Here is a 72089-nt window from a genome sequence, read left to right on the forward strand (position 1 = left end):
ACAACAATAATGCAGACAAAGATAGACAAGAAAAAACAGTCTCATAAACGTAAGTTAACACAAACGAAAAGCAACAGCGTTGCTTCCTTAAAATAACATTGACAATGTACCACTAACACAGATGAATTGACAGCAGCATTTCACGTAACAACTTAGACATTGTGCTTTCAGCAATGCAGCAGAGCATACTACTGTGGTGGTAAGAGGTTCCAATTGCCAAATATGTTTTACGTTTAAGATAATCTCGTGGAGAATACCCTCACACTGATGTATCTGTATTCCGAATAGAGAAAGAAACACAGTTGTGAAGGAATTAAAAACTAGTTTTATTTATCCGAAAATGAATTTTGGACATCACTTCATTCTTTTACTAGCATTTGAGTTCCACAAAGGATTTCTATTATGAGGAATTTATTTTTTTGGTCAATATTTCTGGCTAGGGAGGGGGTCAGTTTTCCTCTCGTTAAACTTTCTGTAAGCTCTTGAGTTATAATTTGTACACATCTACACTTACACCCATGCAAACTACCTCAGTTGGTGCCGTCTTGGAAACTGTGCCAAAAAATTTCATCCATCAATGTAGAGAAACATGCTTTGTCATTGGTGTGGACGGGGGGGGGGGGGGGGGACAAATGTTGTGCAAGTTTTTGTTACCTATTGAGGCCCAACTGTATTGTTGATGTTTTTCACGTAGTGAGCTTCGAGTTGCAAACACTGTGTAGAATTATCTCTAGAGTGAGCATACGGATTCGCTCAACAGATTTTGTGTTGTCAACACAAATTGCCAGCGTAGTAACGTGATATCAGGGCATTGTAGTTTTGTCTTTTGTCCGCAAAGCACGCTCTACATTTAGAACGTTATTACATCAGTAATACAGACTGATTTTCTTTTTAGGTGCCCTGGATTTGACACAGACGTTTTATAAACATCATAACGATTTGTATTTGATACCTGAATGTGTCGGCGTGAAGATAAAGAAATTGAAACTTTGAAATATTCTTTGCGTCAAGTATCACAGCTTATACCCACCCATATTTTAGTGGGTCGGCAGGCACCGCAATTTTTCCGATTTACATGGCACTTAATCATATTACCGACTTTGATTTCTGTTGCAATAGTATCGCAAGACGACTCAATAACAACCCAGTGCCTTTGAAAGTGTCTGAAAACCACCCATTATACCACCTGCTTCATTGATTTTTTTCAGTTTTGTGGATTTTTATTCCTTCTCCTTGTAGGCTAGCGCCAAGTTTTGCTTACTGGTTACATTCTGATACATGTATTTAGTGCATTTACTTTCCACTGTGTACTGCTTATATAACAAATGTACATGAGACGTTGCACTCTCCCCTCGCCACTACCCCTCCTCCCTTAGCAGACAGCATCTTGCATGAACATATAATTCCATTGCTCCTGTAACATTTACTTTAGCTGTTTAGTGTTAGACCATTTAACAGCTACGGGAAGTGGACGTCACTCATGGACAGCATCTCATGTAACAATATTTTATGCTTGTTAGTCAAATGGTAAAGACGATAGATTGAAAGTAAAATCCAACAAAGCAGATGATTTTGTACTTTAGTTACATTGTGTGAGTTTTTTGTCTGAGTTCTGTTCCCCGTTATTATGATTCACATTCAGCATGTTGATTTCTTACAGACTTACTTCCAAAGCAGAATATACAGTCTAGATGTGAGGATGCGAGAGTTGTGATAAAAATAAAGAAAGCAGTTGTTCTGTACCAGACTTGTGCAGAAAATGTATTTAAGATAAATACTTTCCTTCTGCGCATGTCGTATTTTCCAGTTTTCGTGTACTTCCCATGTCTTCATTTCACACAAACTATCTATTAACTTTCAAATTTCTATAGTCTAAAATGTTGGTGCGCTCTCTCTCTCTCCCAGACACACACACACTAGAAAAAAATTCAGTTTTTCTTCTCTCTATTGCAAAGCATCCTATCCTACCAAGAGTGGAATATTTCATATATATTTTGCTTTTGAATAAATCACAAAGCTGTTTCTTCATGTTACATAGTACCACATGTGACGTATATTTAATTTTAAAACAAAGTGGCCACGTATTACGCTCGTCTGAGCTTTCAGAAATGTTTAAAGCGGAAGAACGCCTAGCTTCTATATCTTTTCTAAGGTTCACAACTATAAAAAGAAATGATCATTTTTCGAGCTCTGGATTTAAACACCTTTTTATGTTTATCACTGACAAGAAATGACACACATTTTGCACAGACAATAACAGATTTAAAACATTTCTTCAAAATCTAACCACAGCGACACAGTACGTTTCGTATTCATGTAACACAAAAGATCGCCTTCCCTCATCCTGTATTTCTCTTTCCAACTGTAGCATCAACAGTAATTCAAATTGCTATTACGAATGAACAAATGATGAAAACGCAATAAATATAAGTAATATTATAAGTTTCGAAGACTGGAGAACATATAAAAACTTGACAGTTTCCCCGAAATCAGGTGATAATTCCATATTGATGTTCACATCATTCGCAGGACACAATGCTCACTCCAGAGTTGTTTCTACTCTATGGATGCAAATAAGTATCAAATCAAAGATATTATTAATTTCTTGCTGTTTGTTGTGATTGTGATGACTAAAGTTAGTTGGTAGCGATAAGCGTGTCGAAAAAATGTGGAAGGAAATAAAATCAGGACAGAATGTGTTAGTGTTGTGGGGAAAATCATCGGCGGGAGGAACTCTGGAAGATGTAGTGAAAGAAGTGAGGAATGTTACGGGAGCAAACGGGAACGTAGCCGTGGAAAATGCGGAACGTTTAACAATGGGTATGTATTTTGTCATCCGTACTTGCGTGATTACCTTTTCTGTTTGTAGCACTTCTAACGGTAATATTTAATATTCATGGGATGATGGAAGTGTTGTTTCCAGTGTGTGAATAGTATTCTACAGCATGTCATAAATGCAAGTCACCGAACACCAAGTATTTTACGCGTTATCTCGTTCACAGTTGTTCATACAACTATTTTGTATTAGTGCGGTTGTTACCTGGTTCATCAGACAAACCTTAACATTTCATGGAGTAATTATTCCCAATATAATGTATTGAAGGTTTGTCATGCTGGTTGAATGGATCAGTAGTTGTGGTTATTGCACTTGCTTGGATCTCGGATACTTTTGTGAATATTATGGTATTGGCTCCTCAAGTGTGTTTAAGAAAAGTAAAGACCATTATTTATAAACAGTATTACACAGGTGCTCTGAAAATAATTAATGGTAAGTGTTTCAGTACTATTGGGACTCTCATCACTGAGTCATTCCATGTCAAATCAACACACTTTAAATAAAATTTTACCTCAACCTCTTAGATTTTGCTGTAAGATGGTATACTTATAGTGGGTACTAAAACTAAGAAAAATACCAAATTTAAATTTTTTTTTACCTCAAACCATTCCTGACATATGGTCTCGTAAACTTTTAAAAAACTGACCAAAAATGAGTGCACGGACTTTTTTTAAATTGCACTAAGAGCTGCCCTAATTGAGCTATTGAATTGGGAAAGGAGTCATTTTGAAGCATTTTTCGTGCTCTTTGTAGTGATATACAAAAAGACATAGCTTCTTATTAACAAGCTTTTTCAAAATGGTAATTAATATTTTCATTTAATTTTTTTACTAAAAGTACATAATTGAAAATTTTCAAAATATTTACGTGACTACTTCATACTGTTGTAAATCACAGGGCAAAATATAAATCTAGGATGATGGGTTCATTGTTGAAAAAAAATTATTCCGGAGTCTTGTTTTTCACTAACGGCTCTAATTTGGCCAAACTGACCTTTAAGGTAGTACATCAGTAGAGGACCATATACATAGGGCTTGATGTCAGTACAATAATTCAGATACTGGAGCTATTGTTGAGATGATGTAGTCTGCAGTGTTACCTTCTAAGGCTTTGTGTACCTACAGCATTATTGTGCACTGTGGTTTCAGTGCAAATCAATTGTTACCTCTGTGTTGACCAGTTTGTATATGTTATATTTAATAGTTCATTTTCAAGTAAAGCTATACATTGAAGGACAGTTTGTACGTGGTTTTTGTATAAATATGGAACCAAGTGAAAAGTGCAGTGCTGTGGAAGAGTGCAGTGTTGTAATCCATTGAAGAAGTTAAATCATTTTATTAGGAAACAAAAATAACAGAAATGTCACAACGTGGATGCCCAAATTATTTCCTCAAATAGGCTACCAAGTGTTGCCAAGATTAGTGATAAATGCAGGAAAAATGTAACCAAATTGAAAAATACACCAGAGCCCATCAGTGATGAAAGTGTTGAAGAAGAATCTTCTGGATCAGAGACAATCATCCGAGACCAAGACCCTGACTTCAACTTTAATAGCGGTTAGAACATTTAACACAACACTTCAAGAACTAGGTGAGTCCCCAATTGACAAGAGAAAACTAACATCTAGGCATTACGCCAAATCAAAAGTGAAGAAAATCTCATCAATGACACGCGAACTTTTTGTTGCTCCTGAAACTTCTTCGTCAGATGTTGATACTGATGAATCCGTTCTTGAAAATCTTAAAAGAAACTTTAAAATTCTATAAGTAGAGCAAAAAAAACTAATGATTCTTACAAGTTTACATGAAAAATGGAGTGTCAGGAAAATAATGAGGGAGTTTCATGCTGCTAATTACATTGTTCGGTAGTCCAAAAAAATTTTGAAATAGAAAGGATTCATGGAAGGTCCAAACCCAAAACTGGGGAAGTGTTTACCAACAAAAACTGTCAAAACTGTACATTCATTTTAAGAAAATGATGAAGTTATCAGGGCAATGTCAGGTATTAAAGATTGTGTGACAATTCCAGAAACAAGTGGAAATAAAACAAAAATATCAAAAAGACTTATTTTGTGTAACCTTAAAGAAGCTTACAAGCTTTTTAAAGACAAGTTACCTAACATAAAAATAGGTTTCTCTAAATTTGCTGAGTTGAGACCAAAACATTGTGTATTAGCTGGCCAGAGTGGCACACACTCTGTGTGTGTGTGTGCACAAACATAGAATTAATGGTAGAAAATGCCAAATTAAATACAGTAACAAACAGCAACTTAAACCATTATAAGCAGCGCATTGCAAAAATGCTTTGCAACCAGTCATCAATTGATTGCAACATGGGAAACTGTGAATACTGCCCACGAGAAACTGTCATATGTAAAATTTTTAAAGACTCTTTTCATGAAAACTTAATTGAACAAGTTCACTTCCGACAGTGGGTGTCAGTTGACCGATGTAATCTGGACATTGTTCAGAAATCTTCTGAAAAAATTCATAGATTTATTTTGTAGTAAGATGTCGACTTTGATTCAGCATGACTTCATTGCCAAGCAACAACGAACATTCCTTAACTCCACAAGAGAAAACCTTATGGAATCTGAATTTGTTGTCGTATGTGATTTTTCAGAAAATTATAGTATAGTTCTACAGGATGAAGCTGAGTTTCCACTGCACAAGACAATAGATTACTATTCATCCTTTTGTTATATATTGCAAACAGGAAGACAAAATTGAGCATATGAGCTTTGTCATTGTTTCTGATTGCCTGGAGCACAATACAACTGCAGTTTACACCTTTCAAAAGAAACTAATTTCATATCTAACAAATAAATTTCAAAAGATTCCAAAAAAGGTATACTATTATTGTGACGGTTCTGCCGCTTAGTATAAAAATAAGAAAAACTTCCTGAATGTTTGCCTTCATGAGGAAGACTTCAACATAAAAGCTGAGTGGTACTTTTCAGCCACAGCACATGGGTTGGGGCCTTGTGATGGAGTAGTGGGTTCAGTAAAGAGACTGGCAGCTCGTGCAAGTATGCAAAGACGATACCAATATCAGATCCAAACCGCACGAGATCTATTTGTGTGGGCAGTAGATAATATCACAAATGTTGATTTTGCATATTCCACTCAAGAAGACTACGCTGCTTCAGAAATATTCTTAAAAAGCTGACTTGAAGAGGCATTGACAATCAAAGGAACACAGCAATTTCACACTTTCATTCCCAACATTACATCGAAATTAATAGTCAAGTACTTCTCAGGTGATATGCAGAGTTGGGAGAGGGAAGCTACTACATCACCAGACAAACTGAAGTTACAAGATGTATCAGGCTGTCACCACTGTATATGGCAGAAACTGGTGACTTGGGTACATTTTAGGAAAAAAAAAACTAAGAACTAGATGAAGTGAAAATAACTTTTCTTCATCCATGTGGACCAGCTAAGTCATTCTCTTATCCTTCACGTGCAGATGTCCTGTGGGTGTCAGTTGTGGATGTTCTCACAAAATTGAATCCATTTACTTTGACAGGGAGAACATACATTCTTAATGAAAGTGATGTAAACCTACTCAGTCAGCTTTATTAAAATGTAATATGTGAAGTCCCAAGACAATTTATTGGGAAACTGCTTTCAACTCAAAACTTAATTTTTGTCTCAGGTTAGTGTTAATGTATGTTTTATAGAAAGTTGTTTCAAAATTATTGTTAGTACGTATTGTGTTAAATTTAGCTATGTACAGATACCTGTTACTCAAAAACAAGTCTTAAGTATTCAGTTTGTTTAATAGTTCTATTTCAAACATTGTGGACCAGAACTATTATGTCAATACTTGTACTTGTTCATACTTTATTTCAGTTCGTAGTTAAATGCTCAATTTCTTGTTTTTGTTATATTGGTATGAAATTAAAACAAGCAGACAACTTAATTATAAAATATGCTGATTAGTTTTGGTTTAATACGGTGATGTTTTGGTATTTCTAATACTTCTTTACTTACCTTTCAGTATATTTTAAAGAAATTCCTGTTTGTTAAAGGTTAATTTGGTCAAACTAGGGCCGTTAGTGAAAAACAAGAGTCTGGAATAATTTTTTTTAACAATGAACCCATCATCATCCCAGATTTATATTTTGCCATGTGATTTACAATAGTATGAAGTAGTTATGGGAATATTTTGAAAGTGTTCAATTATGTACTTTTTGTAAAAAAAATTAAAATTAATTCAAAATATTAATTAGCATTTTGAAAAAGGTTATTAATTAGAAGCTATGTTTTGTTGTATAGCCCTGGAAAGAGCATGCAAAATGACACCTTTCCCAGTTCTCTAGCTCAATTAGGGCAGCTCCTAGGGCAATTTAAAAAAGTCCGTCCACACATTTTTGGCTGGTTTTTGAAAAGTTTACATAGCCATATTTCAGGAATGGGTTTGAGATAAAAAAAAATGAAATTTGGTATTTTTCTTAGTCTCAGTGCCCACTATAAGCATACCAGCAAAATCTAAGAGGGTGCGGTAAAATAGGTGTGTTGATTTGACATGGGATGACTCCACTGTGAAGCATCCCACAGACTGATTAAGGGAGGTGGGATAGTGTGTGTTTTTGTGGGGTGGTGTATGACTGGATATGGATTCTCATGATCAGACTAAATATTCTCGTGCCATTGCCATTATCATCTGTGAATGTAGTGTTTGTTGGCATGCAGTACACATCCACATGTTTGATTTGTCATCATTCTCTAGTCCAGTGGTACCCAACATATGTCTAGACATCTTTTTCATACATAGTGTGCCTTCATGAAAATATCAGGGGAATAAAAAATCAAGTAGGTGAGCTATCAGTATGTTTATATGATCTCAAAAATAAGAATGAGATTGATATAATCTGTCTGTCTGAACACCATGTAACTGTGGGCATGGATAGTGTCAGTATAAGAGGGTATAATTTAGCATATTACACTTGTGGCATCTTACACTAGGGTGGATAAAGGAGTTGCCATTTTCATAAAACAAGGGTATACATGCAAAACCGTAGAAGTAAGGAATTTTTGTGTTGAACAGCACTTTGAGGTTTGTCATGTAACTTCAGCTAGATAATGTAGTATTTATATTAGCAACAGTCTACAGGTCCCCATTAGGAGACTGGAAGCTGTTCATAAAAAAGTTTGACTCCCTATTATGCTGTCTTTCAGATAGAAAGAGGTTATTAATCTGTGGTGATTTCAATGTAAACTTTCTAAGTAATTCTGATAGGAAAAGTGAACTAGAAGTGTTAATAACAACATATAACTTACAATCAGTGATCAATTTCCCTTCATGTATAGCCCAGGACAGCAGCACGCTAATAGATAATGTGTTTGTACAGAAAGAGGATGTAAAACAACCACGTGCTTCCCTGTGGTAAATGGATTGTCAGACCATGATGCACAACTGATCAACATACAAAACCTATCAGGATGTACAGTTCAGAAACCATTAAGTAAAAGTGTGAGGTCACTCAACCCAGTATCTGTACAGCACTTCAGAGAGAGCTTAAGAAATGTTAATGAGACAAATGCTAATGATAAGTGCAAAATATTTCTTGATAAATTTATATCCCTCTTAGGACATTGTTTCCCAAAGAAAATTACGTAGTGTAACACCACATACTTCAAAGAAACCTTGGATTACTACAGGTATTGAAGTGTCTTAAGAAAGAAAAAGAAAATGTATGAGACAGCAAGAACTAGTAAAGATCCAGAAGTAGTTTTACACTATAAAAATTATTGTAACATACTGAGAAAAGTTGTAAGGAAATTAAGAAATATGCATGTTAGAGAAGAAATTAACAACTCCGGCAATAAAATCAAATCAATATTAAATGTTGTTTGAAGGGAGACAGGAAAAGTAACCACTGGAGTATGTAGTATTACTGTTAAAGAGAACGAGACCATCATAACCAACAGTACACAAGTAACTAATGTATTTAACAATAATTTCTTAACTGTTGGAGAAAAAATTGGTGAGAACAATTCAAGAGAAGCAGCTAGGCAGTACATGGAAGAGTTTGTTTTGAAAAAATGTAGTCAGATTAAGTTTCACCTAACAACCTCTTGTGAAATAAGTAAAATTATTAAATCTGTGAAAAATAAATGTTCTGTTGGAGGAGATGACATCTCTAATGAGATTTTAAACAATGTGGAGCAGCTACAGCTGATGTTCTGAGTCACATCACTAACTCAAGGTATTTTCCCAGACAGGTTAAGATATGCCATTGTCAGGCCTCTCTACAAAAACGGGGACACCACTTATGTCAATAATTATTGGCCAGTGTCCTTGCTTACGGCATTATCAAAAATCTTCAAGAAAGTAATGTACTCAAGAGTGGTTAGCCATCTCAACACTAATGGGATACTTAGTAAATCACAGTTCGAATTTCGAAAATGCTGTTCCACTGAGACACCAATATACAATTTCACTGTCCACAAATAGTAAAATGTCACCAATAGGAATGTTCTGTGACTTGTTCAAAGCATTTGATTGTGTGAGCCATGACATTATGTTTCAGAAATTACAGTCCTATGCTGTAAATGGAATAGCATATGAATGGTTTAAGTCTTACCTACAGAACAGGAAGCAAATATTTCCTTATATAGGTCAAGTTATTTAAATAAGTTTGCCACTTCATATAACTGGGGTGAAATTACTTTAGATGTTCCACAGCGTTCAATCATGGGTCCCCATCTGTTCTTGATATATGTGAATGACCTCCCTTCCTATCCTAAACACGAAGCTGAACTGACACTGTTTGCTGATGATACAAGCATCGGTATTAATCCAGTAAAAGAAATTCCAATTGAAAATGATACAAATAGCGTCTTTGGAAAAGTCATTAATTGGTTTTCTGCAGATGGGCTTGCTCTAAACTTTGGGGGGAGGGGGGGGGGGGCAAAAAAAAAAAAAAAAAGAACAACACACACACACACACACACACACACACACACACACACACACACACACACACAGTACATCCAATTTTCTGCTGCAAAATGTATAGCTCTTTCAATAAGTATAACACATCAACAGAAGTCAGTAGACCGGGTAGAGCATACTGAGTTTTTGATGACAATCTTAAATGGAAAATTCATATTTTCGATTTCCTGAAGCGACTAGGTTCAGCAACTTTTGCGATCAGAATAATTGCCAATTTTGAGGAGATAGAAATTAGCAAGCTAACATAATTTGCATACTTTCACCCTCTGATGTCATATGGAAAAATATTTTGGGGTAACTCAACATTTAGACAAAAAGTATTCACTGCTCAAAAGAAAGTGGTTAGAATAATGTGTGAAGTTCATAGTCGCACATCTTGTAGGCATAGTTTTAAAAGGTTGGAAATTCTTACAATAGCCTCACAATACATCTACTTACTAATGATATTTATTCTCAACAACATCGACCACTTTAAAAACAACACAGATATTCGTGATTATAATACCAGAAAAAAGAAAGACTTACACTATCCTTTGCTCAACCTATCTTTGGCACGGAAAGGGGTAAAATATGCTGTTATTAAAATTTTCGACAAATTACCAGATGAACTAAGGTGTCTGACAGACAGCAGTAATAGCTTCAAAAATAAAATGAAATCATATCTCCTTGACAACTCTTTCTATGCCGTAGATGAATTCTTGAATAGCAATAAATAAATCTATAAATATAGTACATGCATTTTGTGCCATTCAAGGGAATGGGGTAAATAGTAGAAATATTAATTTTTAACTCTGTATTGTTAAAAAAATTTGTTTCATATTTGCATTTCTCGTGCACTTGACACGTTCCACATCATAACGGCTACCGTACAGTGCTATAGATCAATGGTACACGCAACCAACTAATTAACTAACTAACTATGCCAATCTTGGAGCTCTGTGCTGGCAGTGAGGGGAGTTTAACATGGATAGTGACTTCTGTACCCTGTAGCATGATTATGCGTGGGATGGCTTCCTCCATTTTTGGTGCCCAGCATGAAACTAGTGAATACTTTACTGTTGTGTGTGTTCCACCTGTTGGGTCTTGAAGGAAGGCCATAAGATGAACAACAACAAAAGCAAGACGTGGATAATGGGATGTAGTCGAATTAAGTCGGGCGATGCTGTGGGAATTAGATTAGGAAATGAGACACATAAAGTAGTAAAGGAGTTTTGCTAGTTGGGAAGCAAAATAACTGATGATGGTCGAAATAGAGAGGATATAAAATACAGACTGGCAATGGCAAGGATAGCGTTTCTGAAGAAGAGAAATTTGTTAACATCGAGTATAGATTTAAGTGTCAGGAAGTCGTTTCTGAAAGTATTTGTATGGAGTGTAGCCATGTATGGAAGTGAAACATGGACGATAAATAGTTTCGACAGGAAGAGAATAGAAGCTTTCGAAATGTGGTGCTACAGAAGAATGCTTAAGATTAGATGGGTAGATCACATAACTAATGAGGAGGTATTGAATAGAATTGGGGAGAAGAGGAGTATGTGGCACAACTTGACAAGAAGAGACCGATTGGTAGGACATGTTCTGAGGAATCAAGGGATCACAAAGTTAGCATTGGAGGGTAGCATGGAGGGTAAAAATCATAGAGGGAGACCAAGAGATGAATACACTAAGCAAATTCAGAAGGATGTAGGTTGCAGTGGGTACTGGGAGATGAACAAATTTGCACAGGATAGAGTAGCATGGAGAGCTGCATCAAACCAGTCTTAAGACTGAAGACCACAACAACAACAACAGGTTCACTAATTTTCACCTGCTTTCTTTGGGATTGGAATTATTATATTCTTCTTAAAGTCTGAACGTATTTCGCCTGTCTCATGTACCTTGCTCACCAGATGGTAGAGTTTTGACACAACTGGCTCTCCCAAGGCTGTCAGTAGTTCTAATGGAATGTTGTCTATTCCTGGGGCCTTGTTTCGACTCAGGTCTTTCAGTGCTCTGTCAAACTCTTCACGCGGTACTGTATCTCCCATTTCATCTTCATCTACATCCTCTTCCATTTCCGTAATATTGTCCTCAACTAAATCGCCCTTTTATAGATCGTCTATATACTCCTTCCACCTTTCTGCTTTCCCTTCTTTGTTTTAACTGGGTTTCCATCTGAGCTCTTGATATTCATTTAAGTGGCTCTCTTTTTTCCGAAGGTCTCTTTAATTTTCCTGTAGGCAGTATCTATCCTGCCCCTAGTGAGATAAGCCTCTACATCCTTACATTTGCCCTCTAGCCATACCTGCTTAGCCATTTTGCACTTCCTGTCGATCTCATTTTTGAGACGTTTGTATTCCTTTTTGCCTGCTTCATTTACTGAATTTTTATATTTTCTCCTTTATCGATTGAATTCAATATTTCTTCTGTTACCCAAGGATTTCTCCTAGCCCTCGTCCTTTTACCTACTTGATCCTCTGCTGCCTTCACTATGTCATCCCTCAGAGCTACCCATTCTTCTTCTACCGTATTTCTTTCCCCATTCCTGTCAATTGTTCCTTTTGCTCTCCCAGAAACTCTGTACAACCTCTGGTTCTTTCAGTTTGTCCAGGTCCCATCTCCTTAAATTCCCACGTTTTTGCAGTTTCTTCAGTTTTAATCTACAGGTCATAACCAATAGATTGTGGTCAGAATCCACATCTGCCCCTGGAAATGTCTTACAGTTTAAAACCTGGTTCCTAAATCTCTGTCTTACCATTATATAATCTATCTGATACCTTCTAATATCTCCAGGATTCTTCCATGTATACAACCCTCTTTTATAATTCCTGAGCCAAGTGTTAGCTATGATTAAGTTATGCTCCGTGCAAAATTCTACCAGACGGTTTCGTCTTTCATTTCTTAACCCCAAATCATATTCAACTACTATGTTTCCCTCTCTCCCTTTTCCTACTATCAAATTCCAGTCACCCATAACTATTAAATTTTCATCCCCTTTCACTACCTGAATAATTTCCTTTATTTCATCATACATTTCATCAATTTCATCATCATCTACAGAGCTAGTTGGCATATAAACTTGTACCACTGTAGTAGGCATGGGCTTCATATCGATCTTGGCCACAATAATGAGTTCACTATGCTGTTTGTAGTAGCCTACCCGCAATCCTATTTTTTTTATTCATTATTAAACCTACTCCTGCATTACCCTATTTTATTTTGTATTTATTACCCTGTATTCACCTGAACAAAAGTCTTGTTGCTCCTGCCACTGAACGTCACTAATTCCCACTATATCTAACATTAACCTATCCATTTCCCTTTTTAAAATTTCTAACCAACAGCCCGATTAAGGGATCTGACATTCCACGCTCCGATCCGTAGAACGCCAGTTTTCTTTCTCCTGATAACAACATCCTCTTGAGTAGTCCCTGTCTGGAGATACGAATGGGGGACTATTTTACCTCCGGAATATTTTACCTAAGAGGACGCCATCATCATTTAACCATACAGTAAAGCTGCATGCCCCCGGGAAAAATTACGGCTGTAGTTTCCCCTTGCTTTCAGCCGTTCGCAGTACCAGCACAGCAAGGGACTGTTGGTTGTTGTTACAAGGCCAGATCAGTCAATCATCCAGACTGTTGCCCCTGCAACTACTGAAAAGGCTGCTGCCCCTCTTCAGGAACCACACGTTTGTCTGGCCTCTCAACAGATACCCCTCTGTTGTGGTTGCACCTACAGTACGGCCATCTGTATCACTGAGGCACGCAACCCTCCCCACCAACGGCAAGGTCCATGGTTCATGGGGAGGGGAATAATAATATACACATTTCATTTTGTGACTCTTACCTAGTGGTCACAAATGATGATCAGTTCTCATAAAATTCTAAATAGCATACATTCTTTCAAACAAGTTTTCATTGGACAATATTATGTCTGATTCAAGAGTATATAAACAAACAGTAGTTGTGCTTGCACTAGGAGCAGGCAAAGCCATTAAAATGTTTTCATAAGGTATCCAGCAAACATCAGTGTGAAGTGGCCACGAATAACTTGAGGAAGGGCCACTTGGACTCATGAACTTGACTTTGTATCTCTGTGTTCTTCACCTCTCTCTAGATTTTTTCCAAGCCACCACAGGTTATCGTAGATAGCTGCGACAAATATTTCTTCTTTAATTGTGTTAGAGGCAGTGTTTTGAATTCCAAGAGGAACTTCAATGAATTTAGTAGATTTTGAATCACACTTTACAGCAAATTGTTTTCATTCAGTGGTTTGAAAAAAATGAGTAACTCTTGTTCCAAGAATGGTAGAACAAGTCTGATATCGTTTTTGTAACGTGGTTGTGAACTTTATCTCCTCTGTTGTAACATAAAATGTTTCTATTCCTGGAACATGAGTTTTGGCAAATGTAAACAGATCTTTTGGAGTTAAAATGTGACTGTCATATGGACACTGTAAGCTTACTCTTGTTGCTAAACGTTTAATAGTACCACCAACTCCTTTCACATGTGTTTTTGCCATGACTAGTGGCAAAAAATTCCATTTTGCAGTTGAAGTTTTTGAATGAGATACTCAACAAATTCATTGGTCGTCTTCATTAATGTCTCCTGTGTAGGTCGATCAGTTTGCGTCCATTGTTTGAACAACATTTTCACAATCTTGTAAGAATTCCAGGTCTATTAAAAAATTGTGCAGTTCAGATTCATCAGGACACTAAGAACAGCGATGCAGCATGCACTCCTCATTTTCCAGATTGCACACAAGTTTCTGTAGAAGTTCAGCGTATGGTTCTATCACATGTGCTGCATGCATTAACATTTTTACGTTTTGGTGATATGTGCATACACGTACATTATGCATTCCACGACTGTTTACAGTAACACTTTCTTTTGGCCTAAGTTCACAAAATTTAGTAAAATTAATTTTATCTTCAGAGTATTTTTCTCTGAAAGCTAAGTATACATCTTTCAGATTATGTAAAATTAGTCTTTTTGTCTTATACACTCTTTTGCCATTTTCTGAAGGAACAGACAGTCTTTTTTATTTAGAGAAATGCGACTTATATCATCTTCACAGTAAAAATTGTGGACCGTTTTTCCACATCCTTACCTATTCTGTTTTCCACTTTATAACTCCCTTTTGACAAAATACCATCTTCTCTTAGCAATACCCTCGATTTCTTTACCATGTATTTGGTGGTGTTAAAAAATATTTGGAGTTTTTCTTTACTCCATGAAACTGATACTAAGGTAAGTATTTGTAGTTTTTCTTTAACAGAATTTCTGATGAATTTCTCTTTAAGATTTTGCATTAAAATATTACAGTCTGTACATTCAGCACTGCCAGTTTCTTCAGACACATTTTTCACTGGAACATGTAGCACTTCCGATGCTGTTTGCTGGAATTTTAAAGCTAAGCAACAAGACTTGGATCGAATGTATTCTGGTCGCCTGTCTTGTGCTCTCAGGGTAACCTTAACTGGTGTAATTTCAAGTAATTCATAACTTTTATTAAGTTTTTCAAGAGCTGTAGATGGATCTGATGTATATTCTTGATCTTCAACTTCACATTCATCCATTCCTGGAAGGTTATCCCCCCATAGGAGATAAAATGTCCTTGAGCTTGTTATGCAAAGCTTGGTACCTGGAATAAGTCCAATTGTTTTACATTTCCTTGTCATGGTTAAAGAAATAGGTTTCAAAGATTTCTTAGCAGTCTTTTTACCATGTTTCTTAAGAGTCTCAGAAATTCTTTGTTTGCCTTCAAATGTTCCCGAATAGAGCCTCTTGTGAGAAGAAAACACACACTCAGTATTTTCACAGGTGCTTCTTAGCTTCAATAATTCAATAGCAGCTTGATTCAGGCTTGACATATCTATTAAATCAAGCTCTTCACTGCTACTGCTTTTCTTCCAACACACAACTGCTGACACAAAACCTAAAGAACATTTGTTTTCCATTGTGCTTTTCAATCAACTGTGTATTTTGCCAAAAGAACTGGTTGGTTTGAAACTTTTTTTTTTTTTTTCCTTCTCTATTACTCAAGAATCTGTAAGGGGGAAATGAGGAGGAGTTAATGACAACTTTATTAGGTGATCTCGAATATCCACATTATGGAACAACTTCGTATTACAGTTGGACCCCTAAACATGGAACCCCTCGGTATGTAAAACCCCTTAATATGATATTGTAAAATGCCTCAACTTTGTAGTGTGACGTGTTTTATGACAGTCAGTCAGATGCTGCTATAGCAGTGTGGTAAGATTCACAGTACATAAAACCTCCGATTATGGAATTTAATTATGTTTATTATAATTTGTTTTATTTATTTTATTTGAATTACCGTATATAAGTGATAAACTTACGTAAATAAAGAATTTTTTTGTTTAAATTTGGTGAAAATATGTAAAACACTTATAACCTTAAAAAATGTAGTATTGATAATGTCTTAACGGCCTTACCTAAAAATTAACTTTCAACTGTCAATAACTAAATCAATGACAAAAATTATTAATAATTATTTATTTATTTATTACCTGGTAATATATTGTTAAAATTTAGTGGATTTATGATTGGTTTGAAGGTAATATATATTTCAAGTATATAAATTATGTTTAATAAATAAATTAATATACTAATCTCAGTTATTTAATTTATAATTAATTTTATGATATATGGAGAATAAATAATAATTTAAAGAGTTTTGCAGTGAAGATATGGTGTGTCGTGGGGCGATCACTCTGTTTTTAAAATAATTGAAAAGCCACAATCGCTTCAATTGTTTATTAGATGACCGGTTTCAGCACAGCACGGCAGGTAAGCCTGCACAGAATAGGGCAGTGATGACGCCGACTGGTGTTAGGCGAGCAGTGGTAGTTTCATCTGGTGACTTCAGTTCATTATGGAAAGAATGACCATGAGAGGAGTTTTTTAAATTTTTATTGGATGTGACAATTATTTCGTCAGATGGTCTGCCTCATATGCCATGATGTCCATATGGTTTTATAAATGTTAATCCGCATTTCAGGTATGTGGTTCTGTAATAGTTGTAATGTATATAGTTAACTCATGTTAGCCCTCGCTCAAACCTGTTATACCTTCACAGATCTGATGATGGCACTTTCAGAGTGCTGAAACCGATCATCTGATAAAAGATTGAAGTGATCATGGCTTTTCAATTATTTTAAAAATTTAAAGAGTAACAACTAATTATAAAAATCCTTCAAAATGGAGTTATAAATATGACTAAATTTTAATTTAATGTATTTTTAAATGAATGAAACAAAATTATTTACTATTAATAAATAATAATATTTAACCAAATACACGAACTTTTTCACTCATTATAATATTTGATAAATAAAATTCACTAAAACATCTGATAACAAGCCACAATTAAACAAAGCATATACTGCAACAACCGTTTGTAGGTTATAATATGATAGGGTGGTCTAGGGTTGCTTCATAAAAATATACAACATCAGAGGGCACTGTAATATGGTGAAAAAATGCAACCCATTGTGTTTATGGAAGTCTTCCTGGTTATACATTACTGCACAACTATGCATGGACTGGATAAATTCTTTCTCTCTTTAATTTCAATCGTTCTGTTTCACTATCTAATATTGAGGGGTTCTATTTCTCGGACATTATCATGTTAAGGGGTTCGACTGTACTTTCAAATAACCTACCAAACAGAATGGCTGCTTATATAAGAAGCACAAAATCGAGTCAAAAAAATCTTTCAGATATATACAGCGCACAGACAAACAAAAACCCAACACACACAGTCTGTGTTGCATGTGAGTGTTGCTGCTAGACTGAATTTTTTATTGTTGTTTCATGTATTGTTGATTAGCTATTTGAAGCAATTAACTATTACAGCATTATTGAAAACGTATAAGATCTAACAATAGAGGACAAACGCACTTCTGATTTTGTTTATGTTGAAAAGTATGACAGTAGGAATTATTTGAAACAAAAATTCAGATGGTGAAACTTGTGATTCTGCCGGGAAAAAAAGATGCTTAGAGACAGCACTTGAATAATTTTTATATTATAGCTCTATTCTTTTAATTTCCAATGGCACCAAATTGAATAAATTTGATTCATAAATAGTGAAGTTGTAGTGGTTGTAAATTTGCAAGGCACTTCATTTCTCAATGCCAGTTGGTGGAAGGGGCCCACATTTCAAAATGGTCTCCTAATTACACTCTACACTAAAATAGAATGTCTCTTATGACATTGCCTCAGATAGGTTGATAATAGTTCAGTGGCAAGATGTTTCCTTTATCGGATACTTCTGTAGTCATTGCATGTTAATGGTAGTTTTTTTAAAATCTGTGTTACATGTTGAGAGGATGGAAAATGTAATAATGTGCACCTAGAGTTGGATAGGAATCTTTGACGTTAGTTTATAATATTCTCTTATCTGACTTTACATGTTAAGACGTGTGAACCAACACAATTCTGCAGACTACTGTACTTTATCTTTTTCTCTTTTGGCATCACATAAGCGCTCCTAAAAACTAGTTAGAATGCCCCCTTTCCCAAACCACCTCTTCCCCCCAAGACTAAATATGTCCAGACGAAGGTGTTGCTGCTGCATAGTGTAGCTGTGAGTGGCATATTGTACTTTGCAGCGGCATATACTGAGAAATTGATGTAATTCACATACTGAAACTGTATTCGAGACTGCATCCTTACTCTTAAGTTTCAGTAAGTTCTAGCTAGGTTATTTTTCCTTACTGCATCAGTGGAATGTCACTTTTGTATAGTTTGCAAGGAAACTTCAATGTGATTTACAATACCAAGATTAGGCTAGTGACAGAAATGCTTCATATGAGGCAAACATGTCTTAGATGATTGTGTGTCAAACGCATGCTGTGAATGGAAAGGCTTCTTAGCATGTATATTCAGTTTTACTGCTGCTTCAAAATAATATTGATAGCCAAGCTTTTAAGTACTAGAGTCTGTGTCTTCGTTATCAGTGGATGAAATCCAATGCCAGAATGCATCTTGTGGGCCTTCTTGCTTTCATCTACATTTGTATCCATTCAATGAAAACCCTTGTGTTGGTTCATAGTGGCCATGCCAATACCAATCTCAATGACTGAACTCCATCACTAATGGTCCAAGGCTGACAGCCAGGCAAGGTCAACCACATGTTGGTTCCTTCCTAAACGTGCATGTGGGTGTCTAGCAGATTCCCAGGCCTGAATGTGGGTTTCCGACAGATTCCCAAGCCTTGTGTGTCTCTCTTTCTGGTTCCCAAGGCATAATTTAGACTTCATAAGATGTGGAATGCTTTAAATTTGTTGCTGATGTCCAAAACTGTTGCTTCTGGCATACTGTATTGCTGTACCATCATCGATACAGCTTAAACTGGAATGGGTGCAATTATCTGTTGTTATGGAACCCAACATATGTCTCTTCTAACAGGCCAGTGAAATGTTTGAGCAGCTCCATGAGGGTGCATGAAATTAATTAGGGCGTCTTTTTCTCCCTATGAAACTTCTCAGATATTTCCTATCCATCATTTTCCATCATAAATATAAACAAAATACTGGCCAGGTTGTAGTTCAGTAATAGCAACATGTTTAGAAGTAACTTTAGCATTTTCTATGAAGGACAATGTATCATTTGACACTCTACGAATCTGAAATCACTTTTCATCAATTGGCACAAAATAGTGATGCTCTCTTGTACCGGAAACTGTACATCCGTCCTCAAAATGCTTTTTATGATCAATTTTTGCTTCTTCAATAATTTTTTTTTTGTGTAAATAAATTCAATGCCATGCACATTTGTTTTGTAATATTCAAATAGATCAGTTGGTGTTAAGATCTGATTTTCATTTGGACACCCGATTCCATCACATGGTGAATTCCCATGGCCTGTTCCTAAAAAAAATTCCATTCTTTATTAATGCCAAAATCTTTTGATGATGGTAAAGATTTAGGAAGTTCTTAAAATTTTTGTGCTGGACCGGAGAACTGTCACTGAAATAATTAATATGCTTAATTTCTGTGAAAGTGCACTTCAGAGATTTGATCAAGTAAGTTAAGAAAACATGCACTGCTACTGTATCATGTCGGTGGCAATCACTCATTATGCAGTAGCAGATGACTTTTAGTTCTTCATTATCATTGTAGTAAATGTCAAATGGATGTGATGTAGCTTGGATATTTTCACAATGAAATTCTTGAACAGCTTCTTGGACAATAAAGGCATAATTTTCAGCAAAATCCATAAATGTAATCAATTCTCCTGGTTTGAGACCTTCTTTAGTCAATTGCAAATGCATGCTCTGATTCTTTATAGTGTAGTGGTGAGTAGAAAGTGCTGAAAGTTTAATTTTTTCTTCAGCTGTCATTTCTCTGGTTTCAGTTGTATGTCTGTGAGTTTTAATCAGTTGTTTAAACTGAAATTACAATGAAATCCAGAACATTAGCTGCTTACAGACGTTGACAAATATCAACAGGCACAGTTGGAAATGTATGCCCGAACCGGGACCGGAACCTGGGATCTCCTGCTTACATGGCAGACACTCTATCCAACTGAGCCATCGAGGACACAGAGGACAGTGTGAGTGCAGGAACTTATCTCTGGCACACTCCCCATGAGACCCATATTTCCAACTTACTGTCCACATACTGCATTTGTATTGTTGGCTTACTGGCCAAAGACCTTCTTCAGTGTGGATGCACTCACATTGCTCAAACTCTTATGGGAATTGGTAGATCGACTGCCACGAGCAATGAGCGCAGTGGACAGTAAGTGGGAAACGTAGGTCTCATGGTGAGTGTGCCAAAGATAAGTCTCTGCAATCTCACTATCCTCTGTGTCCTGCCATGTAAGCAGGAGATCCTGGGTTTGTGTCCCAGTTGGGGCACACATTTTCAACTGTCCCTGTTGATATTTATCAATGTCTGTAAGCTGCCAATGGTCTGGATTTCATTGTAATTTCATTCTTTGAGAGCTGAAAGATCCCCAATGGTATCTGTTCTTTTGGAAAGAACCTATACCATTTTCATGTTTAAACTTATTGGAGCCTGATAATATCTGCAAAAACACTTTCCTAGTACTCCTTTAGAGCTTTTGTTCCTGGACATACTTCACAGCAATGAAGCATGCAGTCCTTGTTTTTCCAAATTACAGACAATTTTGCTCAGTATAATTTTATAATCTTCTTATATTGGCTGTGTGCCATCATTAATTTCACATTATGGTGTATTGTGCAGACACAAACTGAAGGAGTACCAGCTGCATCTACACTCTCACAGCACTTTGACCTTAATTCACAAAATTTGGAAAATCCAGTTTCCATTCTGCTTTTATTGTGGTAAGCAACAAACACTTTATGTTGCTCAGTAACAAGTACTTGCTCAGTAACAAGTACTTATGGTTTTGAACCTCTTCTCCGTCTATTCAAACAGTAATAGTCCTTTTTATGTGGACAAATCTGGCTAAATTCTTCATCATAAAAATACTCTGTGACTCTTGCCTTCACAGCATTAGACAGCTTTTTCTTGCATTTACCATTGGTCTGTTTCAGTATACCCTGTTCAGCTTTTAACTTTCTAGCCTTTCTTACCATTCTTTCTGTAACACAAGTTTCTTCCATAGTCTTTATGATAGACCAGGGAACTAAGGTCGAAATTTGAATTTTCTTGTTATGATGTGATATATGTAACTTTCCTCTCAATTCTCAGATCAGCTGGCTGCAATCTAAACAAGTCAAACATTGCTTGCTTGTGCATTGTTGCTCTAGTTCACTGGGATCAAATTCTCCAACTGCTGCAATTTTCTTAAGAATAGCACCTTCAACTTCATATATTTTTCGCTATGCATAGTCTATTGCTGAGCGTTCTAAGGCACTGCAGCCATGGATTGTGCAGCTGGTCCTGGCGGAGGTTCGAGTCCTCATTCGGGCATGGGTGTGTGTGTGTTTGTCCTTAGGATAATTTAGATTAAGTAGTGTGTAAGCTTAGGGACTGATGGCCTTAGCAGCTAAGTCCCATAAGATTTCACACACATTTGAACATAGTCTATTGCATCTCTTGCACCAATTCGTTGAAATTTTAAAGATGGTATTCCAACAGCTGTTAAGCTTGCATTCAAATTGTGAGAAACATTAGTTTCATCATCTTCATCTGATTGGGGTGTAACTTTCATTTATTATTTTTCATTATATAAATTATTTTCTACAGGATGGGCACATTTTTTGGCCTCGTTTTTATGTCAGATGTGGTTATCCTTTTTAGCTGGTCAGCTGTTTCCAAGTTGATTGAGTGCAAATTTTTTTCGTGCTGTATGTATGTTTTTTTTTTTTTTCTTTTCTTTTTTTACCAAAAGTGTTGCAGCATGATCTTCGCAAAAATTCAAACCTTTCTAGGGGTAAAGGTTATGATGGAACATAGTTCAGCATTTTCAGTAGTGTATAAACCACTCTGTCAAGCAAGCAATTCTTGTTGTTCTAATGAAAGTTCATTTGCAGCTTTCAGTCCTGTTAAGGTGTTGTATGTCATTAAATGGCATGGGGAATCAGCATTTCTGTAACTGCACATATTGACTTGATTTTGTTTCTCCATTTTAACAACAACTTGCCCACCCAATAAAACATGAGCATTATTGGGAAGTGTCAAAGACGATCTTGGTTTGTGGATGGCCGGCATATACCAGATTCCGTGACAGTTTGGGAAGACTTATATTGGACAGACAGTGCGCACCATCAAAGATCGTTGCCGAGAACATCAGAGGCACACTCGACTTGGGAACCCCAACCAGCTGGCGGTCACAGAGCACTGATTGTCCGAAAATCACAAAATGGACTACTAACATACCTGGGTCTCGGTACAGATATATAAATACTGGGACAGCGTCGTTTGAGAGGCCATTGAAATTCGTACCAGGGACGGACTCATCAACCGAGATTGCAGCTACAACCTCAGTAGGGCAAGGGAACCAGCATTGAATCTAATTAAAAAGACCCTCAGCAAAGTAAACAAACGGGCAACTAGGTTGGACGAGGCAACTACACAGATGCCACCACACGTGCCGATGCCAGCGTCTCAGTGACTGCCAGCGCGCAGCCGCGGGCACGGGCTGTGGAAGAATGCCTCGCAGGGGGAAGGGATTTAAGACGACCACCTGCCCTTAGGAGCTCAGTTTGTCCAGTGCACCTAACAATGGCGACATGTCTGAGCGCTGAAATATTGTGCCCATTGGACACTGGACTGTTAAAACAAGAAATATGCCGGGAGAAACTGAAGAAACATGTCATATACCTCTACGAGGAGATGTAGCGCAACATGAAGAAATTCAACAAGCTGCACCACCAAAGGAGCCGTTTGCTGAGTGCTCTTGCTTTTCTGAAGAGATGTCGTGCCGATCAGGTTGTGCCAAGCGTTGCTAAGGTCACGCATCACATCGATTCTGCTGCAGCTAAGAGAATTAAGAAGTGTGTTAGCCTCGCCTTGGTTTGTGAGAGGGTGCACGTTACCAGACGTAGCCTTGAGTACAACTCCCAGGTACTACTTAAACTATATCTACAGCTAGCCAGTCATTTTAATTCCGGGACTTGGGACTGGATTGGCAGTGTTACCTGGGTGACCACCGATTCTGCACATAAGAAGGCCTTGGGACGTCAGATATATCAATTCTCTTGTCTCTCCGACAAACTGTCGCTGGGGGCCCCACACAAGATGGTCATCAATCTCACGGACATTGAGCTGATGGGGATGCAGCTTCTGTTCTGGAGAAGTGGACATTGTAAGTGCAGTTGAACAGGTTTCTGCGTGACAACTACCTGAAGCGGCTGAAGAAGTATGCCGGGAAACCTGCTGTGGTCTGACAACAGCTAAACCGATCAAGTCGAATATTACCAGCAGGGAGAGGGCAACCATTCAAGACCTGAGACAGAGCCCTGAGATTGTTGTCTTTCTGGCTGACAAAGGCAATGCTACATTTGTTCTTTCCCACAAGGACTACATTGAGAAGTTGCACAGCCTGCTAAATGACGAATTTTGCAGGAAGATCAATGCTGACCCCACAAAGAAGTTGGAGAACAAGACTAGGGCTCTTCTCAAGGACGCGTACTTACCAGAGGGTGTCGACAAGGAATTGACAGCTCAAGGACCTGTACCACCAAGACTTGATGGACTCCTAAAGTCCACAAAGAAGGGGTGCTGTTACACCCAGTTGGTAACAACATTAGGGCACCTACGTATTTGCTGGTCAAATATCTGGCAGAACTACTAAGCCCTTGTGTAGATAAAAGCTCTCATCACGTTCGTAATTCTGTGGATTTTGTAAAACGTCTCTACAGCTTCAAGCTGAAAGACACTGATATCCTGGGTGAGTTTTAACATTGTTTCATTATTCACCAGGGTGACTCGTCAAGAGTCAGTTGAGCTTATTGCGCAGAAATTTGACGAGATGATGACCGACCTTTTCAGGCATGTTCTGACCTCCACATATTTTCTCTTTAATCTAGTACTATGAACAGACAGTAAGAGTTGCAATGGGGAGCCCTATCGTGCATGTGGTCATGAATTTCTATATAGAGTACTTTGAGCAGGAAGCTTTGGCATCATCCAAATGGAAACCTACTTGTTTTCTCCATTATGTGGATGACATGTTTGTGATCTGGCCCCATGGAAGGGACAAGCTCCTAGACTTCCTTACACACCTGAATTCCATACATCCAAACATCAGATTCTCTATGGAGACCGAAGCAGAAGGAAGATTACCATTCCTGGACGTCACGGTCAAAAGAATAGTGGATGGCACCCTGAGCCACGGAGTATACGGGAAGAAAACGCACAACAACTTGTACTTGCATGCAGATAGCTGCCACCACCCTTCGCAGAGGAATGGGGTGCTAAAATCACTGGTGCACAGAGCGCACATCATCTCTGACACAGAGAGTATGCCCCATGAGCTGTAACACCCCAAAACTGTATTCCGGAAAAATGGGTTCTCAGTATGGCGGATCAGACATTCTCTCCGCCCCACCTCTACATTACAGCATTTGGAGACCGAAGAAGTCACAGAGGGAGAGAAAGCCACTGCCTATATAACATACTGGCACACAATTGGGGAAAATAGAACAAATATTGAGGAAACACCTCGTAGGAACTATCTTTTGCCCACCCAATAAAACACGAGCATTATTGGAAAGTGTCAAAGACGAGAATATCAGAGGCACACTCAACCAGGTACCCCAACAAGTGAGCGGTCACAGAGCACTATTTGTCTGAAAATCACAAAATGGGCTACTAACATACCAAGGTCTGGCACAGACATCTAAATACTGCGACAGCAGCATTAAGGAGGCTATTGAAATTCGTACCAGGGAGAACACCTCGCAGGGGGAAGGGATTTGAGACGGCCGCCTGCCCTCAGGAGCTTAGTTCGTCAGCGCATCTGATGATGGAGACATGTCTGATCACTGGAATGTTGTGCCCGTTGCACACTGTGGGCCGGCAGTACACCCATGGACTGTTCAAGCAAGAAATACTCTGGGAGAACTGAAGAATTGCAACAACTTGATAAGTTCCGACACTAGCATCAAATTGTAGAGTTCTAAACAAAGAAGCAAAATAAAATTAATAAGCATGCAATTTGTATTTATATAAGAGTTACACAGCAGTTTTTAGTACAGTTAAATGTAGCAATGAACCTATTACAAGCAGGTTTAAATTTTTTATTAGTCACCAAATAAACAGTACAATTAATATTTAAACAATGTATACTTAATCAACAAAATTTCATGTTGTAGGCGGTATTTTTGCAGTTTACCCAAAGAGACACCAAATTGGAAATAAGTATTTCTAATGGAATGAAATGTGCTCCATTGACTGTGTTAATGAATGTAACATGGTATGTGTCCATTTTGAGACACATGATTTTGAACACTAATATAATTTGGTACATTCACATTTTTTATCAAATTTACTGGATGGTGGTACAGTAATTAAAACACACGAGCTAGGCCCTAATTCATGACATGTCTAATAGCCAGACAGACAATAGTTTGGCAAAAGAGAAAGTCCGAAGTGCCCATTCCTCACTACTTATGCCTTGTGAAATTATGGGGCAAATTTGTCACGACATGATTTGTTGTCCACATTGAACCGAGATTATGCCAGAGGCATTGATTTTTGAACTTTACTTGCATCATTCATGTGTTGAGCACAAAAAGTAGTACCACTATGCCCAGAAGCAAGGGGCTAGCTCTTTTAGATTAGGAACAGTGGCATGCCAACCTTGAAGATTTCTTTGTGGCTTTTCAGCCTCCAAAAAAGTGGTCTGCATGGAATTAGCTCTAGTACCTCAACCAAGTTACAGGTGAACCTGAAACTTTGTAGAAGTTAATGCAAGTCCCTTAGATAAAGACACTTTCATCAAAATTTGAAGATGGCCAACTCAGAACATGCTCTAGGATTCGTTGATGTGGAATGATCCTAGTTAGTTTTAAGTGGATAAATTCCGCTTTAAGATTGCTCCTTATGGTTACTCGTATGTCTGTTACGGTTGTTACTATTACCAGAGACTTTTCACCAGTAGTGTAATTAAACAACAATTGATCTTGTCATTTATGTATGAGTGATATGTTACATCTATTTTATGCTCTGGATCAACACTTCCATTTAATCTTTGATGCTCCACGCATCTCCCCCATTTTGCTACAGTCTTTTGGCATTGCTACCCTCCTACAGACAACTGCATAGTCTGCGAACAGCCTCATGGAGCTTCGAACATTATCACCTTGATCATTTATATAAATGGTGAACAGTAATGGCCCCTTAACACTCCCTAATGGCACTCCCAGAATTAATAATCGAAGACTGAAAGTCTTCTTAGAGGGCGGCAACCACGATGTCCTTATACAAAAATTCTCCCTCTGCGTCGCTATTTATTTCTCCAAATGGATTATGCGTTTTGGCAAACCACCTTCACCAGATGAGGTTGGAAACTGTTGATGTAAGAGAGTTTTTCATCCAGCCTACTGTTAGGTGTTACTGTCTCTTGGAAAGATGGTGTTTGATGTCTGCATTTCCTACAAATTTGCAAAATCAATTATGCACACTGAGCAGCTCACATAATACAATCTACTTTTCTGAATTACGAAAAGTCGCTCTTCAGTGGCAGTAATGGCAATCAACTGTCGAGGAAATACAGTGGGTCAGTCCAAATGAAATGGTCCAATAAAAATTAAGGTGGTTGCTTGACCGTTTTTAAATATTTTAATTTTTTAGATGTAATTACCACTTAATATGGATTGGCTCCAGTGCGACCTACAATCTAGATTCTAGACAGACAATTTTTGTATAACCTCCCAAAATTAACCTTTACATTTTTTCCCTCCTCCATAAAGAATGGCCCTTGCTGACATTGGCACTAAAGAACTAATAGTTTGAAAAATAGATTCACACGTAATACTCCACATCTGTTCCAATATTATTATTCACTTCATGCCCTTCATGACTTACCACTGTATGGAAGCACATAATTAATGAATAATGGTGCTTCCCACCACATACAATGCGATCACTATTTCCAGACTTGTCTTAGCACAAAAAGGGGTGCACAATGCTGCTACAAAAATTTTTGGTCACTTATACAGTAACATAAAATGCCTGACAGGCAACAAGGTAAAATTTGGAAACAAACAGAACATTTCTCTGTGACTAACTCACATCTGTGTAGTTAAAAAAAAGATAAATAAAGAAGAAAACTTAAAAATATTTAGCATGTAGGCATATTTATGAATTAATTTGTGATGTGAATGTAAAATGATTCATTCCACATCATGATGATTTATTGTGCAAAAAGATCCGTGGGATATGTAACTAACTCACTCCTTACTCGTGAAAAATACATAATACATTTTTTTAAGTCATAGTTATTTATGTAAATCCTGTTCTTTTCCATTTTTATTTCTGGCTGATAGATATGTTGTTTTATTTCAGCTGCTTATCCAACATCATCGTTTGATGCAGTGTTATCAGGAGTTACATTCCCTCAGACAGTGAGGCACAGGCTTCAAATCTTAGAAGAGATTATCCGCATTATGAAACCACAGGGCATCCTAATCTTGCAAGAACCTGTAAACATTGGCAAGCAATCGGAAGTTCTAATAAGCAAAGAAAAACTGCGCAGTGAACTGAAAATTGCTGGCTTAAAAAACGTGTCAGATTTCAGGACTGTTGAACTCACCAATGATGAAAAGCAATTAATCAAGGATCTTTTACATGAGAATGATGATGATTTCTGCATTGTAGAAGTTCAGTGTTATAAACCGGATTTTGAGGTAATTATGCTTTGTTGTTGTTGTTGTTGTTGTTGTTGTTGTTGTTGTCTTCCAGTGAGTGATTTGATGCAGCTTTCTATGCTGTTGTATTCTGTGCAAGCCTGTTATTCTAGTAACTCTTGGAGTGTACATCCATTTGAAACTGCTTACCGCATTCATACATTTGTCTCCCTGTAGGCAGTGATGTGGGCCAGGTATATTCCCAGTGGGAGGGAACTTTAAAATGGGAATATTGTTGGGAATATTTCTTTGGCCCGGGAAGAATCCCAAAAATTAGGAATTTATGAATTTTTTTAGATTTTGAATGTTTTAACACCTATTAACAGGTAAAGAACTTTAAAACTAGGTTAATAAACTAGGTTAATTAAGTAAATTCATATATTTTAATCCAAGATTTATCATTCCATGCATTAATTTTCTTGCAAATGCCATGCAAAACACATTTACCATAAGTCTGGTGGAAAAAATAATTTAAAATATTTGCAAGGCCTACTATTTTTAGGCAAGTTGAAACCCCACATTTCTCGGAATGAATCCTAAACTTACAAAATATTTCTCTGAAAGTGTAATTCTCAACCGGCCTTTATCTGTAGTATTTTTTAATTTTTCCAAACAAATGACTAGAGGTGTTTCACTGTCAGAAATCAAAGACTCCTCATTTTATGTGATGAATTATGATTTATAAATTTATATTTTCTGAAGTATTACGATCACTTTCGCTTTAGAATAGTTAAATTAATATTTTACCATGTTCTATGTGAATAAAATCATTTGTTTTTCAAGTAAATCATAAATCTCAGTCAGTTTATTCGCATAATATTTCCTCGAAATATCATTTTCAATGAATAATGCTTACAAAATTTGCACGAGTTTATTTTAAACTTTATAGCATAAAATACCTCCAATGCCAATGGAAAATTTGACAAATTGAATAAACAAACTTCCCTGTGTATTTTAATAACTTTAGTTACTAGATGGCATATCAATATTATGAACTCAGTTTTTCTAAAGGTTGATCATTTCGACATTGGCAGTTCTAGGAAAAGTAAAAGCCATAAATGTCGATGCTTGGCAGTTCGAGGGCTAATTCTTTGATATTTAAAACATTGAAAACCAAAAAATGTGTTTATTTCGAACAAGGAGGTTAAGTCCAGACCCATACAAGATTTAACCATATAATTACTGCTTTTACTTATTGACAGTTTTTTCAGCTATCTTGCTAACTAATCATAAATTCCCAGGAATTAATGAATTTTAGGAATATTTCTTCGATTTTAAATTCCCAGAAATTTTACAACACTACCCTGTAGGGTAAGGTTACTGAAAAATTATGCAAAATCATAAAATTCATCTGCGTATTTTTTAAGAAAGTAGCACTTTTTAGGCATTTGTGTAGATTAGGGAGAGTAAGATGCTATAAAATTATAATGTATTTAATTTTCTTTAATTAAAATTGTGGGCTTGTAAAAATAAACACTTTTATGTACCAAAATTTTTAAATATTATGCGGCTGCTCCAAAATACAATACATATTTGATATCCTAATATACACTGAAATGGGATGGAAAACCCAAAAACTTATGCACTTCTATAATTGGAATATTTCTATGGAGTATATTTCTAGCATAACTACAGCATGAAATGAACAACAGAGTGAACTACAAAAATTTGTTTTTTCTGTTTCAATAATATAACATTCAACCAACAACAGGTATGGACTGTTAACAATTATACTTAATATATTTAGAGTAATACGGAAGTAAGATTTACACAAAAGAAAATCACTGTCTCTTTTTTCCCCTCCTAGGAATTGGCAGTTCCCCTATACATCACTCTTACTGGCAAGATAAATATATTTTTTGTTTAATTTAAAAACTAATTTTTCCTTGCAAACAGACTCTAGAGGCAGAACTTGCTAGGTATTTTTCAGTACTGTATGCATTGGGCAGACAATTTGCAGCTGTATGAATTCCTCTTTCCTCCTAAAAATTTGACAAAGATATTATCTCCTCCACCCAGACATTACAATAGCATCTGGCATGAACTCTTCAAAGGGATCAATATCATCCAGGCATTCAGAGTGTAACCAATACTTACCTATAGCTGAGATACAAGAGGAATAACACTTAAAAATTTTCTTTCTCCATAAGACCATGTACATCAACTTCAGAATCTAGTAACTCATAAGATTGAAAACCTACCTGAGTCTATATTATGTGCTGCTCTAGTGTCAATGATTGCAAGAAATACAGTACAAAAACTGCTGCATTATTATGAACAGAAGCTAGAAGCACATATTTCGGTATATATAACTGAATGATGATAAATTTGTGGATCACTTTCAGGAATCAACTGCATAATATTTTGGAACAGAGTGTATCATATTCAAGCATTATACTGACTGTTTAATACAGTGGAACTTTGATTTTATGTTCTCCGATTTTAAGTTTTTGTGATTCTACACCATAAATTCATAGTTCCTCTGAAAAATCCCGCAAGATCAATGCTAAAAATCACCTGATTTTACATTTGTTCCTAGTAAGGTTTATGTCGATTCTGAGTTCTTACTCGATGTTTCACTTGACTTCATTCCATTTTCGTCCTGTTAACATTTGATGTGCCTTGACAAGTTATAAATGGCACGAAAGACAGATGGTTCGCACCGTGGGTGGTGGCCGAGTTAAGAGAATATTTTAGGCTGTTGTGGAGAGGGGAGACTTTAGAGAGGAAATGCTGATATAATCCATGATCAGTGCTGCTAGCATAACTTGCAACATTTAGCTTCACTGCACAGTTATGATACAGCTACTGCTAGGTTGCAGTAGTAATGGGAAAACAAGTCAATCAACATGAAATGTTCCAGACCGGGCCAGTACATGAAACTGTAGCACCTGAGCTTTCTTTAAATTAGTGTTTTTCACAGTGTACAGAAATTCACTGAGCCAATTTCAAATAAGTTTGTAACATCAGATGAGGAAGTAAACTCATTTTTTCAGTTGTCTGTTTCTCTCGTCAAGACTAAAATAACACTTTAACTGGGGTTGAGCATATGAAGTGTGGCTCATAAGGAAAGCCTTAAACAATAACGCCAGTGGTGACAAAATTTGTCATTAAGCAGATATCTGCATTTATGCTTATGGTTTAACCACATAGGTGCTGTAATGTTTCTGGTTTAGTTCAACATGTTCATCAAATTTTGCATTTTTTGGGTGATCACAAAGGATGATCTCTCAAAAACTTGTGTTTTGAACATATAATTTGGGGTCGTAGCATATCAGGAAATAACTCGATTCTCTTGTACCCAGATACCAAATTTAATTTTTTGATGAGTTTTTACTTGCTGCTACACGTAGGTGATTTTTTAAGAACTGATGAAATTCATTACCACAAATTATTGTATAAATATTGTGCTGTACATTTAATTTCCTTCACGTAGACATATTTCATATAGAGTATTGGAAAGGAATGCGATCTTTAATCGTGTATGCCAGTTACATTTTTTTTTTTTTTTTTTTTTTTTTTTTTTTTTTTTTTTTTTTTTTTGGGAGGGGTGGGGTGGGGTTAACATTTTTCTTGATTCTGCATTTTCCTCAGTTTTGTGTTTAAGTCTGGACCACGTGAAAACTTAAAGTAGTGGTTTCACTGTAAATATCTCCAGGTAATAACTGTGACACTAATGAATAATTCAGTAGACAAAGCACAATTTTCTGTGCATGCAATACAAAGTTGTCAGATAAGAAGTCTGTATTCTGATAAATGTTCTAGATTTGTGTATATTTATTTTCTTATCCCAAAGTGGCGTTTGTCAAAAATATTTTTTACCTGAAATGTGAAGTCTGTAATAAAAAAACTAATTATAACTAATCCTAAATAGTGAAAAACCCGAGATGGAATAATGACAAAATTATGAAAGGGAAAGATCGCTACTAACCTTATGTGGACATGCAGAGTCACAGATAAGCACAACAAAAGACTACTAAACATGTAAGCTTTCGTCTGGCCGTCTTTTGAAATAGCCAAAACACACACACACACACACACACACACACACACACACACACACACACACACAGGTACTCCTGTCTCTGGCTGCTGGGGTCAGGTCAACCTCTCCTAACCAGTCCTGGTTAAATAATGGTAGGAACATTTGCGATGGGTATGGTTCTTTTATAAATAGACTAGATGTATCACTTTCCCAAAAATTGTCATTGTATCAGTTTCAGAACATGTTACTCCACAATGTTTACCTCCCACCACTCCCTCCATTACCAAACAGACGATTCCTTCATACCTTAGGATGTGTCCTATCAACTGACCCCTTCCACAGTGAAGTTTCACATTGCAGTGGAGTTTGCATTGAAAGGGAGTTTCAAATCGATTCCTTCTTTTTGCCAAGTTGTGACATAAATTTCTTTTCTCCCCAGTTCGATTCAGTACCTCCTCATTATTTACTCACTCGGTCCATCTAATCTTCAGTATTCTTCAGTAGCACCATGTTTCAAAAGCTTCTGTTTTCATCTTTCTGAACATTTTATTGGTTTTGTTTCACTTCTGTATGAGACTGTAATTTTAGAGAAATAGCTTCAGAAAAGACTTCCTGAACTTTAATTTATGTTTTTTTTAGAAATGCTTTTTGTGCTATGGCCAGTCTGTATTTTATAACCTCACCATTTCAGCCATCCTCAGTTATTTTACTGCCCAAATAACGAAACTTATGTGCTACTTTTAGTGTCTTATTTCTTAGTCTGATTCCCTCACTATTGCCTGACTTGACAATATAGTGAAACCTTTATATAACATTTTTCAAGGGACCACAAATTCTGAACACTGTATAGAGGAAAACACTATAAAGAGGAAGGCTTCCAAATAATAATTATAGGGCATTACTGAAGATTGGGATACTATCAGCTTTGACAAATGGTGCCATAGATGACATTTTAAATTTTCACAATACTGTAATATGATATTCATTGCTAATGATTAATGTATGAAATGATTAGTTTTTTGTAATTAAAATGTGGGGCCTGGTAGGTGGATGGGTGAAAATAAATGTCACGAAAAAGATCACAAGCAGAATGTGTGTCACGTGACCAGGTTCTGCTGCTGACATGTGAAACATGCTGAGCGCGGGCTTTCTGAGTCGGTGCAAACTGTGAATCCACAGAATGGAAAACGATGCTTCTACATCCAGTCACTTAAACATTATAAAGAGGTAAATAATTGACCAGGGTTCCAAAAATATGAGCGTTATATGGAGGAAATTATAATATAGAAGAAATGCAGTAAAGAGGAAAATGTAACATTGTTTATATGGACTTTTAGTCGGAACCTAAAAAAAAACAGATGTAACATAGAGGAAAATATTATATGGAGGAACGTTATAAAGAGGTTTCACTGTATTCCATTATCCTTGTTGTGCTTTTGTTGATGCCCATCTTCCTTTCAAGACACTGTCTATTCTGTTCAGCAGCCCCCTGCCTGGTCTGGGGATTAGAATACGCCCGAGGTATTCCTGCTTGTCGTTAGAGGCGACTAAAAGGAGTCTCACAAGTTTTGGTCTTTGTGCCCACTTTCTCTTTGTCACATTGCAGTCCCGCTCATTCTCCTTCTCTTGGGTGACGACACCTTCTGGGTGCATTTTCCACCATGCACTATGCAGTGTCGCTTTCTGCACTGACGATGACATTGAACTTCTTAGCATCTTATATCCAGCACGGTAGCCAGTCCATTGTGGTGGGGCCACCATGCACCTTGTTAGTTGTAGCCCCCTGACAACACAGGGATCCCTCTGCTGATGCCTGCGCTGTTAACTCCCCACGTATGCCATGAAGTAGATGCTCATCTCCCTGGGGCATCGGGACTCCAGGCGATGGCAATCCTGCCAGGTGGCCCTTGCTGAGGCTGGGTGGCGCCTGTCTGGAGGGCCCCTGGTCGGAGTGGGTGGTATCAGGGCGGATGGCACGCCATGAAGCATAGTACGTCATCTCTTGCTGGTGGTTCACTGCCAGCAGTCTCTAAGTGGGCAAAGTCTAACTTCAATGCTAAGAAATATGACCCAAAATCGTTCCCGTCACTGACCACGCCATGGGATCAACACCAGGCTAAGGATGGCAGTGAAGCTTATTCGCCCCAGTACCTTGTATGTACAAGATTTGATGGGGAATCTTTCATGTCCATGAAGCCTCAGTTTTTTGTAGAGCATTTGGAGGACAAGTTTGGGGAGGTGGAGTGCTTGTCCAAAATACACTCTGGGTCAGCATAGATAAAATCAGCATCCTCTGCCCAGTCACGGGCGTTACTCGTTTGTGACAAGTTGGAGGATGTTTCTGTTACCATCACACCTCATAAGAGCTTAAACATGGTCCAGGGTATTATATTCCACTGGGACCTTCTTTTGCAGTCTGACAACGAGCTGCGCACCAATTTAGAGCGGAGAGGTGTTCATTTCGTCCGGCACGCCCTCCAGGGTCTGAGGGATAATCAGGTTGCCACTGGTCCTTCATCTTGGTCTTCAAGGGTAACACATTGCCTGAGAAGGTCAAGGAGATGGTCTGCTGCTGTGATGTCAATCCATATATCCCTCACCCGATGCGGTACTTTGAGTGCTGGAAGTTAGGCCATATATCTTCCCGCTGTACTTCCAGCATCACGTCAAGATTGTGGACATCCATCATCCCAATACTTCATGTGCCCCACCTCCCATCTGTGTCAACTGCGGCGAGTATCATTCACCTTGACATCTTGGATATTCGGGAATCCAGCCAGATGTTCACATCATTCTCGCACGATATTTCAACAGCGTGCGAGAACGACGCGATCATCCGGCCGGATTCCCGAATATCCAAGATATCAACAGATCACCGGGAAAGCATGAAGAATCACATCATTTACCTTGCTCGCCAGACTGCAGGATTTTACAGAAAGAGAAGAAAATCATAGAATATAAGACCCTGGACCGACTGACCTACAGTAAGGCTAAGAGAGAATTTCAGCACCTACATCCTGTGGTTGTGACCACCTCTTACACTGCTGTGACGCGAACAGTTGTCGCCCCATCAGTTCCTCACATTCCTATCGCCTCTCAGAACCAGAAGACTCCACCTACCCCCTTTATGGTGGGGGGCACTTCCCTCCCTATTGCTCCTGCACCATCTACTTCTGGACTTCTGGAGCAACACCCCGCTCCCCAGCCATCAGGGACATCACTCCCCACTTCTGAACTGGAGAAGCGTAAGTTGTCTTTGGCTCCTCTCGCTATGAAAGGGTCCCTTGGGTCACTCCCTTCCCAGGTTTTTGCTAGTGGGAAAGATGACTGACTGTAGTGGAGACATATCGATTCTTAGGACTGGTTTTTGACACCCAATTATCTTGGCTTCCTCACCTTCGTCAGCTGAAGCGGAAGTTCTGGCAAGACTTCAATGCTCTCTGGTGTCTGAACAACACAAACTGGAGTGCAGATGGCTCTACACTGCTGCTGCTCTACAGAGCCCCTTGTGAAATTCTGCCTTGACTATGAGACTCTGGATTATGGTTTGGCGGCACCCTCAGCATTGCATTTACTCGACCCATTGCACCACTGTGGCGTTCGCCTAGCGACAGGAGCATTTAGGACGAGCCTGGTGACTAGTGTCCTTGTGGAGGCTGGAGTCCCTCCATTACAGGTTAGGCGTGCACAACTGCTGGCCAGTTTCGTTCCACACGTTTGCAGTTCTGCACAACCGAATCATCGTCTCCTTTTCCCCACCCACAGCGGTTCATCTCTTGCATCGGTGGCCCAGGTCAGGGCTGCCAATTGCAGTTCATGTCTGATCCCTTATTTCTGAACTGGAGTCCTTGCCTTTACCACCTATACTGAAGGTCCGTTCACATATACCTCCATGGTGTACACCTAGGCTGCAGCTTTGCCTGGACCTTTCACATGACCCTAAGGACGCAGTTAACCCTGCGGCTTTCCGCTGCCACTTCCTCTCGATTCTTGACATGTACTGAGCCCACTAAGTGGTTTACACCAATGGCTTGATGGCTGATGCTTATGTCAGCTTTGCATATGTCCATGGAGGACATATGGAACAGTATTCCTTGCCCGATGGCTGCAGTGTTTCCACTGCCGAGCTGGTGGCTATATCTCATGCTCTGGAGCACATCCGTTTGTGCCGTGGGGAGTCATTTCTTCTGTGTAACTGACTCCTTGAGCAGCCTACAAGCTATTGACTAGTTCTACCCTCATCATCCTTTGGTAGTGACCATCGAACAGTCCATCTGTGCTCTGGAACAATCCAGTCGTTCAGTGGTGTTTGTCTGGACCCCAGGTCACGTCGGAATCCCAGGCAACAAACTTGCTGACAGGTTGGCCAAACAGGCTATGCGGAAACCGCTTATGGAGATCAGCTTCTCTGCAACAAACCTGTGTTCTGGACTATGCCTCAAGGTTTTGCAGCTTTGGGAGACAAAATGGCATTTGGCCATGTTTGGGTGAGACACGACTACCTCCTGCTCCGTGATTACCCACCCCAATGTCGGTGCGGCACCCGGCTGACAGTGGCCCATATCTTGGTGAGCTGTCCTTCTTTGGCTGCCCTGCGATGGACTCTTCAGTTACTGGACTTGTTACCATTAATTTTACCTGACAATGCCTCATCGGCTAATTTAGTTTTACATTTTATACGTGATGGTGGGTTTTATCATTATATATAAGTTTTAGTGCATCTCCTTTGTCCCTTTGTGTTCTCCACTCTAATGCTTTTAGGGTGGATGTTTTAATGTGTCACAAAGTGGTTGGCTTTTTCTTTTTATTCTCGTGGTCGGCCAGCCACAGTCATCTGCTCTCATTTTTTACCCCTTCTACCAGTTTCTTGCTTCTGTCTGTGGTTTTCTTTTCCTGTTTTGTCCCTAGTAGTGCTGGTTGTCCTTCTGTCATTCTTCTGGTTCTTCCTTTCTTCTGTTGTTGTGTTGTACATCTCCTTTCTTTTGTTCTTTGTTTTGTGTAATTATTTTACCGGAAACAAAGGACTGGTTACCTCACAGTTTGGTCCCTCCCCCTCTCCCCACCTACCCCCCTCTTTTAAACCAACCAACCAATCTGTTCAGCTGCGCTTCCATGGTTTTTGCTCTCTCTGATAGCATTATGATTTAATCAGGAAAGCTAAAGGTTTTTGTTTTTCTCCCTGAACTTGAATTCCTCCCCCAAATTTTTTCTTTCACAAAGTTCTTTCATTTCTGTTCTCTTTGCTCAATGTGCAGATTGAGTAAAACCAGGCAGAGAAAGACTACAATCATGTATCACTCCCTTCTCATCTAGTTGTATTTGTGTTGCTGCTGCTGCTGCTGCTGCTGCTGCTGCTGCTGCTGATGATGATGATGATGATAGAAGGGAATGGGATGAAACCTGGTGCTGGCATGTGAACTAGGCCTCTCGAGTAGCACCATGGGGGTTGCCGAGATTAGTGTCCCACTCGACTGATGGATCACCATCAATAGTGTCACATGTCCTCAGTTCTTGAGACACTGCAGAGAGGTTTGGAATTTAATCCAGAACATTGGCACGACAACTGGTGATAAGGAACCTTATACCAAGCCCCTTTTCTCCTTGCTGGCCAAATATTGGCAATGAAAATGTCATCCACCATCAGGATTGAAACCAGCTTATCCCGAATTGTGTGCCTCCTCACAAGTGTGCATTAACAGCTTTGACTTTGAAAGGCTTATTACATCAACGATTTGGTAATATTCAAACCTGTTAGCAAGTGCCCCTTTTAGAACTGAAATTATTACATTGTTCTTGAAGTCGAAGGATATTTCGCCTCTCTTGTATATCTTGCAATAGTTTTATCATATATCTGTCAATTTTCCTATACAAATTTCTAGCTGACTGTTTGCTTAACAGGTATTTAAACTGCTTCTTTTTTCCAATAATTAATTATTTTAAACATATATTAAATCAGCTTCTGGAAAGCAGAGATGTCAAAGTCCAAGCATCATAAGTGGGTGCCTCATTGTCATTATATGGTCACTGACTTGACTTGGTCAACAAATTCCTGCAAAATGTTGGAAAGCTGCAGCAGTGCATGAGGAGGAGAATGAGGTAAATGGGTAGTATCATTTAGTAAAGAAGGGGCTGATGCACGTTTTAGGTAAATTTGGATGCAAATAGTATACTGATGGATAAGGTTGTAATAGAGAGATAAATGGTAGCATGAAAGAGAGGATAAGGCAGAAAAGACAGGACACAAATTTGTAGTGATAGGAGACTGGGGAACTTCCAGAAGAAGCAGGTGGTGAATGTAGAAAGCCTGAGATATGTAAAAGATTATACTGATCTGTACACCTGTCTAAATTTATTCCATTAACCAGCTTCTGATTTCTGACTGTTATCTTAGTCGTTTTATCTTTTCCTCTGTAATCAATCTTTTACCACGAAACAGCAATTGTGAAGCAGCTGTATTTTTTTTTAGGTAGTTCTTTGTGTAGTCATTTGTTTCTTTGTCAGTGTAGAATGTAACTAACCTTAATTCATACAGATATGCACATTTCTTACTTTACAGGTAGGGTCTTCTGTAAAATTATCATTTGGTGGCAGTTCGAAAATATCTGCTGAGAATGATATCAAACCACCTGTGGATGTAGCTGCAGTCTGGAAACTTGATGATACAGTTGATGACAGTGTAGAGACAATTGATGCTGACCAGTTGCTAGCTGAAGAGGATCTCCAGAAACCTGATCCTAGCAAATTAAGGGGTAAGTACAATAAACCTTGCAAGTGAGCATATATTGCAATAATATCCCTGACCGTCATGTGAAACTGTGATATAATAAAGGTGTAGGTGTATGGTAATAGTTATGAAGTTATGCAGTACCATACAGTTTCTCCTAAATAGCAAATGCAAAATTAATCTTTTTGTTATTTATGCTCTCAGTTATTTGTTTTATGAAGCTTTAAAGCCAACTTATTTATTTAGGCAATTTTCAGACAGATAGAAAGCTTACTGCACAACTCTTAGTCAGCACTAGTAAAAAGTGCATTTTATTTTTGTTCGGCCGTATATTGTTGAGTTCACTGATCAACAAACAAAAGCTTTTTGTCAAGTTCCTGAATAAAACAAACTTATTTGATGTGTTGTTTTTCACTGAGTATGAAAACGATACTAAAGCTATTTAGTTGGTTTTTATTTTTGTGATGTAGGCATTGCCTTGGAACTGTATACACATACTGTATATATGTAATACACTACTGGCCATTAAAATTGCTACACCATGAAGATGGACGTGCTACAGACGCGAAATTTAACTGACAGGAAGAAGATGCTGTGATATGCAAATGATTAGATTTTCAGAGCATTCACACAAGTCTGGCACTGGTGGCGACACCTACAATGTGCTGACATCAGGAAAGTTTCCAACCAGTTTCTCATACACAAACAGCAGTTGACCGGCGTTGCCTAGTGAACTGTTGTTGTGATGCCTCGTGTAAGGAGGAGAAATGCGTACCATCGCGTTTCCGACTTTGATAAAGGTCGGATTGTAGTCTATCACGATTGCGGTTTATCGTATCGCGACATTGCTGCTCGCGTTGGTCGAGATTCAATGACTGTTAGCAGAATGTGGGATCGATGGGTTCAGGAGGGTAATACAGAATGCCGTGCTGGATCCCAACAGCCTCGTATCACTAGCAGTCGAGATGACAGGCATCTTATCCGCATGGCTGTAACGCATCGTGCAGCCACGTCTCGATCCCTGGGTCAACAGGTGGGGATGTTTGCAAGACAACAACCATCTGTGTCAACAGTTCGATGACATTTGCAGCAGCATGGACTATCAGCTCGGAGACCATGGGTGCGGTTACCCTGTATGCTACATCACAAACAGGAACACCTCTGATGGTGTACTCAACGACGAACCTGCGTGCACGAATGGCAAAACGTCATTTCTTCGGATGAGTCCAGGTTCTGTTTACAGCATCATGATGGTCGCATCCATGTTTGGCAACATCGCGGTGAACGCACATTGGAAGCTTGTATTCGTCGTCACCATACTGGCATATAACCTGGCGTGATGGTATGGGGTGCCATTCGTTACACGTCTCGGTCACCTCTTGTTTGCATTGACGGCACTTTGAACAGTGGATGTTACATTTAAGGTGTGTTATGACCCGTGGCTCTACCCTTCATTCGATCCCTGCGAAACCCTACATTTCAGCAGGATAATGCACGAGCGCATGTTGAAGGTCCGGTCCTGTACGGGCCTTTCTGGATACAGAAAATGTTCGACTGCTGCCCTGGCCAGCACATTATCCAGATCTCTCACCAATTGAAAACATCTGGTCATTGGTGGCCGAGCAACTGCTCGTCACAATACTACATGTACACGCCATCCAAGCTCTGTTTGACTCAATGCCCAGGCGTATCAAGGCCGTTATTACGGCCAGAGGTGGTTGTTCTGGGTACTGATTTCTCAGGATCTATGCACCCAAATTGTGTGAAAATGTAATCCCATGTCAATTCTAGTATAATATATTTGTCCAATGAATACCTGTTAATAATCTGCATTTGTTCTTTGTGTAGCAATTTTAATGGCCTGTAGTGTACTAATTATTCTCTATTCTCTTTGTTTTTGTTTAAGGCATCTCCATGCATATACAAGTAATTTCAGTATATTTGTATACCAATTACTACAAACAACAATTCCATATATATCCATGCACATTTAGGAACATTTGTAGATAGCTTCCTGTTGATTGTTCAGCAGTAGTCTGGTAACATACTAAGATTCCATTTTTCCTTGTTAACTCTTCTCCATCGTAGTCATTTGATGATGGAAACTCTCCTCATGTACAACACTGAGAGACTCTTGAAAGAAGTTTGAGGAGGAGTGTAAGTAGCGCAACTTAAGAGACATGTGACACCCCATGTTTCGGACAGATATCACAATATTCTCTACCAGTTCCACATGATTTTATGCTTTCTTGTTTCCAAGGAAATTAATGGTTACACATTTTTAAAAAAGCATCGTGCTGTTCGTGATGATAATGTCATTTGCCATGTATTGTAGTGCATGAGTCAGGACGTGCTGATTACCGGAGGAAATATCAGCACATAATGTCACATTGGAAAAGACTTGTTGGGATTTAGTACTTCTGACATTTATGCCTGTCTCATGCCATGGCACAAACTTTTACCTCTCGTCTTAGCATAGAACCATTTTGGGGGGAAAAAATGGAAAAATTCAGTTGTGATGGTAGTTTTAATTTTTGTTATTCAATTTGCTCTTAGCATGCAATTAAGTCATCTCTTTCTCATGTCTTAAAAATTGAGTGGTATTCATTTCAGTATATTTGTATACCAATTACTACAAACAACAATTCCATATATATCCATGCACATTTAGGAACATTTGTAGATAGCTTCCTGTTGATTGTTCAGCAGTAGTCTGGTAACATACTAAGATTCCATTTTTCCTTGTTAACTCTTCTCCATCGTAGTCATTTGATGATGGAAACTCTCCTCATGTACAACACTGAGAGACTCTTGAAAGAAGTTTGAGGAGGAGTGTAAGTAGCGCAACTTAAGAGACATGTGACACCCCATGTTTCGGACAGATATCACAATATTCTCTACCAGTTCCACATGATTTTATGCTTTCTTGTTTCCAAGGAAATTAATGGTTACACATTTTTAAAAAAGCATCGTGCTGTTCGTGATGATAATGTCATTTGCCATGTATTGTAGTGCATGAGTCAGGACGTGCTGATTACCGGAGGAAATATCAGCACATAATGTCACATTGGAAAAGACTTGTTGGGATTTAGTACTTCTGACATTTATGCCTGTCTCATGCCATGGCACAAACTTTTACCTCTCGTCTTAGCATAGAACCATTTTGGGGGGAAAAAATGGAAAAATTCAGTTGTGATGGTAGTTTTAATTTTTGTTATTCAATTTGCTCTTAGCATGCAATTAAGTCATCTCTTTCTCATGTCTTAAAAATTGAGTGGTATTCATTTTCTTGGCCATAATATTTTGTGTCTTTCTTAAGTTTAGTCAATAATTAATATTCCAATGTGCTCATTATTGCAGTATGTGGGACTACTGGCAAAAGGAAAGCTTGTAAGAATTGTTCATGTGGTCTAGCAGAAGAACTTGCTGCTGAAAGTACAACAAAAGCTGCAACTGCCCCAAAAACATCATCCTGTGGAAATGTAAGCAATACAGTAATCACAAATTATTCTAATATACTAACCTTACACAGTTGTGTTTGTGAACTGATATGTTTGTTTTTATTATCAGTGTTATCTTGGAGATGCTTTTCGCTGTGCCTCATGTCCTTACCTTGGGATGCCTGCTTTCAAACCTGGAGAGAAGATTCAACTATCTGATTTTCAGTTAAAAGCTGATGTATGAAATTATTATGAATTATGTCAAGGTCACACCAAACAAAATTTGTGATAATATTTATTTGGGTAATATAGCAGTATTTTGCTTATAATTTTACATTGATTGTATTAATTGTCTACTGCTACAGATAACAGGGTAGAAATGCAATTAAGGTATTAGAAAACAACTCTTCTTCATTGAATGAAGTTGCACAGTAAATATGAAGAGTATTTATTGATATGTGAACAGAACAGAAAATTATGATTCACGTAGAACTTACTGATCACTGTACTTGTTGTCATCTTATGGCGTATTGCTACAATAAAGCCAACCATATCAAGATTGTTTTGTACCACCTCTTTTGGTTTAAAAAAATTCAATTTTTTAAAAAAATTACAAGTTGTGTTTCCTTACAGTCATTTTTTTTAATATTGCTTTTCTTCAACCATTACTCTGTGCAAAGAGAGATACGGCCATAGCACAAAATACATAAGAGTATAATCACCGACATATAATACTTTATCCATTTTTTTACTTATAGTTATGTCATGGTGTTAGTAATCGGATTCAGTTTCTTTGTAATATTTGCAACATCACTCAGATTTGCTTGAGGAAACTCCATTTTCCAAAAACAATGAGTAACACAAACACTGAGACTTTGAACTCAGTTTTTGTTCATGTTATGAATTCAGTCTTATACTGAGCTGTCGTTATCATCTGCTGGCATATATTACTTCTCTTCGTGTGTGTTTGCAGCTACTTTTTTGAATAGAAAATAAATGTTAGATGTCTCTAGAAAGTGGTTATAAAAAAAGTCTTCTTTCTTTTACAACATTTAAGTTATGTATATGTACTACAATATAGGTTGGACATGCAATTTGTAATAAAATCGTACAACACAGTTTTATTCTCATCTAATTTTAGCATCATTATTAAGTCCCTCAGCATTTTGTAACTCCATTTAACAGGTATGATACATCCAGTATTTTGAGTGAGATGTGTTCCAAATAGAGCAGCAACAGGATTTATTTTTCCAGGAAAGAACTTGTGGCCATTAGGTAAAGTCATTGCAAGAAATTTGTGTCCCTCCCACTTAGTAGATAACTGCCTGCTCCAGTGACAACAACATTGAATGTTGAAATTTATTGTTTGATTTGACTTGAACGTGATCTTACCGAAATATGTAAATAATGAATTTTCTTAATTTAAGGTGTAAAGGTAACTACTCATCTGTAGACCACCACCCAGGAACCAGGATGGGCATCATTCCAATAAATTTATGTCTAGATAATTATTTGAATATGAATATAATAGAGGGAAACATTCCACGTGGGAAAAATATATCCAAAAACAAAGATGATGTAACTTACCAAACGAAAGTGTTGGCATGTTGATAAACACACAATCACCAACACACACACAAAATTCAAGCTGTCGCAACCCATGGTTGCTTCATCAGGAAAAAGGGAAGGAGAGGGAAAGACGAAAGGATGTGGGTTTTAAGGGAGAAGGCAAGGAGTCACTCCAATCCCAGGAGCAAAAAGACTTACCTAATGGGGGGGGGGGGGGGGGGGGAAACAGGTATACACTCGCGCGCACACACACACACACACATACACACACACACACACACACACACCAGCACATATACAGACACAAGCAGACTGTCTGCACATGTGCGGACGGACATATGCATGTGTGCGAGTGCACACCGTCCACCTCCCTCCCCCCCAAGGCAAGTCCTCCACTCCTGGGACCGGAATGTCTCCCCACCCTCCCCCCCCCCCAAAAAACCCACATCTCCCCCCCCCCCCCCCCCCAATGAAGCGACTGTGTGTTGCGAAAGCCCGAATCCCGCGTGTGTGCTTGTGTTTTTGTGTGTCCATCAACACACCAACACCCTCACTCGGCAAGTAAGTCACATCATCCTTGCTTTCAGATATATTTTTTACATGTGGAATGTCTCCCTCTAAGACGATGCAACCCACCAAACGAAAGCGTTGGCACTTCGACACACACACACACACACACACACACACACACACACACACACACAAAATTCGAGCCTTCGCAATCCAAGGCTGCCCCCATCAGGAAAGATGGAAGGAGAGGGAAAGACCAAAGGATGCCGGTCCCAAGTGAGAGGACAAGGAGCCACTCCAATTCCGGGAGCGGAAAGACCCACCCTAGGGGGAGAAAAGGACAGGCGCATACACACACACACACACACACCCGCAGGTATACAGACACAAGCAGACATATGTAAAGGCAAAGAGTTTGGGCAGAGATGTCAGTTGAGGCGGAAGTTCAGAGGCAAAGATGTTGTTGAATGACAGGTGAGGTATGAGCGGCGGCAACTTGAAATTAGCGGAGGTTGAGGCTTGGTGGGTAACGGGAAGAGAGGATATACCGAAGGGCAAGTTCCCATCTCCGGAGTTCTGACAGGTTGATGTTAGTGGGAAGTATACAGATAAGCCGGACGGTGTGACGCTTTGCCAAGATGTGCTGGCACTGTACCAAGGCATGTTTAGCCACAGGGTTATCCTCATTGCCAACAAACACTATCTGCCTGTGTCCATTCATGCAAATGGACAGTTTGTTGCTGGTCATTCCCACATAAAAAGCTTCACAGTGTAGGCAGGTCAGTTGGTAAATCACGTGGGTGCTTTCGCACATGGCTCTGCCTTTGATTGTGTACACCTTCCGGTTTACAGGACTGGAGTAGGTGGTGGTGGGAGGGTGCATCGGACATGTTTTACACCGGGGGCGGTTACAAGGGTAGGGAAGGTGGTTTGGGGATTTCATAGGGATGAACCAAGAGGTTACGAAGGTTAGGTGGACGGCGGAAAGACACTCTTGGTGGAGTGGGGAGGATTTCATGAGGGATGGATCTCATTTCAGGGCAGGATTTGAGGAAGTCATATCCCTGCTGAAGAGCCACATTCAGAGTCTGATCCAGTCCCGGAAAGTATCCTGTCACAAGTGGGGCACTTTTGTGGTTCTTCTGTGAGAGGTTCTGGGTTTGAGGGGATGAGGAAGTGGCTCTGGTAATTTGCTTCTGTACCAGGTCGGGGGGGGGGGGGGGGGGATAGTTGCGGGATACGAGACCTGTTTTCAGGTTGTTGGTGTAATGGTTCACTGATTCCGGAGTGGAACAGATTTATCTGCCATGAAGACCTAGGCTGTAGGGAAGAGAGCGTTTGATGTGGAATGGGTGGCAGCTGTCTAAATGGAGGTACTGTTGCTTGTTGGTGGGTTTGATGTGGACGGATGTGTGAAGCTGGCCATTGGACAGATGGAGGTCAATGTCAAGGAAAGTGGCATGATTTGGAGTAGGACCAGGTGAATCTGATGGAACCACAGGAGTTGAGGGTGGAGAGGAAATTCTGGAGTTGTTCTTCACTGTGAGTCCAGATCATGAAGATGTCATCAATAAATTTGTACCAAACTTTGGTTTGGCAGGCCTGGGTAACCAAGAAGGCTTCCTCTAAGTGACCCATAAATAGGTTCGTGTACGAGGGGGCCGTCCTGGTACCCAAGGCTTTTCCCTTTGATTGTTGGTATGTGTGGCCTTCGAAAGTGAAGAAGTTGTAGGTGAGGATGAAGCTGGCTAAGGTAATGAGGAAAGAGGTTTTAGGTAGGGTGGCAGGTCATCGGCGTGAAAGGAAGTGCTCCATCGGAGCGAGGCCCTGGACATGCGGAATATTTGTGTATAAGGAAGTGGCATCAATGGCTACAAGGATGGTTTTTGAGGGTAACAGATTGGGTAAGGATTCCAGGCGTTCAAGAAAGTGGTTGGTGTCTTTGATGAAGGATGGGAGACTGCATGTAATGGGTTGAAGGTATTGATCTACGTAGGCAGAGATAAGTTCTGTGGGGACGTGGTAACCATGGGGCGGCCGGGATGATTGGGTTTGTGAATTTTAGGAAGATGGTAGGGGTGCAGGGTGTCGGTGGGGTCAGGAGGTTGATGGAGTCAGATGAAAGGTTTTGTAGGGGGCCTGAGGTTCTAAGGATTCCTTGAAGTTCCGCCTGGACATGAGCAATGGGATTACCTTGGCAAACTTTGTATGCGGTGTTTTCTGAAAGCTGACGCAGTCCCTCAGCCACATACTCCCGACGATCAAGTGCCATGGTTGTGGAACCCTTGTCCACTGGAAGAATGACGATGGATCGGTCAGCCTTCAGATCACGGATAGCTTGGGCTTCAGCAGTGTTGATGTTGGGAGTAGGATTAAGGTTTCTTAAGAAGGATTGAGAGGCAAGGCTGGAAGTGAGAAATTCCTGGAAGGTTTGTAGAGGGTTATTTTGAGGAAGAGGAGATGGGTCCCGCTATGACGGAGGACGGAACTGTTCCAGGCAGGGTCTTGGGGAGTTGGATCATTAGGAGTAGGATTAGGATCACTTTTCTTCATGGCAAAGTGATATTTCCAGCCAAGAGTACGAGTTTAGGACAGTAAATCTTTGACGAGGGCTGTTTGGTTGAATCTGGGAGTGGGGCTGAAGATGAGGCCTTTGGAAAGGACAGAGGTTTGGAGGAAAGGTTAACTACTGAATTAGGGTGATGTGGCTCCAGATTGTGTTGATTGGAATTTTGAGGTTTTGGAGGGAGTGGAGCTGGAAGTGGGAGATTGAGTAGATGGGAGAGACTGGGTTTGTGTGCAATGAGAGGAGGTTGAGGTTTGCTGGAAAGGTTGTGAAGGGTGAGTGAATTGCCTTTCCGGAGGTGGGAAACCAGGAGATTGGATAGTTTTTTTGAGGTGGAGGGTGGTATGCTGTTCTAATTTGCGGTTGGCCTGTAGGAGGATGCTCTGAACAGCCGGTGTGGATGTGGGAGAGGAAAGATTGAGGACTTTTATTAAGGATAGGAGTAGACGGGTTTGTTCATTGGCTGAGTTGATGTGTAGGTGAAGGATTAGGTGGGTGAGGGCAATGGATTGTTCAGTGTGGAACTGGTATAGGGACTGATGGAAAGAAGGGTTACAGCCAGAGATGGGAACTTTAAGTGTGAAGTCTTTGGGGGTAATGCCAAATGTCAGACAAGCCTGAATAAGTAAAAATGGGAGTGTAATCTGGCTAGGGCGAGGGCATGTTTGGGGAGGGAATGTAAATAAAACTTAATGGGGTTGTTGTGAGGGTGACATGGTATTAGAAGGTGGAAAGTGTAACATGAGGCTGAAATGAAAATGAAAATAAAAATAAAAATATATGAACTAGAAAGCAACTGAAGGTCTAGTGTGAATAAAGTCGAAAAAGAGTTGGCTAAAGCTGAGCCATGTTGACCCTGTGGTGAACTTGGGTTGGTAAACAACGGTGTGCACAAAAGTTAGGTGGTTGTTTTGCCGGCAAAACACATTAAAGGGTGGAGAAATTTGGGGAAATTTCGAAAAAACTGCATGCAAATGTATTAAAAGGAGTGGTTTTGTGGTGGCATATTATGAGAATAAGGCTAACAATTGTCTGACGAAGAAATAATGACGTTAAAACCTGTGGGAAGCGGCAAAAATGATCAGTGATGTGAGAAAAACGGAGATGGAAATAAAGCGAAAGTTGTTAGAACTAGCCGAAACGGTTCTTTAATAGGTGAAAGGAACTGTTTGTGAACTGGAAATGGTGGATTTTATAGCAGCGGTAGTGTGGAAAGCGGAAAAATGTTTTTGGTTATGGTTTGGAAGTGGGTTACGTATTATTGAGTTTATATGGGCGGGATAAAATTGTATGGTAGATTACGGTAAAAAGGAGAAGGTGAATACAAAGTGAAACTACTTGCAAAAACAGAAAGAGAAAGTAAGATGACAGAAAAGATTTCGAAATGCAACAGTGACAATAACAAACGTAATTGTTGGGTTCAAATTAATTATATGAATATAGTAGAGGGAAACAATCCACGTGGGAAAAATATATCCAAAAACAAAGATGATGCAACTTACCAAACGAAAGCATTGGCACGTTGACACACACACACACACACACACACACACGCAAGCAGACAGGTTTGCTTGTGTCTGTATATGTGCGAATGAATAAATGTGTGTGTGCGTGAGCTCAAACCTGTCCCTCCGCCACTGGGGTCGGAACAACTCTCCCCACCCCCTCCTCCAAAAAACTCACTTCCCTCCCTCCCCCCTCCCCTCCGACGAAGCAACCATTGGCCGCAAAAGCCCGAATTCCGTGTGCATGCCCGTGCTCGCCCGAGATAGTGGTTGGTGTCTTTAAGGAAGGATGGGAGACTGCATGTAATGGGTTGAAGGTGTTGATCTACGTACGCAGAGATACGTTCTGTGCGGGATTGGTAACCAGCTACAATGGGGCGGTCAGGATGTTTGGGTTTGTGAATTTTAGGAAGTAGGTAGAAGGTAGGAGTGGGAAGTGTCGGTGGGGTCAGGAGTTTGATGGAGTCAGGTGACAGGTTTTGCAGGGGGCCTAAGGTTCTGAGGATTCCTTGAAGCTCTGCATGGACATCAGGAATGGGATTACCTTGGCAAACTTTGTATGTAGAGTTGTCTGAAAGCTGACGCAGTCCCTCAGCCACATACTCCCGATGATCAAGTACCACGGTCGTGGAACCCTTGTCAGCCGGAAGAGTGATGATGGATTCGGTGAGCTTTCAGATCACGGATAGCCTGGGCTTCAGCTGTGGTGATGTTGGGAGTAGGATTAAGGTTTTTCAAGAAAGATTGAGAGGCAAGGCTGGAAGTGAGAAATTCCTGGAAGGTTTGGAGAGGGTGATTTTGAGGAAGAGGAGGTGGGTCCCGCTGTGATGGAGGACGGAACTGTTCCAGGCAGGGTTCAATTTGGATAGTGTCTTGGGGAGTTGGATCATTAGGAGTGGGATCAGGATTATTTTTCTTCGTGGCAAAGTGTTATTTCCAGCAGAGACTACGAGTGTAGGACAGTAAATCTTTGACAAGGGCAGTTTGGTTGAACCTTGGAGTGGGGCTGAAGGTGAAGTCTTTGGATAGGACAGAGGTTTCGGATTGGGAGAGTGGTTTGGAGGAAAGGTTAACTACTGAATTGGGGTGCTGTGGTTCCAGATTGTGTTGACTAGTATTTTGAGGTGTTGGGGGGAGTGGAGCTGGAAGTGGGAGATTGAGTAGATGGGAGACACTGGGTCTGTGTGCAATGAGTGGAGGTTGAGGTTTGTTGGAAAGGTTGTGGAGGGTGAGTGAGTTGCCTTTCCGGAGGTGGAAAACCAGGAGATGGGATAGTTTTTTGAGGTGGAGGGTGGCATGCTGTTGTAATTTGCGGTTGGCCTGTAGGAGGATGCTATGAACAGCCGGTGTGGATGTGGGAGAGAAAAGATTGAGGACTTTCATTTGGGATAGGAGTCAACGAGTGTGTTCATTGGCAGAGTCGATGTATGGGTGAAGGATTAGGCGGGTGAGGGCTAAGAATTGTTCAGTTTGGAACTGGTATAGGGACTGATGGAAAGAAGGGTTGCAGCCAGAGATGGGAAATTTAAGTGTGAGGCCTTTGGGGGTAATGCCAAATGTCAGACAAGCCTGAGTAAATAAAATATGGGAGCGTAATCTTGCTAGGGTGAAGGCATGTTTGCGGAGGGAATGTAAATAAAATTTAATGGGGTCGTTGTAGGGATGTTGTGAGGTTGACATGGTATTAGAAGGTGGAAAGGGTAATATGAGGTTCAAGTGAAAATAAATAGAAATATATAAAGGGAGAGATAAAGGTGTGAAAAAAGTCGAAAAAGTGTTGGTTTGAGATGAGCTTTGTTGATCCTGTGATGAACTTAGGTTGGTGAACAACAGTGGGTGCAAAGGTTAGGTAGTTGTGTTGTCTCCAAAACACGTTAAAGCGTGAGGAAATTCAGGAAAATTTGGAAAAAATTTTCTCGAAAAAAGTTTCGAAAGAAAAAAAAATTTTGAAAAGAGTTTCGAAAAAAAATTTCGAATAAAATCTCGAAAAATATGCGTGTAAATATATATATATATATATATATATATATCTCCACGAACCTACTACGGTGTCGTAGCAGGCGAAGAGGTGATACTCAGACGTGGCGCGTCCCCGGGTGGCGGATAGGGGTGTCCTCACCGGCTTGTTGGCGGATATGAGTGAAATAAAATAGCTCTCTTGGACCAAACACTCAACCTCGATGGTTCACAAACATAGTTGTAAGGCTCAATGCCTTCGATAGTCAAATATGAACGGAAATCTTTTAAGAAAATCTCCACCGCTTGGCACTACCCAAGGAAGACTGCACTCTGATACGGTGGGCAGTCACTTAAAAGATAAGTTGGATGAGTCGGAGCATCTAGAAATACCCAAGACAGACCAAAGACCAAAACAGAAATTAAAAATGAAACATATAAATTATTTAGCAACATTTAACTTTAACTCCCTGGCATAAGTAGGAAAATTGAAAATTCTAACTAATGAACTAGGCAAACAAGGGATCCTAATAGCAGGACTAAAAGAGATGAGGAATTCGGACCAGGTGCCCATGGAATCTCAAGGTTATAGAATATACAAAGGCATCCCGGGAGAAAGAGTGATGAAAAATTGTCCACAATTTGGTGCGGGATTCATAGTCAACTTAAAAATAATTGATTCGATAACAGATTTCCAGGCCCAATCTTCTAGGCTCTCGACACTGACAGTAAAAGCATCAAATAAAATCTATACAATAATTAACGCCCATGCTCCCACGAATGATAAAAACAATAGGAGAAGAGACGGATGAATTCTGGGACATACTAGATCAAACAGTGACAAATATAAACAAAAATCATAGTAAAATTTTAATAGGTGATTTCAATGCACAACTGGGCAATGAAAAGAGATACAGAGACATAATAGGAAAATGGCCGGCTCAAAAACGAACCAATAAAAATGGTATAAGATTAGTAGAATTCTGTAGAAACCATAACATGATATCAAAATCGACCTATTTTATGAGAAAACACAATAAACTAAAACCATGGAAACACCCAGATTGGAAAAAGGGGGAATGGCAATTAGATCACGTCTGTATGGACAAAAATTGCCATAAAGAAATCCAGAATGTTAAAGTACTTAGAGGAATAGACATGGCGTCAGACCATTACATGGTGAAAATCAAATATAAATTCACACCTGCAAAGAAACCAAAATCCAAATTTAAAATGAGAAAAATATATGACCCTCATAAACTAATAAACAATGATCAATATAAAGAACTAACTCAAAAAATTGAGAAAACTGATAAACTATAAGAGATAGTCCCGAAACTAAAAGAAATAGCCAAAAAAATTGCCCCACCAAACCCAAGGAAAAAGCATCAATGGTGGAATGAGGAGTGCGATAAAGCATTTGAAAATAGACACCAAGCATGGTTAAATCATCAAAGCCAGAAAACAGAGAAATCTCATGAAGAATTGACTAAACAAAGAAAACTAACTCAAAAAACAATCAGAAGTACTAAAAGACAATATCAAAAGAGCATTATTCAACAAATAGAAATAGATCCTAAAAAGACAAAATTCAAGGGATTGTTATAAAATATTTAGTAAACAACTTCAAAAATATGAACCACCAACACTCATGCTAAAAGATACAACCGGGAAAATAGCACACAACAATAAAGATAATGCCCAAATTCTAGCAGATGCATTCGATCAGCTACTGAAAGGTGAAGAACCAAAAGAACGGCGCTTCATATAAACACAGAAATGCCCATTAAAACTTCAACAGAATACATTGGTCCACCAAACATTAATGAAGTAAATCAAGCCATTAAAGAATTGAAAAATTATAAAGCTAGAGCTGTGGAAAAATGCATCAGAATCAAGTAAAGAATCACTTCACCAAAGTTTAATTAAAATGTGGAATGATAAAACATTGCCGGAACATTGGACAACAGCAGTAATACACCCTCTACACAAGAAAGGAGATAGAACTAATCCAGACAACTATAGAGGAATCTCTCTTTTGGATTGTAGATATAAAATATTTTCTAGAAAAATTTATAATCAATGCAAAGGTGATCTGGAACAAGAATTAGGGGATTACCAAGGAGGATTTCGACCATGGCGCAGCTGTCCGGAACAAATCATAACACTAAAATTGGTAATGGATATTTACAAAAGAAGACAGAAACAAATGATTATAACTTTCGTGGACTTTAAAAAAGCATATGATAGTATTCACAGACCTTCAATGTTGAAAATACACTCCTGGAAATTGAAATAAGAACGCCGTGAATTCATTGTCCCAGGAAGGGGAAACTTTATTGATACATTCCTGGGCTCAGATACATCACATGATCTCACTGACAGAACCACAGGCACATAGACACAGGCAACAGAGCATGCACAATGTCGGCACTAGTACAGTGTATATCCACCTTTCACAGTAATGCAGGCTGCTATTCTCCCATGGAGACGATCGTAGAGATGCTGGATGTAGTCCTGTGGAACGGCTTGCCATGTCATTTCCACCTGGCGCCTCAGTTGGACCAGTGTTCGTGCTGGAGGTGCAGACTGCGAGAGACGACGCTTCATCCAGTCCCAAACATGCTCAATGGGGGACAGATTTGGAGATCTTGCTGGCCAGGGTAGCTGACTTACACCTTCTAGAGCACGTTGGGTGGCACAGGATACATGCGGACGTGCATTGTCCTGTTGGAACAGCAAGTTCCCTTGCCTAACGGTTTGCGGGACCGTAGCCCAGCTTCATGGAGACGGTTGTGAACGGTCCTCGCCGATACCCCATGAGCAACAGTGTCCCTAATTTGCTGGGAAGTGGCGATGCGGTCCCCTATGGCACTGCGTAGGATCCTACGGTCTTGGCGTGCATCCGTGCGTCACTGCGGTCCGGTCCCAGGTCGACGGGCACGTGCACCTTCCGCCGACCACTGGCGACAACATCGATGTACTGTGGAGACCTCACGCCCCACGTGTTGAGCAATTCGGCGGTACGTCCACCCGGCCTCCCGCATGCCCACTATACGCCCTCGCTCAAAGTCCGTCAACTGCACATACGGTTCACGTCCACGCTGTCGCGGCATGCTACCAGTGTTAAAGACTGCGATGGAGCTCCGTATGCCACGGCAAACTGGCTGACACTGACGGTGGCGGTGCACAAATGCTGCGCAGCTAGCGCCATTCGACGGCCAACACCGCGGTTCCTGGTGTGTCCGCTGTGCCGTGCGTGTGATCATTGCTTGTACAGCCCTCTCGCAGTGTCCGGAGCAAGTATGGTGGGTCTGACACACCGCTGTCAATGTGTTGTTTGTTCCATTTCCAGGAGTGTACTACGAAATCTTGGATTACATTCTAAACTTGTAAAGATGATAAACTTAATTTAACAAATACTAAATCAAAGGTGAAGTTCAGAAGTGAAATGTCTGAACCCTTCACAATTAAAACAGGACTAAGACAAGGTGATGTATTATCACCCCTTCTGTTCAACTGTACTCTGGAATATTTAATGAGAGAATGGTATAAAGAAAATAAAAAATATATACAAAAATTGGGTACAATAAAGACAAAATTAGCCTAAATTATTTGGGGTTTGCAGATGATCTGGCACTACTAGCCAACAACATTGAAGAGGCTAGGGATGAACTCTCAAATCTCCAGAATGTTAACAATTTCATTTGAAAAAACAAAAATAATGACAACAGACCCCCCCTTGTAATAAATAGTGTACATATGTGTGGGACTGATACAAAAATTGTAAAACAATTTAAGTACCTTGGAGAAAATATAACCTATAACTTAAATGAAAAAATGTCCTGGACAGAGAAAACTAGTAAATTATCAAGAGCCCAAAAAGTATCCAGAAACACATACAACAAAAAATGTTTGTCAATAAATACAAAATTGAAACATTACAAGACTGTTGTCCAACTAGAAATAACCTATGGAAGTGAAACCCTGTTTAAGCTAAATCAAAAGAACAACACAGACAAAATTCTAAAAATAGAAAGAAGAATAATAATGACATGCATCAATAAAAAGTTCAAAAAAGCAGGAGAATAGCGTATTGTCCCAAATGCAGTAGTATATCAGGAGATAGAACCAGTAACGGATACCATGAGAAAGAAGAGAATATCATTTTTTGGCCATCTATTGAGAACACCCGAAGACAGATTAATACGCAAAATATTGGAGAAACACTGTAAACAAAAACAACCACCTGCCTGGATAAAGGAAATAAAAGAAGACATGAAAGAACTAGACATAACGCTGGAGGACTTGAAAACCAAATCAAAACAAGTAAATAAATTAAAAAATAGAAATACTAGATTCTTGCCAAAAATTGATAAAAGAGAAACAACTAAAATGGTGTTTTCAGAAGAGGAACGAAAACAAAGATTGGATAGAATGAAGAAATACTGGAAAGCCAAGAAGGAAAAAACAATGAGAAATCTTAGGAAGACAGGAAAGAAATTGACTGAAGTGGTAAAATGAGGCAGTAAAAGCACAATAATATATATATATATAGACACACAAAATTCAAGCTTTCGCAACCAGCAGTTGCTTCTTCAGGAAAGAGGGAAGGAGAGGGAAAGACGAAAGGATGTGTATATATAGAGGGAAACATTCCACGTGGGAAAAATATATCTAAAAACAAAGTGATGCAACCCACCCCACAAGAAGACATTTGTAAAGGCAAAGAGTTTGGGCAGAGATGTCAGTCGAGGCGGAAGTACAGAGGCAAAGATGTTGTTGAATGACAGGTGAGGTATGAGCGGCTGCAACTTGAAATTAGCGGAGGTTGAGGCCTGGTGGGTAATGGGAAGAGAGGATATACCAAAGGGCAAGTTCCCATCTCCGGAGTTCTGACAGTTTGGTGTTAGCGGGAAGCATACAGATAACCCGGATGGTGTAAAACTTTGCCAAGATGTGCTGGCCGTGCACCAAGGCATGTTTAGCCTCAGGGTTATCCTCATTACCAACAAACACTGTCTGCGTGTGTCCATTCATGTGAATGGACAGTTTTTTGCTGGTCATTCCCACATAAAAAGCTTCACAGTGTAGGCAGGTCAGTTGGTAAATCACGTGGGTGCTTTCACATATGGCTCTGCTTTTGATCATGTTCACCTTCCGGGTTACAGGACTGGAGTAGGTGGTGGTCGAAGGGTGCATGGGACAGGTTTTACACAAGGGGGCAGTTACAAGGGTAGGAGCCAGAGGGTAGTGAAGGTGGTTTGTGGATTTCATACGGATAAACCAAGAGGTTACGAAGGTTAGGTGGATGGCAGAAAGACACTCTTGGTGGAGTGGGGAGGATTTCATGAAAGATGGGGGAAGTATCCTGCCACAAGTGGGGCACTTTTGGGGTTCTTCTGTGGGAGGTTCTGGGTTTGAGGGGATGAGGAAGTGGATGTGGTAATTTGCTTCTGTACCAGGTCGGGGGGTAGTTACGGGATGCAAAAGCTGTTTTCAGATTGTTGGTGTAATTGTTTAGGGATTCTGGACTGGTGCAGATTCGTTTGCCATGAAGACCTGGCCTGTAGGGAAGGGACCGTTTGATGTTTAATGGGCGGTAGCTGTCATAATGGAGGTACTGTTGCTTGTTGGTGGGTTTGATGTGGACATATGTGTGAAGCTGGCCATTGGACAGATGGAGGTCAACGTCAAGGAAAGTGGCATGGGATTTGGAGTAGGACCAGGTGAATCTGATGGTACCACAGGAGTTGAGGTTGGAGAGGAAATTCTGGAGTCCTTCTTCACTGTGATTCCATATCATGAAGATGTCATCATAAATCTGTACCAAACTTTGGATTGGCAGGCCTGGGTAACCAAATTCATATTCCAGCACCTAACACTGTCTTTAATATGTTTACATAGTATAACGGAATCAGTTCTTCTAGATGTGGGCTTTGTTACCCTGGTATTGCTATTTACTACATTTATGAGATTATATGGGTTAAGAGTATCTATTAACCTCATATTATACAAACTGGAAGATTTTGCCTCAATATCCAGATCACCAAGTATAGTTAGGTCACTGGGACCACAATGTCCCACTACTCTACTAAATATCTCTAAGCTAACTACATCAGCTTTTGGTGGATGATAAATCCCAATAACTTTGTTTTCTCTTAACCTCTGTACACTCTTTGGTGTGGACTTCAATGCCTGTCACTTCAATTAAGCCTTCTTTGTTGAACTGGTCTAGATAGTTTATTTTCTTGTACTCGAGATTCTCATTAATGTAAACTGCCACACCACCACCCTTATGATGCTGTCTACAATAACTATTTGCTAAGGAGTAGCCCTCTAGTTCACAGTAAATAATTTCATCAGATTTTAATCCATGCTCAGTTAACACTACTATATGAGGTGACTGTTCATTTACAAAAACCTGTAATATATTAAACTGTATGTTTAGGTGCAAGAGCCTTAGTGGTATTTTTAACTGGTCACTCTGATTATCTTCCTTTAAAATGCACTGAGTTGGTTCACTTACATAAGTTCTGGATCCAGGCATTACAAGTGTGCCTTTCTTTGGCGATCTTGCACTTCTTGATCTACTACCCAACCTGGCTTCTGTCTGTCTGGTTGTCAAGATCGCTGTTGTGGTGCCTTCTTGCTCCATACAGTCCAAGGAGTTGCCGAACTGCCTGGTGTTGCAGTAACTGGAGTTGTATACTGCACCACATTTGATTGAGTAAGTGATGCAGAAGAGTCTGCAGTTGATGCCACAGCTTGTGTTGTTTTAACTACCTGGCTTGGCAAGTTGTTTTTACCCAGTCTTGGGAATTTGTTAGTTCCTTTACTTTCACACAAAAACATGTCACTTTGAACTCTGGGTTTTATTGGTCTTGAGGATCTTTTAGGAGCACAATGTGTTTCTGAACTTTTGAATATCCTGTTGCTGCAATCTAATCTTCATACTCCATTTCTCGTTACTGTCCTCTTGACAACATTGAGGTTGATTTCTGGTACTGTAATTTTTTCTTGCTGTGGTATTATTTGCTCAGTTCCATCTGGATCCTTCCACTCAAGTGATATTGCAGGCTTTAGTTGATTTTTTGGAGAGATGACTGCAAGTAAAGTTCTGGCCATTTCTTCCTTGCCATTAGCATTTAGGTGTAGTCCGTGAGAAGTGTACCAGTCTCTGTTCTCAGGGACTGTTACAAACTGAGTGTTTTGGAAAGATTTCACTATTTTGGCTATTCTCCTACTTGTTCGCCTGGTTTCATCGTTAACACAAGACCAGTTTTCAAGATCATATCTATGGGGTATCCCTACTATGATTACATTTGTGTGCTGAAACTTAATTAACACTTTCTGTGCGGCTGCCGTAATATTACGTTGCGGGCGGAAACGAAGAAAATGCGGCCGCCGTAATATTACGTCCCGCCGCATTCCACATTGTTTTAGTATTTCAAACGCATTGTTAGCGTTCCCGCTACAACCTGTAGGTCCTGTAATGCTTGTAGTTCATCATATAATCGCTAGATTGCAGCACCTAGTGTGGTAATGCGATATATCCGTATATATTTCCGAACGAATTCACGTGTATGTTATGTGTTCTGTGGTGTCCTGTCATTTGTTTACCGTTGATTTTGGCGCTAGTATTTTGGTTTTAGCTTGTTTATCTTCTTTTTGCTCACAATGGTGAGTGATGAGGATGCAAAACTTCGAAAAATGATTGAAGAAGTTCTTGCTGAACCTACTGATGATGATTCTTCGGATTTCGATAGTGACAGTGATTACGAAATTCCGGAAAATAACGATAGTCCAGGTAAGTCTAACATCTTACTAAATCGATGCAGAACAAGATAGTTCATGTTGCAATTTGTTCTGTTACGTTCCGTATTATTTCAGACACAGATTTGTCATCAGATGAAGGTGAGCCACCACCTGTGTTCCCCCCCCCCCCCCCCCCCCCCCCCACTCATCATCGAAAGAGGCCAAAATTGAGTGACATTTCACAGGATGACTCGACTATAGTGGATCAAACGCCAAACATTTTGTTATTTACAGGGTCTCATGGTGTGCTAAATAATGTAGGACTCAGTCAGTCTAGTGAATATTTAGATTTTTTCTCATTTTATAAATGACAGGGTTATTTCAATTATGAAGGAACAAACAAACCTATGTGCTAGACAGAAGCTGGCCACACTGAGAGCACAAAACAAATTAGGGCCCAATTCTAGATTCAAGCAGTGGAGGACGCTAACAATTGCTGAAACAAAGACGTTTCTGGCTATTATCCTCCACACGTCAATCAGTGAGAGGCCAAGTATGGCCAGTCACTGGTGTAGTGATCCAGTGGTTAGCTGCAATTTTTGCCCCAATATCATGCCACGGGACAGATTTCTGAATATTTTGTCTTTGTTCCACATAAACGACAATTCAAAGCAAAAAAAGAAAGGTGACGTAGACTTTGATGCCCTTGATAAGGTCAGGCCTCTTCTGGATGATTTGGTAAGGAATTTCAAAGAAAGTTATCAGCCAGGTGAAGTGCTAACTGTTGATGAAGGTATGTGTCCTTTCAGAGGGCGTGTAGGTTTCAAAGTTTATATGGCTAATAAGCCAAACACATATGGCATGAAGCTATACATTCTTGGAGAATCAAAAACTGGGTACATATACAACTTTGAAGTTTACCACGGAAGGGATGATAAACTGACAACAGTGCTTCTGCAGTGGTAAAGCGATTGCTCAGCTCACTCCAAGGTAACGGCCACACTGCCTATGTTGACAGATTTTACACCAGTGTTCAGCTAGCCGAAGAACTGGCTAGAGCCAATACTGGTCTTGTAGGGACAGTAATGCCAAACAGAAAAGGATTGCCGAAGGCTCTCAAAGAGGGTAAACTCAAAAAGGGTGAACAAATATTTCGCCGCAAGAACGATGTGCTGGTATTGCAATGGAAAGACAAGAGGGATGTGTGGATGATAAGTACCAGGCACACATCCTCAATGTTGCCTGTTGCTACAAGAGAAGGCAATGAGAAGTTGAAACCAGTGACAGTGCTGGATTACAACAAACATAAATCTGGTGTAGACCTTTTTGATCAGCGTCTTTCATATGGAGCACTTGATCACAAAACAGTGAAGTGGTGGAGAAAACTTGCCTTCCACTGTAAAATTATGGCGGTTTCAAATGGTTGTATTTTGCACAATTGCATCCATGATAAGAAACTGAGCACTCCTAAGTTTATACAGGAGGCCTGCACTGCGTTAGTGTTACAGAGAGGAGAGAGAATTGAGGATTCTCATGGACCTTCAATGATTGCTCGGTTGTCGCAGAAACATTTTCCATACCGTGTGGAAATGGCAGAAGGGAAAAAGAAAGCACAAAGACGTTGTGTAGTGTGTAGTGGAAAACAAAAGAACATTACTGGGAAAGCTGGGATGAAAGATATTTCTTATGAGTGCAGTGAGTGTAACGTAGGTTTGCGTGTCACCCCGGGCTTCAAGCTTTATCACAGTGTGGTTCACTATGCAAAATAACTTATGTGTGTGAAGCTATGCTTTATGTGCAAATGGTATAACAAATGTCTTTTCAGTGTCAAATGATCACTTTCCAAAATTTATTTCTTCTTTAAATTGAATAAAGTAATAAAAATAAATTTTTGACAAAAATTTATTTTCGCAAAATCGAGGATAAATCTGCATCACTTCTTGGAAACAGTATATGCCCCATACACATGACTGCTAACCCATGTAAAGTTGAAACCTTAAAGTTTTAAACCATACCTGTAGCTTTTATTTATCTCTAACTGAACGTCCTTTACAGCTATTTAAAATCTCTTGAAAATAGAACAAATCAGCCAGCACACAGGGAGTGGCATGCATTTAAGGGCTTAGCATGGTAAGTGTTAATGCTGATGTTATAGCATTTAATGCCTTGTCTGCTTCGTTTTTGGCTACATCATTTGTGCTACCCCAGATTATAACTGTGTCATTCATTGTGAGATTCTGTAAGTTGTTACAGCTTTCAAGTATTGAAGTTAATGGTGCACCTGGTATAACATTTCTTTGGATTACGAAATTATTATGACTTTGATGCATTAAGGTAGCTGCAAATGATCGCCCATGGCTGCCTGCCCTAATGATACAGTCGTAGATGAGTCCTGTCATCCACTCACTCATTCCTTCAACACACACTTTCACAGAACTTGTTTTACTTATATGCCACCCACCCTCTTAGAATAATTTTGTACAAGCATTTACACCCCCACATACAACCCAGCTCAATAGAACATAATAATTTTTTTTTCCACACACAGTCATATTCAGTGAACAATTAAACATACTAAATTATGCTATCATGTAGTCAAATAAGCAAATACTTTCACCGACATACACACCACTCTCACTGAGGATAAGGCATTTAATACTATATACTTAAACACAGACCAATAATAACAATATTCCGACGCACTTTGTCCTTGTAATAAAGATACAATTCATTTTCCTATACGGTACAGAATCCCCATTTTATATCAGAGCACCCTCAGTCGACCCAAGTCGGTCTCAGAATAGTTCAGCTAATTCGAGAGCCTTTTCCCATTGGCAGAAACGCATCTGTCTTTCTGATAAGAGCCTGCCTCCTTTTCTACAGACATCTCCAGACTCGTGTATTAGAAGACCAAAAAATATTTTTAATATAATATTATAAAATTCACCTTCTACTCGTCGATATTAAGCACAGTCCTAGTACTTTATCGTTCCATAGACCTCTGACTAACTAGAATTCCTGCCCTGCACAGACATTAACACGGACTGATGCATGGCCTCTCACAGGAAACTATATCTTGTACCTTGTAAATCATATTCTTACAGTCGATAACCTAACATTGAATGATTTTAAATAAAGGACAGCTACAACACAAGGAAACGAGAAGAGCCTGGTGGTGTTGTGGCCACTTTCCAAACTACCCCCCAAAAGTGATTGATGGCCTCTGCATTTAAACTCGTATGTCACACTGACCCAATAGTTGATAACTCTGCATTCCATTTCTAGTGATTGTTTATTTTGCACACAATTACAGGATCACCGTTTTCGGTGCCAGCAACCCCAGAAGTTGCGGTCCATCAACAAAAATTTGTTCCCCAACTCGTCTGAGGACGAGTAGAGACCCTGCCTGCGGGGATGGCTCGGGTACACTGGCGGCGGTGGACGATGACGTGGCAGATCCAATGACACCAGTGGGCTCGCTCGGTGTGAACTTCCTCTCCAGGCTCCTGTGCCAGCCTAAATACTGCACGGTGCATGGATATGGCTAGCTCTGTTTGCAGTCACGTGTCGAGCGGAAGGAAAGAGGTCCACAGTTGTAGCGACCTCTTGCAACGCCATGGACGCCTCTTGGTGATCACTGGGAAACGTCTGTGTTTCCAGGATGACCGGCCAGGCTGACCCCTACTCGGTCCAGGGCCCGCTGTATCGGTCTGCTTCGCAGGAAGCGACAGTTGCAGGCGCTTAGTCTGGACACAGTATTCCTCCCCACCCCCTCCCCATGAGGGAGGAGAGGGCACATCGCATCTCGACGTCGTGTGGTTCCGTCAGCCTCGCGTCGGTGGCTGGGGCAGCTGGAAATATCTGGGTCCAACTCCATTGGGGTTGGTGCTGCTGTCGGAAGAGGCATGAGGGTTGCTTGCCAGCTGTCTAAACTCGGCCGTGGCAGAAGGTGCCCCTCTTACTCTGGGGAAGGAAGATCGCTATCTGGAACAAAAGAAGATGGTAAGTGCCTAGGAACAGAAGTCTCCCCACAAAGGGGCCACAGTTGGTTTATATGTTTGCGACAGACAGGGCCTGCAAGGACGGTAACTTCAGCCATAGGCTGTCCTAGCAAGCGAGATGTAACTCCTGGGGCCGAATGAGGACGACCTTTGGGATACATTGATGCCCAAACTGGATCTTGCAGTGAAAAGTGGCGATGACGGGTCCGTCGACTAGAAGTTTGAGATGGGGACGGCTGCATTAATGCTAGTAATGTCCGATGTGCATGGCCATGTAATCGTTCTGCTGGTGTTGCTCCTTCTTGTGGGGTAGCCCGATACGAGGCCAAAAATAGCGGTAGAGCCGGATGGTGCTGTAGCAGCTTGGACATCTGAGTTTTAAAAGTGCGGACAAATCGTTCCTTTCTCCCATTAGATGCCGGATGGAAAGGGGCACTGTGGAGTAGTTCAATGCCATTGGCAGCGCAAAAGGTAGTAAATTACGCCGATGTGAATTGGGGTCCATTTTCAGTAAAAATAGTTTCTGGCAATCCTCCGATGGCAAAGATGCGGGCAAGTACTTGTATGGTTTGCCCTGCAGATGTGTTGGACATTTGGGAAACGTATGGAAAACCAGTACCAGTGTCGACAACGATGAATCATGTGTGTCCCAGAAAGGGTCCCGCAAAATCCAGGTGGAGGCGAGACCAAGGGCTTGAGGTATCTGGCCAAGAGAAGAACTGACGTGTGGGGGGGGCTGCTTGTTTACTCTGACATGTCTGACAGGAGGTTACGAGTTTGGTGATGCCCATGTCCATACCTCGCCAATAGACATGTTGACGACCCAGTCTCATGGTAAGGACCACAACCCAGTGACCCTCATGGAGTAATGTGAGGATCCGTTGTTGGAGGGCGAAGGGGATGATGATCCTGGCTCTCCCGTTGTCTCCTTAGACAAGCACCCACTGGCGAGAGGATAACTCGTGCCGGCGATACCAGTAGGCTTGCATGTCTGGGTGGTGAAGCTGTTGACGATCGTTTGGCCACCCCACCGTTGCTCAGTGTAATACCTCCCGCAGTACCGAGTCTGTGACTGTGTGTTTGGCAACGAGCTTGGCATCCAGCTGCAGGTTGGCAGTGGCTTCTTCTGCAACGTCAATGTGGAAGCACACATCAGGATCTTCATCGAACTCCAGGTCCTGTCCAAGGGGTAAGCGGGAAAGCAGATCCGCGTTAGAATGATGGGTGATCGACCGATACTGAATCTCATAGTGATAACTAGACAAGAACAAGGCCCAGCGCTGAAGGTGTCTGGCTGTCTTCATTGAAACAGAATCTGACATTCTGAAGAGGGGAAGCAAAGGCTTATGGTCTGTAAGTAATGTGAATTTTCTGCCATATACATAATCATGAAATTGTTTTAGTGCAAATATAATAGCTAACGCTTCTTTTTCAATTTGGCTATAGTTCTTTTGTGCATTTGATAAGGCTTTGGAGACAAAAGCTATGGGCCGCTTGACACCATCCATAACTTGGGACAGGACGGCACCTAAGCCGTAATGTGATGCATCCGCTGCTAAGACCAGAGGTTTGGACGGGTCATAAGGGGCGAGACAAGTGGGCTGGAGGAGGGCATTTTTAAGTATCTGGAAGGCCTTGTTACATTCAGGTAACCAATGCCATTTCACATTCTTGTGAAGTAGTCTGTGTAATGGTTCAGCAATGGCTGCTGCATGGGGAATAAACTTGCAATAATAGTTCACTTGGCCCAGGACAGACTTTAATTGACTGGTGTTTGAAGGAAGAGGAAGCTGCTGGATGGCTTTTACATGTTGGGCCATCGGCCTGATCCCTGCAGCGCTGAACACATGGCTTAAATACTCGACCTGGTTCACAAAAAAGGAGCACTTATCTTTGTTGGCCTTAAGGTTTGCTTGTTGGAGTACTGAAAATAGGGCACGAAGGTTGTTTGCTAGATTCCGAGCATCTTTTCCCGCAACCAGGATATCATCTAAATAGTTGGCAGTGCCTGGTACCTCTCGAATCAGCTGTTCCAGAAACCATTGAAAGATGGCTGGTGCACTGGCTATGCCAAAAGGCAACCGTTTCTACTGGAAGATACCGAATGGTGTATTGATCACAAGAAGCTGCCTAGAGTCAGCATCGAGCGGTATCTGAAGATAGGCATCCTTAAAGTCGATTTTGGCGAAGATACGCCCGCCAGCGAGGCGTGAGTGGATGTCTTGAACTTTGGGAATGGGGTACGAGTCAACAACTGACTGGGCGTTGATTGTATGCTTGAAGTCCTCACAAATGCGCAACGCACCATTAGGTTTTTCCACCAGGACGATTGGTGATGCCCACAAACTGTGAGGCACTGGCATGAGGATTTTCTCATCTTGAAGTCGCCGAAGCTCCTGGCCTAGTGCATCCCTAAGAGCAAAGAGCACATTACGCGCCCTGAAGAATTTAGGTACCACTGTGGGCAGGAGAGCGACATGAGCTTGGAACCCAACTATGCCAGTACTGGCTCGTTTGAACACCGAACTGAAGTGTGCCATCAACTCTTGTAGGTAGGAGTGATTGGCAATGGACCGAATGGAGGAGGTCGCATTCTGCATCTCCAAACCTAAAACGTTGAAAAGATCCATGACTGAGAGGTTGTTGGCGCCAGGAGAATTGATTACCAATATGCGAGCAGTCAAGGCCGTAGAATGATATTGGATTGGTGCCAAAAACTGTCCACAGATCTTGAGGATATCATTGCTGTAGCTGCGAAGAGGGATGTAAAGGTGGGGAACCAACCCGTACATAGGACTTCCAGTCAATGATGGTCACAGACAAGCCAGTATCTATCTGAGAGTCGATAGGAACAGCATTAATCGACAGACGGATGGATATAGCCTTTGTAGAGTGTGCAAAACCACCTTGGATCAAGGAGACCATTGGAAACCCACTGGTCGAGTCCTCCTCTTCAGTATCAAATTGATCTAAGCGAGTAGAATCGACCACCATTTTAGTGGAAGACCAGCAGACCTTGGCTTGATGACCAATCTTACCACATGCGGCGCATTTGGCACGCCTATGGGGGCACTGAGGTCGAGGGTGCTGGGAAAAAACAATGTCGACAGGAGGGCAATGCTTGTGAGTGTCGACCAAACGTGAGGGCAGTACTAGAGCCCTGTGTGTCCCTCTGGCCTGGGGGAGGACGTGACCGACGTGTAGAGCAGGTGGCATATACAGAAGATGGGTCCTGAAAAGAGGCAGTTTAACGAACTGACTGCTCGAACGCCCGTATGATCGGAAGACATGCTTCTAAAGAAGGATCTTTTAATTTCAACAGGTCAGTACGGAGACTGTGGTACAGTGCGTGAACCAGAATCATGTCACGCACCAGGGAAGCTGCGTAAGATTGTTTGCAGGCAGGATTTTGATAGGCAAAACGGCAGTCCCGGAATAACCCTTGTAAATGGGCAATCCACTCCCAGTAAGACTGCCCCGTGGCCTTGTGGCTGCTAAAGAGTTTATGCCTGGCAGCAGCCACGTGAATTTGGGAATCAAAGCCACTGACCTTAAGAATCTCGTAAGGGAGAGCATGGGGTTCCACCTCCAGGTGTAACTGCTGCAGGAGGCGGTAGATCTCAGGCCCTGCATACGCCAGGAGGTTAGCACGCTGTTGGGTGTCCCCAGCGATGCCGTGGGCCACGGAGTGCTGCTCCATACGCGCCACGTAGTTGGTCCATGTTTCCACCTTCTTGTCAAACTGCTGGAAAGAAGGCGGCGCCGTCTGGAAATTCTTGACCATGGTGTCGATCCATGCAAGACGCTGTGAGACCTCCGGAGGGGCGCTAGCCATTGACTCCAGACGTTCGACCAGAAGCTGGTTCGTCCGCTGCATCTGCTGGAGCAGGAGGAGCAGCTGCTGGGACACATCCAACTGTTCGGTCATACTTGAGCAACTGCAACAGTCCAAGCAAAGAAACTATCTCTCCTCTGGAGAGACACACATGTAGAAAATTCGTAAAGTTCCTCATTGCCACTAATATATCCCCCGTCTGCAGATAGGAAAATCTCAGAGTGTGAGTTATAACATTTTATTTAAACTAAAGTCTTTCTTAAAAAGTTACAGAACAATATTCATGAGGTAGGATTGATCCTCCAAGCCTACCAATAAATCAGAGATTCTTCCAAACATAAACTGTCTGTAGTAACCATAAAACTTCACCAAACCAAGCCCCGGGCGTCTCGTAAGGAGCGGCGCGAAGTCCACGTTGCCGTTACCTGAATCCGAGGATGAGTAGAGGCCCTGCGGGGATGGCTCAGGTACGCTGGCGGCCGTGGACGATGATGCAGCGGCTACGATGACAGCAGTGGGCTCACTCGGCGTGAACCGCCTCTCCAGGTTTCTTTTTTCTTTATTATTATTTGAAAATCTGTACAACAGGCAGGCTGTCAGCAGCATTCTTCGCTGCTCTTCAGTCATAGAATACACAATGAGAAAAAACAGAAAGAATACACATAAGTTACAGAACGGCGGGCAATAAAACAGTATACACAGAAACCAAACACAGAGCCGTTTACACTTGACGATAATCCACACTGCAAACTGTTGACACGACGCACAAACACTGAGGATGGCGATGGCACAGGTGAACGATGGAGTGCGACAGTGAACACGGAACACTAAACACGACGGCACACACGAGACACTGATGGCGATGGCGATGATCTCCGGTGCGCGAAAGTCCACGTAGCGTGTGCGAGTCCAGGGACCTGCAGAGAGGGGAAGAAGGGTGAGGGGGGGGGGTGGAGAGGGGAGAAAAAAGATGCCAATGGCTGAGGAGACGGGAGGAGGAATAGAGAATAGAGGGACAGGAGAGCGGAAGCTCGGGGAGGAGTGGGGAGAAATGGAGGAGGGAGGGAGGGTGCCCAAAGGAACAAACACAGGAAGAGGGGTAGGTGGAGGAGAGGAGGACATCATCAGGGAGGGGGAGCTGGTGGAAGCCACCTTGGGAGAGGGTAAGGAGGGTGAAGAAATGAAGGCCGGGTGGGACGTGGGAATACAGGTGCAGCAGTGGGTGGGGATGGGAGAGGATGGGGGAGACAAGTGGGTGAGGAGGATCGAGTTTTCGGAAGGTGTACAGGATCGGTATCCATTCAAGGAAAAGGAGGAGGTGGGGGTACGGAATGAGGTCGTACAGGATCCGCATGGGGGAGGGGAGACAGATGCGATAGGCGAGACGGAGAGCATGGCGTTCAAGGATCTGAAGGGATTTGTAAAAGGTAGGGGGGGTGGAGAACCAGGCAGGATGGGTGTAACAGAGGATAGTGCAGATGAGGGATTTATAGGTGTGGAGGGGTCCAGACCCCACGTATGGCCGGAAAGGAGCTTGAGGAGACAGAGTTGGGAGTGTGCCTTGGCTTGGATTGTCTGGAGATGGGGGGTCCAGGAGAGGTGACAGTCTAGGGTGACGCCAAGGTACTTAAGGGTGGGGGTGAGGGCGATAGGTCGGCCATAGATGGTGAGATAGAAATCAAGGAGGCGGAAGGAAAGGGTGGTTTTGCCTACAATGATCGTCTGGGTTTTGGAGGGATTGACCTTGAGCAACCACTGGTTGCACCAAGCAGTGAACCGCTAAAAATGGGACTGGAGAAGGTGTTGGGAATGCTACAGGGTGGGGGCGAGGGCAAGGAAGGCGGTGTCATCGGCAAACTGGAGAAGGTCGACGGGGGGGGTGACGGCGGCGGCGTGTCAGCCATATACAAAAGGTACAGAAGGGGGGAGAGGATGGAGCCTTGGGACACACTGGTGGAGGGAAAAAAGGTGTAGGAATCCGTGTTATGGATGGTGACGTAGGAAGGACGGTAGGAGAGAGAGGAGCTGATCAGACAGATGTAGTTAATGGGAAGGGCAAAGGTTTGGAGCTTGAAGAGGAGTCCGGAATGCCATACGTGGTCATAGGCACGTTCGAGGTCCGGGAGAGGAAGATGGCGGAGCGACGGGAATTTAGCTGTTCGGAAAGGAGATGAGTGAGGTGGAGGAGAGTCATTGGAAGAGTAGGACAGTCGAAAGCCACACTGGGTAACGGGAAGGAGGCGGTGCTGGTGGAGATGCTGGTGGATGCGTCGGGTGAGGATGGATTCCAGGACCTTGCTGAAGACTGAGGTAAGGCTGACGGGACGGTAGGAGGAGACGGCTGATGGTGGTTTACCGGGTTTAAGGAACATCAGGAGATGGGAGGTTTTCCACAGGTCGGGGTAGTAGCCGGTGGACAGGACTACATTGGTAGAGCCTGGCCAGGGTGGAGAGGAAAGAGACAGGAGCTTCACGAAGGTGGCGGTAGGTGACCAGGAGCAGTGTTGTGTTTTGTACGGAGTGTAGCAATGAGAGCCTGTGTAGTGATGGGGGCATTGAGTTCCGTATGTGCAATGTTGTCCAAGTACTGGAAACCAGGTGCGAGGGGAGGGACAGAGGTGTCAGTTCGACTGCAGACATCCGGGAAGAGGGAGTAATCGAACTGGGGATTGTCGGGGATTGAAAAGACATCAGAAAGGTAGGAGGCAAAGTGACTGGCCTTACTAAGGGTGTCAGGGAAGGGGTGATCATCATGGAGAAGATAGTAGCAGGAGGGTTTAGTTCCGGTAAGGCGACAGAAGGCTGACCAGAGCTTGGACGAGTTTATAGGTAGGGTAGCATTTAAATGGGTGCATGTCTGTCGCCAGTCCCGGTGTTTCTTAGCCGCGAGCAAGTTTCGGATGTGTCGCTGGAGTTGCCGGTGGCATCTTAGTGTGTCCAGGTCACATGTGCGGAGGAAGGCACGGTAGAGACAGCGGGATTCACGGAGGAGGAGGACAGCCTGTGGGGGTGAGGTAGGATGGTGGGAATGGAGGGCGACAGTAGGGACATGGGCTTCCACGGCCTCAGACAAGGTCTGCTGGAGAAAGGAGATGGCATGGGTAACATCGTCAGGGTGGTCGTAGGTGAAGGGGTAGCCTTCGACCCGGGTGGAGAGAGCATCCCAGTAGGCATTCCAGTTGGCACAGGAATAATCATGGATGTACTTCGGGGGAGGGTCATTACGAGGGTCGGGGCGGGGGGCGACGACCATCTGAAACGGTGAGGAGGACAGGGAGATGGTCGCTACCAATGCGGTCCAGGACATCCACCGCTGTGCGGCCAAGGAGGTTGGGGGAGGAGAGGATGACATTGGGAGTGGAGTTGGATTCGGGGCGGGTGTGCTGGGGAATGGGGACGAGATCACCTTGGAGGGTGGAGAGGAACCGATGCCATCACCGTAACTGGGTGTCGGAGCAACTATGGATGTTGAGGTCGGCGGCGATCACGTAGGAGGAGAAGGTACAATCAATGTGGGAGAGGAAGTCGAAAGGAATAGGGGCGTTAGGGCGGACATAGATGGTGGCGCAGGTAACGGTAAAGCCGGGGAATAAGAGACTAAGGATCAGGTGTTCGGTGGGGGCGGGAAAGAGAGGTTGGAGTGGACAGTGTGGTGGGGTTGGAAGAAGGTTTCATTGAGGAGGAAGGCATCCACGCGGTGGGTTGCAAGGGTGTGCATGAAGAGGTTCTTGTTGGTGGGAAGGGAATGGATGTTGTTGAACAGGATACAGTGCTGTCGCGCCATGACAGAGATTTAGACAAGGGTGTCGAGACGGGAGAAGGTGAAATGGGCCTGGTTGTGCGAGTAGGTGGCATACATTTTTAGGTGGAAGACGGAACGGGCGGCGAGGGAGACCTGTTGGAGGGTGTGGGGGCGCTGGAAAGGGTGGACGTTTTGTAGGACAATGGTGAGGAACCTGATGATGTCCTCAGCGGTGGGGGGGGGGGGGGACGAAGGGAATTGCCAGGAGAGGTGGGGGCATCCAGAGGATGGACAGGGATGCTGAGTTCAGGAGTGGTTGGAGGGGGTCAGGCTTTACACTTTTGGGAGTAGGTGGGATGGGGGAGATTGCAGGTATTACAGGGGGGAGGGGATTGAAGGTTAGGGCACTGCTAGAGGAAGTGCACTTGCGTACAATGCGGGCAGGTGGGGGCCTTGTGGCACTCGGCTGTTGGGTGCGCGTTATAGCGCAGACACCTCTGGCAGCGCAGGGATTGAGGGGGGGGAACAGGAGGGGTCGACCTTATAGCGCTGAAGAGGAGGGCACTCTCCTTCAGAAGATGATCAATGAAGGAGGCGTCCTCGGAGAAAACCCGCATAAGGCGGGTGGGGCCGGCTGAGGTAAAAATGCAGCGGACCGCCCGCACCTCCAGCGAGGGATGCACCTTGAGCTCCGCCAACACCTCCTCCTCCGTGACCGTCGGACTAAGCCGAGTGATCACGACCGTGAGGATCGCCGGGCAACGCCGGTGTTGGGGTTGGTGGGTAGGAGAGGGAGAAGGAGCAGGGGTGAGGGAGGCGTTGGGGCCAAACCGGGTGATGGGGAGGTGGGAGAGGATGTCAGTATGGAGGGTGGGGCTGGGGCAGGAGATGAGAACAGAATCCTGTCTGGGAGTGAGGAGTGAGATGGAGAGCACCAGGGAAGTGTTTGTGGAGGAGGAGGGAGAGGTTCTGGGCCTCGAGAAGGGAAGGATCGGGATGGGAGAGGAGGTATTTGTATAAAGAGAGGGGGGAGGAGGAGGAGGAGGAGGAGGTGGAGGGAGCAGGGCCAGGCGGGGAGACATCCATGGCATCCTGGGGGGGGGAAGGAGGACGGGGCGGAGCCTTTTTGGGAGCGGAGGAGGTGGTGGCACCACTAGGGCGTTTAATGGCGGCAGAAGGGTGGGTGGTGACATGAGGGACGGGAGCGATACGGAGGTGGCGGGAAGTGGCAGGAGGCAGCGTGGGTGCAGTAGGCAGTGCTGGAGATGGTGATGGTGATGGTGAAGGCGACAGCGACGGCGATGGTGGTGGCGGTGATGGCGAAGGCAATGGGGAGATCTGGGCATGGGCAGTGGTCCGACGGGCCACCACCCTAGCTGGAGCTGCAGTGACAGGCTGGGGGAGTGGAAGGAAAGGATCAGAGGGAGAGGAGCAGGAGAAAGAAGCTGGGGAGGGGGCGATAAAGAGCGAGGGCGAAGGGAGAGTTAGAAGAGAAGGGATGGAAAGAGGGGGGTTGACTGGGCACACCATGTAATGGTGGTGGTGGTGGCGGCAGAGGGCGAAGTGTACACAATGGCAGTGGTGGTAGTAGTGGCAGTGGTGGTGGGGGCTGACATGATGACAGGGATGAACGAAAACAGCACAGGATGAAAACGAAAGGAAAAAAACTGGGGACGAACGAAGATGGACGAAGACGGACGATGACGGACAAAGACGAGGACCAGAGTCCCACGCTGCTGGTGCTGGCGACGGCTGTACGCTGCTGGTGCTGGCGACGGCTGGCAGGAATGCCACAGCTGGTGTCTCTGCTGCGGACGGGGCTGGGGCCGGGGCCGCTGCTGCTGCTGCTGGAGGGCTGGCTGGCTGGACTGCTGCTGCTTGGCTGGACTGCTGCTGCTTGGCTGGACTGCTGCTGCTTGGCTGGACTGCTGCTGCTCGGCAGGAGTGCTGTTGCTCGGCTGTCCGGCTGGCTGGCTGGAACCTGAAATCCTAAGGCTTCGATTAGTGCTGGAATGGCACAATCGAAGGGCAGTATCCTTTCGGAGTACCGTTGGAGATGGCCTCTCCAGGCTCCTGCGCCATCCTAAATACTGCTCGGCGCATGGACATGGCTGGCTGTATTTGCAGTCACGTGTCGAGCGGAAGGAAAGAGGTCCACGGCTGTAGCGACCTCTTGCGGCGCCATGGACGCCTCCTGGTGGTCGCTGGGAAACGTCTGTGTTTCCAGGATGACCGGCCAGGCTGACCCCTACTCAGTCCAGGACCCGCTGTATTGGTCTGCTTCACGGGAAGTGACAGTTGCAGGCGCTTAGTTTGGACACAGTAAGCCGACATTTACATCTACATCTACATCTACATCCATACTCCACAAGCCACCTGACGGTTTACATGTCCTAATG

General features: G+C 41.5%; 1 protein-coding gene across 1 annotated transcript; it reads left to right on the top strand.

Annotated features, from left to right (window-relative positions):
- The first annotated feature begins 2521 nt into the window (after positions 1–2521).
- Positions 2522–42807, top strand: LOC126353884 (anamorsin homolog). Its single transcript, XM_050003088.1, has 5 exons — positions 2522–2820; positions 27759–28099; positions 38641–38833; positions 42169–42290; positions 42379–42807. Exons 1-5 carry the CDS (start codon positions 2667–2669, stop codon positions 42490–42492), a joined length of 924 nt encoding a protein of 307 aa, XP_049859045.1. The 5' UTR covers positions 2522–2666; the 3' UTR covers positions 42493–42807.
- Positions 42808–72089: the final 29282 nt, after the last annotated feature.

The sequence above is a fragment of the Schistocerca gregaria genome, chromosome 3 (genome assembly GCF_023897955.1).
Source record: "Schistocerca gregaria isolate iqSchGreg1 chromosome 3, iqSchGreg1.2, whole genome shotgun sequence".
Taxonomy (NCBI): Eukaryota; Metazoa; Arthropoda; class Insecta; order Orthoptera; family Acrididae; genus Schistocerca; species Schistocerca gregaria.

What these genes read in the sequence shown, in the direction of transcription:
- LOC126353884 (XM_050003088.1), top strand. Translation starts at nt 2,667, where the DNA reads ATGTGGAAGGAAATAAAATCAGGACAGAATGTGTTAGTGTTGTGGGGA. An exon ending in TGCGGAACGTTTAACAATGG is followed by an intron (nt 2,821 to 27,758) that starts GTATGTATTTTG and finishes GTTTTATTTCAG; the next exon opens with CTGCTTATCCAACATCATCG. An exon ending in TGATCCTAGCAAATTAAGGG is followed by an intron (nt 38,834 to 42,168) that starts GTAAGTACAATA and finishes TCATTATTGCAG; the next exon opens with TATGTGGGACTACTGGCAAA.